The 72,089-nt window shown below is 41.3% G+C and overlaps 1 protein-coding gene and 1 long non-coding RNA gene across 3 annotated transcripts in view; both read right to left on the bottom strand.

Moving 5' to 3' along the window:
* Positions 1–13,348, bottom strand: part of ATP1A1 (ATPase Na+/K+ transporting subunit alpha 1) — a 31,769-nt gene extending 18,421 nt beyond the window's left edge. Inside the window, exons 1-3 of the mRNA XM_017869807.1 lie at positions 12,804–13,348; positions 2,237–2,347; positions 1,515–1,574 (exon numbers count right to left, since the gene is read on the bottom strand). Coding sequence (XP_017725296.1) covers positions 1,515–1,574; positions 2,237–2,347; positions 12,804–12,815 — 183 coding nt within the window. The 5' untranslated portion in view covers positions 12,816–13,348. The remainder of the gene's footprint in view (positions 1–1,514; positions 1,575–2,236; positions 2,348–12,803) is intronic.
* A 12,533-nt stretch (positions 13,349–25,881) lies between these two features.
* On the bottom strand, positions 25,882–58,303 carry LOC108528039 (uncharacterized). Of its 2 annotated transcripts, none has more exons than XR_001885017.1 (3): positions 58,218–58,303; positions 43,815–43,914; positions 25,882–26,008 (listed from the first exon to the last, which is right to left on the bottom strand). It is a non-coding gene; the product is annotated as an uncharacterized LOC108528039 (long non-coding RNA). The 2 variants fall into 2 exon arrangements; XR_001885016.1 differs by lacking the exon at positions 58,218–58,303 and adding an exon at positions 58,023–58,149.
* Between the last annotated feature and the right edge of the window lie 13,786 nt (positions 58,304–72,089).

The following is a 72,089-nucleotide window of genomic DNA, read 5'->3' as shown; positions in this document are numbered from 1 at the left end:
GCATTTGAGTAATGGGCATAGGTCGGAGACAGCACACTTCATTAAGACTCTAATAAAAACTTAAGTGAGATGTGAAGTGGCTATAGAGACTGCCTGGCACACAGTGAGCAGAGTCACTGTTGGCATGTTGTTCTGAATCAAGTCGAGGCCTCCTCTTGGAGCTTAAAGTGCCTGTGTCAAGAAAAACGCTCTCAAACCATGTTCTTCTCTACTCTTTCTTTTTTCTTTTTCTTTTTTTTTTTTTTGAGACAGAGTTCCACTCTTGTTGTCCAGGCTGGAGTGCAATGGTGCAACCTCGGCTCACTGCAACCTCCACCTCCCAGGTGTAAGCAGTTCTCCTGCCTCAGCCTCCCGAGTAGCTGGGATTACAGGCACACACCACCACACCCGGCTAATTTTGTATTTTTAGTAGAGACGGGGTTTCTCTATGTTGGTCAGGCTGGTCTCAAACTCCTGACCTCAGGTGATCCACCAGCCTTGGCCTCCCAAAGTGCTGAAATTACAGGAATGAGCCACCGCACCCGGCCTCTTCTCTACTCTTACACCACAACAATCAACACAGAAGATGACTTCTGTGACCAAAGGTGTGGCAGTTTCTCCCCACCACCAAGATTTCCTCCAGTTCAATTCCAACACTATCTACCTGGAAAATCAGAAAGGTGGAACAAGATTAGCATCCTGCCTTGTGGCAGGTGAAAGGAGGGCAGGAAAGAGATCCTGTTTCTTGAAGCCTGACACTGAGGTCTAACACACCCAACATTATAACAAAAGACTGTAATAAGGGCTAAGGGAGTTATGAACCAGGAACTGTGGACAAAAAACAATATATATCAGTAAGGCTCTTGATGCCTTACTGAAAAAATACTACATATTGGCTTGCTATTCAAGTTATTCCCAGACTTTTCAGTGATTATCTGGAAATAAGACACGCCTAGACTATTTACTTTTATAACATTTGTTACACATTTAATGTCAAAATCCTCTAGATAACAAGGATACATAACGCGTATTTTATGAAAAGGTTTCTTTAAATTTTGTACAAAACAATTTACAAATAAATGATGGAATAACTAAACAAATGATAGTATAACCATAACACACTACAATGGACTAGCTGGGAAAAGTACAAAAATGTGAACTGTTGAAGATTCAACTAGGTGAAATATTCAACTGAATTTAACAAATGTAGAAAAATAAAGGGAAAATTTATCATCAAAAGGTCAAGGCATAAGCATGGCTTTGAAGCCAACTGCAAGTCCTGGTGTTCCCCCTTACTGGCTCTCAACTACTATAAAATAGGGAGAAGAAAATAACATCCACTTTCAAAAAGTTTCAGAGAAAAGAAACAGTAGCATACAAAAGCCCAAGCTCTGTGCATGGCACATGGTAGATACGCAGATGGTGTCTGTCGTTTTCTTACTAGAGCCCCTGAGGTTAGACCTGTATGTAATACAGGGGAAAGTACAATACGGAAAACTAGGATTTTGTACAACAGCCTTCAAACAAGAACATACCCGGCTCAAGTCTGTTCCATATTTACGATGAAGTTCATCAAGGCTAAGTTTATGATCATCCTAAGGGAAAAATAACAGAAACAAAGAAAATAAACAGGGTAGTATAAAAAAATGACAAAAAAATAGCATTACTCATTACTATAATTAAGCTTATTAAATGAAGTGCAGATGTTTTCTTCAGTGCAGAAGTTGGTACGCTTTCACCATCGCTTCGTGGCTTCACAACCACACAGCTATCATTGACAGCTCTTCACTGGAGAATGGCTGAAGCTGAGTGACGGTCGCCCATTACTACTTGCCGCAACACTTCAGAGAAACCCAGCAGCTCTCAGGATTCTAGTAAAACCTTATCTGCCTTCTCTGATGACCAGGTCAATTCTAGACAGGTTAAGTAGATGGAAGCTTCCATAGCCTGGAGAGGCTGAATTTCCCAATGTTTGATATAATACAGAGAAAAGCAAAGACTCATGATATCAACCTAAGTTCCTTCTGTTGATCTGTGGTTATGCCAGAGTGACTGCATTAACTTTTCCTACCCTCTAACAGCTTTTAAAAAGAAAATGTTCAATATTAACCTCTACGACAAGATGAGATCTGTACAGCTGCTATGATCTCTTTTAATATAAAGCAGTTCTTTGACTGAAGAATACAGTGAGGTCTGGGGGATTAAAAATCATGGATTTTTAATAAGGATGGAATACAATATTCCTCCTAGTACTTACCATAGAAACTTCTTTCTTCAGTTCATCCATGTCCCTGTCTTTTTTGCCCTTTTTGCCCTTTTTATCACCTTGTTCTGAAACAGCTGCAGGCTCATACTTATCACGTCCAACCTGTAGGAGAAGATGGGAAAAGTAAGGCTATGAATTATGACCTCATCTGAAACTGAAAATTCTGGAGCAGGGGATTTTGGTAGTTTTTAAGGTAGTCATAATTTGGAATAGTCATTAAGATAATAGTCAAGAAAATGTATGCCCGTATATTGCATACTACATAAGCAAAGCAATCTACTATTAATACATTGGCTCAAGATACATTCTCTCCGTCCAAGAGCATTAAGACCAGTGGGAAACTCTTAACACCTCTGAAGCCACCGGTAGGCTTCAGAATGGCCCTGCCAGCGCCACTTCCATTTGGGGTTAATCAGATTTTTGCTATCAAAATCCCTATTCTGCAGCCTTCCATCTTCCCTACTGAAAGAATGAAACTAACTTTACATTATTAATTTAGAGTGCAATATTGTGCTTATGAGTGCTTATGAGTCCACATTCTCAATCAGACAGGCTTGAGTTAAAATCCTGGGCTTTACCACTTACCAGCAATGTATCCTTAGTCAAGTTACTAACGCCTACATTTCAATTTCCTCTTCCATAGCGTGGAGATAAAGAATACTGCCAACCTCACTTTGTGTTTTTAAGGATTAAATGATACAATACATCTAAATGCTAGTACTTTTATGTTATTTATATTCTTTGCTTTGCAAATACATTATTACATATCAAATTTAAGTATCTTTAGTGCTCACATAAGAACACTCACCTTTACCAGCTTCTCCTATTAAAAAGTCAGCCTAAGACTCCTTAAAATTCTTTGCATAAGAGATTAAAAAAAAAGGAAGCCCCCACCCCATTCTGTAGCCTGAAAATAAAACCTCCAAATGAAAGTCTCTGGAAATGTTTTGACATAAGCAGGATGTAGGAAAAGTGTGTGCATTATCACATAATTCACAGGATCCACCTACGCCTCTCGAAAACTGGAACAATTTTTAAAGAAAATGTTGATTCTATAGTTTAAATTTAGATTGTTCCACTCCCCCACCCCTGTTGAAAATCCTTGAGCTTATCTACACAAAGCCTGAACTTGGTGCTCCAAAGCTCAGAGGAGCAGAAGAGCCCCTTGTTCCAGACACCTCCCCCTGAAGCAGCCTCCCACAACTACAACTTAAGGCCAAAAAGTAGACATTAGCAGTTTTCTTAAAATGCATGACATATGGTGTTATTACTATTATTTTGTGGTTCTTCCTTACTCATTTCTAACTTTCCTAAGTGCATTACCAGCTACGAAAGCAATAATTAGTAACTCGTGTCCAGACTGTAATTTTATTGTGCTGAAATGAAAAAAGAAAATCAAAAAGTATATGTGTGTTTCAGTCATAACGAATACAGTTGCAAATAAAAGACAGTGTTCACTTAAATTTAAAAATAGGCTCTTAAGACTCCAAGGAGAAATCCTTCTCCAAATTCACTGGTGTGGCCCCCATGTAGAGACATATTATTTACCTTTTTAACTTCTGTGGTCACGTGTGCAGCACTACTTGACTAATAACTTCTTCCAACTGGGTGGGTTCTTTAGTTTCTATCTTATCTATTAATGAAGCAGGTCTAAAGATAGTCAACATTCTTGACATTCTCTCCATTATGGAGCAACCACATTTGTTGGTGCCTCTTTCAGTACAGCTCTTGGTGCCAGAGTTTAAATGCAAAATAGTAACACATACAAATGGACAAATAACACAAAAAGGAAAAGGCAAGTCATCTACCAGAAAGGAACCACAGCTAAAGTAGTATTTCCCTCATACCTTTAATGAGAAAGCACAACACTTAAAAAACCATTTTAAAGACATTGACTAAGGATCTCTGAAAGATTTATGTGACCACTCTGTATTGATTTCCTTTTTTTTGGGGGGGGGGGGGATGGAGTCTCACTCTGTCGCCCAGGCTAGAGTGCAGTGGCACGATCTTAGCTCACTGCAACCTCTGCCCATGGGTTCAAGCAATTCCCTGCCTCAGCCTCCTGAGTAGCTGGGATTACAGGCTCTCACCACCATGCCTGGGTAATTTTTGTATTTTAGTAGAGGCGGGGTTCACCATCTTGGCCAGGCTGGTCTTGAACTCCTGACCTCGTGATCCACCCGCCTTGGTCTCCCTAAGTGCTGGGATTACAGGCGTGATCCACACCGCCCAGCCTGTATTGATTTTTAAAATACAGCTCACAGATGCTCTCTGAGCAAGATGAATATCATTGAAATATATTTCAATAAATGAAATAGTTATAACCCCTCAACTTCATCATCTGGATGCTTTGCTTATTCTCAGACTTCCAATATCTTCCACTCCACAAGAGAGAGGATTACTAGAGCAGCTAGGCTTTGAACACGTTCCAAGGTTTTACCCCCACTTACAAAATAAATGTCTTGCCCATAGCTTCACCACTATCAATGCTAAAGTTAGTTGGGAATCTAGATTCCCTGATAACTCTCCCTTTTCTTTATCCATTCATGCTAGGTAAGGCAAAGTTTTAAATGAGGCCATTTGTGGGTGAGACATGGTAAGTATTAACAAGTGAAACTGCTTTTCCTTCAAAATTTTAGTTTTTTCACTAGGCAATGTGTGTCTAGAAGAACCAGGCAGCTTATACAATTTAGTTCTTCTCCACAAGTAAAATAATAACTTAATATTAGCTTACCCTGGTGGGAACCAAATATTACTTAAGTCCCTATCAGTCTCAATTACCACAGTCTCAAAGCTGCAAAAATTCAGAGTCAGGGAGTACACACTGGGTGAGATGAACAGTGGTAGAATCAGGGCAATGTTTCCTTATTTTTTAAGGCATTTGGGAAAAACAAAGGTCATGGGAAGGGTGAATGATAAATCAACTAAAGTGACCTTCCTGCTCATCTGGGCATTGGGCACACACTTCTACTTTTTCAGTTAGAAAGTTCAGGTCACTTCCACCCTCCCAGAGGACTGGGAGTGATTAATCCTCACTCTCACCATGTTCCATGTAAGGGCACCCCCACCGCTTTGAGCATCTCTGAGGAAAGGTACAATGGAAACTCAATGGATTACACCATTCTCTAAAGGGCCACTCATAAAAATGAAGTTGGGTTATGGTTTTTTTCCCCCTCTTCCATTCTAATTTAGGAAGTGGAAAGTCACAGCAAGGGCAGGGGTTTACCCACGGTGACACAGCTTAGCACAGCGTCATCATTTCATCCTGTGCTTCCCATGGATTCTATCCTCTCAAAGATTAACTAAGCATTTTGCTATTTGATCTGGGTAGAGGGAAAAGGTGCCCAAGAGACAAGAAGATAAAATTCTTGACAGGAGGAACCAAGGTTAAAACATGTAACAAGGTTCACTCACTTAAAAACATATACCGAATCCTCACAGTCCTCACAATGAGTGAGACATCCCCAAGACCTGCTAGAGCTAAAGATGTTGCTTCCTCTTTTTTGGCAGTTAGTCATTTAATAGGGACAGGGTTGGGGATAGATGACAGATGCAGAAATTATCCCAAAATAAGCAGGAGCTTCCATCCCAGAGGTGTATCGCTTGAGGTCTGTATAAGCTACAGCCACCACCAAAGGCCTTCATACCCATCCCAAACACCAGCCTCCAACAGGGCAGGATGTGAAGGCTTTCTCAACCTGGATTTTCCCCACCATATCAGCACAATGTCCCGTGGCCAGCAGGGAGCTCAGACTTCTTCAGACTTCTGAAATTCCTGCTGAAAAAGTCTAGAGGGTACTTGAAAGTTCAAGACCACCCCCCCCCAATCCCTTCAGACAAGTCTGCTAATGGTGTTGAGTCTGCCAATTTATTCTAGTGTTGCCACATGCTGGCTACATGACCTTTGCCTGTCAGCCTCAGTTTCCTCATCCCTAAAATTGGAGTAATACTTGGTATAACTATTAAAGAACCTAAAGAAGGCATTTTCATAGTCTGATTAGTCAAGAAACCATCAACTCTGAAAAATAAAACACCTAAAAACTGGACTATTTCCAAAGCTCACAAACAAAAGCTTTTGACTGGCAAGAAGGGCCAGGACAGCAAAAGGAAGTGCCCCAAATGCAGCCCATTTCAGAGTTGCCAAGAAGACTGTAGAAACGGCACCTCTGGACACGATGTGGCAAATACCACTTTAGCAGGGAAGCTGTGTGATGGACTCTGACCCTGCTGGTTCCCTAGAGGCTGCCAAGTCTGGGCTACCCTTAATATAAAAGGTATGGGGGAGGGGTGCTTTCTTTTCCTGGACGATACATTTTTAAATCATCCAACACCATTGTGTATGTAAAAGTATTCTCAAAGCACTACACAAAGGCTATTATTATAACTTGGTCTTAATTAACATATACATTACTGCCATTTTTCACTTTCTACAAAAATTCTTTTCAAACTATTGAAAAAAAACTCCTTTGGCATTATTTTTCATTTGGTCTTATCAGTGAAAACTTAAAGAAAATAACAGTCAAAAAAATGATCTGGCCCAGTTTATTACATCTCCATTTGCTCCTAAATGACTAAGTAGTTTAGTTTATGTGCAAGGAATTGTGTAGCCAGGGAGTGGAGGGCTAAGGGATGGCCGGGGTTGAGGGAGGACACTGTCATAGTACCATGGCTGCTATCCAGTCCCAGCAGCAGCACATCACTGCAGGAGCAGCAGTTCTCTGCAGAGGAAGAGGAGGTGAGCCTGAGGGGCCACCATGCCTTTATATTCCTTCTCTTGCCCACCCAAATAAGCATGCTGAGAATATAATTTACCAAGGCCAAAGCAGTAGGTCCCTTTGTGAACCCAGTTTAGTATATCCAAACTTGGGCAGCCCATCAGCCAGCAAGGGTCAAAGAACAGCGACAGATCTAGCCAGCAAGTTCCCTTAACCCAAAAGAAAATGACTTGACCTTCCTCCCCAATCTGCCAGCATGTCAATTCTTAATGAGCCTGACAGCCTACCCTACCTGCAGTAGTATACATCCATGATCATTCAAAAAATAAAAATTCTAAAAGGTGTAAAGAATCAGTGCAGTTTAGACATACTTTTGTTTTTACAGTTATTAAGAATCAGAAAAAAACTTCAGTTTCTTCAATGGAATATTCTACCTCTACATTAGGCACATGGGTTATGAAAGGTTAAAACTTTCTGCTTATTCCTTAACTCTCCCTATTTGCTGACCACCTTACCTCCTTTTTTCATTTTACCAGAGTGCTCTGGTTTGAGACAACTGATTAATAATCGGCATATGCGTTATGAGAGGACCAGAACAATTCCCAGTAAGTCCTGATCACTCCTCAATTAGTACCCTGAAGCTTAGGCTAGGAAGGAAAATGACTGCCAGGCTGTCCAAGGCCCTAAAGAAATGTCACATGAATTGAAATAATAAAACAAATATGGTGCCATGGAAACATCACATGGAAGATAAAAGAAACACACAAGAGGATAACCCCCCCAAAGTGCATTAGGGACCTGCCCCTACCTGGCAACATACTAGAAAGAGAAATCACAGCTCACTGATCCACACAGCAAGGCCCACTGAGTCACAAAATCTTACACTGATTATCAGGCCCCCAAACAATACAAGTCCCAAGGACAAAGCACAAGCTACCATGAATCAACTTATCACATCACCGAGACAGCCAATAGTCATTACTAAATAGGGTTTGAATAAAACCAGAAAGAGATCACGTGCAGATATATTTCAACATAAGTCACAAAGGAACTAGTGAGTGAGGTCTAAAACCAGATAAAGAGATTCACTGTAAAGTCACAAAGGAACTAAGGAATGAGGTCTATTGGTTTGAAAAATCCCTTTGCTCAGGACCCAAATAAAAACCAAACCAAAGAGAAAGTATAGGGTGAAGGGTACTTCTTTCCTAACACAATCTGCCATCCGAAACACCAAATAAATACGAAGAACTTCTTGTGGATTCCTGACAACAGATTTCAGCACAACTAATGAGGTGAGTCATATGCAAAGAACAGTCTCTCTCTGACTCCAGCCAAAGAATACACACTTCCTCTCATACACTCAATTCATAGCAACGTGAGAAAGTTCAGACCTGACTAGGTTCCATATCCTTCCTCCAAAATATATAAATGAAGGAGAGTTTTAAAAATGAGTGAGTAGGTTTTACAGTTCTCTCTACTGCACATTATCATGTACTAGACATGTACTTTCAGTGTAATCTAGAATTGGACAGCTCTGGCAGGGATGGGAAACATTTTGCCTGGTGTTTTGTCGTCCAAACCCAGCCACTCTGATTACTGTGAGCCCATCTGATCTGACACTCGGGTTTCTTCTTCTAGCCTGTTGGCTGGCAGAGAGCCCTGGGCAGCTAGAAGAAGTCAGCACAGCACAAATGTTCAGGCTCCCTCTCATCACAGAAGGCCGAAAAGCCCATTTTATTTTGCAAGACTTGGAAAATGTAAAAATGATCATCAACTGCAAACAAAGTCCTTCACCTGAAAAGTGAAAGTAGACAGAAAGATGCTATTAAACAAGAGATTTGCTTGTTTAGCAAAGATAACAGTTGCAGTAATGTCAACCGACCCCTCTACTTGACTTTCCTATGAAGGGCAATTAACATTATTTCCCATTATTTTCAAATCTTAGTATGTTCTCATGGTGAAGGAAAAAACTGCTCTCTAATTTTGAAAGGGTTAATGACTTACTGACGAACAGTAAACCCAGTCTGTAAAGATTTGATCTTCTCTTGGCTCTAATTACTGTACCTATGTAAGCCCAATAACAATAGCCACAACTCAGGCTGGCACGGCACTCCTTCCATAAACATAACATAGATTACTTCACTTGATCCCCAGGATGAGCATTCTATCCAAGAGCCAGATGAGAAACCGAAGCTTCGGGACTTTTATTTTATTTTTTAAACCTGTTTGTTTTTGAGTGAAGAAACTAATTTTACTTTACCATACAAAATCCTTCAAAGCTATTTCAGTTAAAGCCTTTCTTATTCTTAAGTTTAGATATATTTAAAAGAACATAGCCTGATTTGAATAGAAAGTCACTTATCTGTTCATGTGTTGCTAAAATAATCAGAAAACAATGACTGAGGGTACTGGAATGGAGCATGGATGAATGCCAAGTCTATTGTGCTATACAATGTTGAATTCACTTTTATTTTTAAATGCAATTTAGGAATAACGTTCCCAGAAATCCGTATATTTTAAGTGTTAGCCCTCATCTGGACAAACATCTAACTGGATTTTTAAAGTCATCTTTTTTTTTTTGGTTTCTTTTTTTTGGGCTCTCAGGTTTACCACTCTCTCCCCATCTTCCCAGGTTTAGGAGGCAGGCCTCCCCCTTTCTTACCCTCCCACCTGCAGGTGAGTCACTAGAGTGAGTGTTACAAGCTTATTGGCAGGGAACACTACAAATTAACAAACAGTAAGTTACCAAAAGGGGATACACCCTTATAAAAGGGTACAGAAAGAACCCAAGAAGCAGGGAACTGTTACACACTGAACAACTGATAGGCAAAGGGTGAGGCACAAGTGCTCTCTCCACCCCCCAGCTCTAAGCACTAGTTCTTCCTGTAACTGCTCCACTAGCTCCCAGCCAGGCCCGGGCAACTTTCCACTCTGAGGCCTCTGCCTTACCATGCTTTAAGTCTAAAGTACTAGCTTTATAGCAGCCAGAGGAGCTTTAGTCACACTTTCAAGCTGAGCTCCAAAAGGGCAGCTGATAACATTACCATACAACCAGGATTTCTGCTGACATGTGCATCCCCCACTGCCACCTTCACCGGAACCTTTTTTCCCTGCCCCTCCTTAAATCACTACTCATAAGCTATGATTTATCTTTTAGGTAACTAATATTCAAACTAAATCCAGAATGTAGTGAAGGACTTGGTGAGACCCTCTCTCCTCATCTTTTACACACTTGAGAAAATAAACTTTCCCACATTTCTCAACAGTTATGGTGTGTACCTTTGGTGAGTGAAACAGTTGCGGGTGGTAGGCCTAGTTGAAGGTTTAAGCCGAGTCATTGGCAATAAAACCCAGTAAGAAAAAAAGGGACAAAATCCTATTTCATCCAGGAATGATTCAGCAAGAGCTGTTCTTTCATTTTCTTACCAAATGCTTACGAACTAGACTTTTAAGGACATATAAAACCACCTGAAATATCATCAAAAGCTAGGCCACAAAGGGTACTGAGGAGACGAGGGGAAGAAATTTACAATGACCTTAAAAATTAGCTGCCGGCACAGGCTTCCTGGTTAACCAATTATCAGCAAGGCTTTAGTCACCACTCCACCCACATTTTAATCCCCATGTGGAAAAATCCCAACATGAAATATTCTTCTGAACATTTGGACGATCACAATAAGTCACTGAGGACAAACACACGGACAAACACACAAGTAAACTAATGTTCAATGTATCAGAATGCTCAAAACGCTAACTACCACCCAGCAGCCAAGCAGCTCATTATCCCAGTGTTCGCAGCTGTAATTTAATCTTGTGTTTGCTAGCCACTATACATTTTGTTGTAAGACATCTGGGTTTAAGCTCTACTAACTGTTCAGGTGGGTTACTACCGCATCACTACTGTGCATGTGTGCCTGTGTGTGGTTAGAAAAAAAGATATCCAGATACATGGACATAACTTAGTTGCCCAAACCATCTCCGTGGCCTATTAATTCAACATTACAAATACCCCAGTTTCATCTGAAGAATAAGTTTTGAGTTCTGTATAAAGAACTCAATGTTAAAGAGTAAATGTATGTTCAGGCTTGAGGCCACAGGCTGTTCAAGAATCAGGGACGCCTGGTCTGTCACTAGTTAACCGTTTGACCTTGAGCAAGTCACTTCACCTTCCTAGGCCTGGGGCACACATCTGTGATCTCTAACCCCCCCCCCACAAATTAGCTCAGGAAGTAAACTTTTTTCTTTTCTTTTTCTTTTTTTTAAGGGAGGAGAGACAAACAATGAGCTTTAAAGTGCTTGTTTACAGAAATGACCAAGGGTTTGATGGTGTGGTAAAAGCACAGGCCACTAACCCAGTCTCCATCAGGGGAATGGAGACGCCCTGCACTCCGCTCTGCTCTCTGATGCCACTTGACCTGGACCGGCCCTCCACGCTGTATGCTTTTAAAAGTGAGGCGAGTTGTGCATTTCCACTTGTGCCTGCTCTCCCCACCAGGTCCAAGCCTTTCAATTATCTCCTTCAAAACTCATTTAGAGTCCCAAAGGAGTGTAGCCTCCCTCTGCTCCTGTCACTCTGTCTACACCCAGAAGCCTCAGGACCTTCAAAAGACCTACTCAGTGTCTGCACCGTGCTAAACCCTGGAGGCAACGGAGTGTATTCTCCCATTTGTATTCTCTTGACATGGTCACTTTCACCCCATGAATTCCGAGGTTACTTTATGTAAATTTTTCTCAACTGGACCCAGTCTCCTGCAGTAGCTACGGGTAATCAAGTCTTCACTTCAGAAATGCAGGAAAGGGGCGTTGTGATGATATTCCCATCACGCTCCGCGCCGCTCTCCAGCCCCAAGACCCCTAGTTTCCTTCAGGAACCGCCCTTTGGTGCTTCCGCGACGCTGGAAACTGGCAGAGCATTCCTATTACCGCTTGCCTGCAGCCTCAGTCCTTTTTCGGGTTTATTGTACCCTGAGGCCCTGATGGGTCTGCCTATCCTTCAGGGCTCGTCCCTTCAAAACAAATCTGCACGCCTCTCCCCACCGTCGGATGACAACTCCAGTTGCCATCAGTGCATCCTGTGTTTACGGAAAGTGGCCTAATAAAACCCTCAAAAGTATACCTTAAAGGCCATCTTAGGGCAGTGAAGACACACCCTTTCTGGCACCAGCCCGCCCAGCCGGCTCCGCACTCAGGAGAAGCCAGTTTTTTCCTTGGGGGAGGGCGGCCGCCTCTGCGCGGAGCCAGCTAAGCCCCAGCGCCTCCAGGAGAAGGAGCCCCGAACCCGAAGGCTGCCCCCGCCGGCGCCGGGGCCGCGGCGGGAACGGAGGCCCGGGAGGGGCCCCGGCGGAGCGCCCCAGGGGAAGGGGAGGAGCGCGCCTTTCCTCAGGGCACGGAGGGCGGAGGGAAAAGGAAGCAGAGAGAAGGAGGTGACGGCGGGCGCAGGGAGGGGAGCCGGGCTCAGGGATGCCGGCTCGGTCCCGAGGCCGCCCCGCTGCAGCTCGCCCCCCTCCTCCCGGCCCCGCGGCTTCCCAAGCACCGCCTCTCCGAGCCCCCGGCCCGCTCGGCTTCGGGGGCGCGCAGCCCCCGCCCGGGTCCGCTCACCCGCCGCCGAGCAATGCTGCGCTCCAGCCCCTCGGCGCTCCCTTCGCCCGCCCCCCGTTACTGCGCTCCCTCCATTTCCAAAGTGCGTCGTCTTTTAACCCGCGCGGCTTTACCAGCCCACTCCACTCCGCGCCGCGCCGCTTCCTCCTCCGCCACCTCCCGCTGGCGGCGGTCGCCCTCCCCACTTCCTCCTCTTCCCCTCGAGGACTCCCCGCGCCCCCTCTTCGGGCTCGCCGGACACTCACCCCCTTCCCCATGGTGGCGGTGCTCGGTGCCCGGCGCCGGGTCCTGTCGCTGGAGAATCAGAGAGAAAAGCAGAGAGCAGCTCCCGGCCGAGCGAGCGGGGCCGGGGGAGCAGAGTGGAGGGAGCTAGGGCTGCCGCGGGGCGGGAGGGAGGGAGGGCGGCCGGCGGCTCGGGCCGATGCCGCCGCCGCTGTTGCTGCCGCCGCCGGGGCTGCTACCGCTGCTGCTGCCACGTGTCCGCCTCCTCCCGCCGCTGCTCTGCGCCCCAGACCCCGCCGCAGCTCCAGCCCGCGCCTCCTCCTCACTTCCTAAAATATGCAACCTGCGTGCTGGCCCCGCCCACGCCGCGAAACGTCACCGTTACCGGAGCAACCTGACACCGGCAGCGGGCCTGGCTCCGCCCCTCACCAAACCCCGCCCACGGGCCCGGACAGCGCCTGCTGCGGCCAGTCCCGGCTCCCGGCAGGAAGGCGCCCGGGCCTGGGACGAGCGTGTCCACCGTGTCCCGGGAGGGCTGCGGGGCGCTCCTGCTGGCTGAGTAGCAGGGACTCGGCGGCATTGGCCCTCCCACGCCCCTCCTCCCGCCGCCCTGCATGACCCGCCTGCTATGTAGGGCCCAGGAGGTCCGCAGTGGGTGCGATACGGTCTCCGAACTGAGCTCCCCCAGTCGCCGCCGACCCGGCACCAGAAGCCTTGAGCGGAACGGCTTTTCCAGCGCTTCGGGGATCTCCTCTGGGACTCAGGGATGCTGAAGGGGGCTGGCGCTCGGGTGTGATTGCAGCCAGGCTGACTGAGGGACTCCGCCCCTCTGTGGAATCCAGGCCTCGCGCCCACCTGCGGATGGCCTCCCTAGGCGCTTGGTGCTCTCTGAGTGCCTCCTCTGACTTGGGGTCCTCTTTATCCACTTCCGGCTCCGTCATAGCTGGGATGGATCTGAACTGGCATGGCCAGAAGTTTCAAGCGCCCTCCTCCCACCACCTCTCTTTCTTCAAGATTCCAAAATGAGAATCCAAAGGGCGACCAGCGAATTCATTCACGCTATTGTGTCAATGTAACCTGCTTGTCCAGTTTGGGGATTCTCTTTTAGGGAAGAAAACCTGAAACCCAAAGGAATGCATATCTTTAGCTAGAGGAGCTAAATCAAGGGGTAGGCGTTTGAGGACTTGCCAGGTGCCTCTCCACGACTCCACCTGTCAGGGCAGCATCTCCAGCACAGCCTTGGGATCTCTGGTGGGGGGACAGGAAACTACCCCTCTCCCCGGATATCCCTGGTTCCACTGCACTTTGGGGCTTCTCTGTCATTATAGCTTTTGCTTCTTAGCAAGAGGCTGCAATGGCTGAAGTTCTCCAACATTTTAAAAAACAAAGTATTATTAACAAGATTTGCAGGAAGTCAAGTATTCTGAGAAAGGCCAGGATATTGACTTTCTAAGCAAAGGTTCCTAAGTTAAAGCCAATTCTATCATCTTCAAGTATTCATGTAGCATGAACAAACAAGGATATGACGCTGGAAAAAATGGGGAAGGAAGGAAAGAAAGGAAAAACTAGAAACTGTGTTGTCAGTTACATCATTAGGGTAATTCTCATCCCTTCTTAGAAGACAGTTTCTTACTGGAGTCTGTTCTTCCTCAAGAATGTATTTTTAAGGGTTGATGTCTCCTACAGTGATCTAGAGACTTGGTTCAATCGTTCCAGGCCATGGAGAGCAGAGGAATTGTAAATAGAATTCAAAACCCTGACTGCCTAGAGAAGAGCCCCCAAATTCAGAACAGAATTCCCTAGGCTGTTAATTCAACAGAGGGTTACAGAGTGTTCAGGGATCCACCTCTAAGCTTCTAGAAAATGCTTTCTTTACATGCTCGGAAATATAACTGATAGCCTCAGTTACTCTACTTTGTAAGATGCTTTTGCTTGCTAAAGATAGCTTCTTTAAGATTAATTACTCCTGGGCTGGGCTCTGTGGCTCACGCCTGTAATCCCAGCACTTTGGGAGGCTGAAGCGGGCAGATCATGAGGTCAGGAGATCAAGACCATCCTGGCCAACCTGGTGAAACCCCATCTCCACTAAAAATACAAAAAAACTAGCTGGGCATAGTGGCGCATGCCTGTAATCCCAGCTACTTAGTAGGCTGAGGCGGGAGATTCGCTTGAACCAGAGAATCGGAGGTTGCAGTGAGCTGAGATGGCGCCACTGCAGTCCAGACTTGCGACAGAGCGAGACTCCGTCTCAAAATAAATAAATAAATAAATAAAGCCCCAAAAAAGATTAATTACTCCTTGGGCCCTGGTCTGAGTGGAAAAAGTGCTACGGCAACAACTAAATATATAAAGCAAGAGTCGGAACAATGTAGATTTCTCCTGCCAGCTGATCTCCTTTTTCTCCCTTCATAAGTAAAATTCTCTTTAATTCACTCAACAAAATAACCCTGACAGATCAAGGCACTTCCCTTTGTCTCTAGAGCTATTTATTTGGTAACTGAAAATTGCTGAAGGTCCTTTCAGGAAGATCCCAGAGTTCTATCTATGTTCCGGTGTGAAGAAAGGGCAAAAACTATAAGAAACATTATCTTAAATCTGTATTTTGCTTTTGATGCCACACAGTGATTTCAGATGCACAGTGCCCTTGAATTCTCACAAGTCTTCGAGGTAAAGAAAAAGGTAAGGCATGACCAAGTCTGAGGTGCAGAAAGAAATCTCAGATGTGAGAGAGACACCTTGGAAAATGGATAACCAAAGGAGGAAAAGTCCTTTCTTTCTTTCTTTCTTTCTTTCTTTTTTTTAATAGAAAAAACCTTCTTTTCTTCCCTTGGAAGAGGGGCTTCTGAATGAAATGAAACCTTACAGATGAAACATCAAGCTCCCTCATTTTATGATGAAGAAACTGAGGCCCGGGGAGTAATTGTTATTGAATATTCCAAGAATAGTGGCAAGACTTTCAGGTAGCTTTTCTAATTCCAGTGCAGCGGACAAATTTGGATTCCAGAAGAGATGGTGAAGAAAGCAAAGACTCTATTCTGTCTGCTTCTTATCCTATCAGCTCTTTTCAAGCTCCTAGCTTGGGGCACAGTTAAACTGATTGGCCTGGAGACTCAGCATTTATAGACCTTAAGGCTGCCAAGTATGGATGGCTTCGAGGAGAATTTGATCACAACTGTGGATGGTTGCTCCAGTCATTGTGAATAGAGTCAGCAGATGTATGAAAAATATGATGCAAGTCAGTTTTTTGAGCCAAGAATGCTAGCACTTTGAGTATTTGCTGGATTGAATAAACACACCATTGCAATTAAGGGCTTTAAAATATGAGTTGGAGTCCACACCAACTTAGCATTTTCCATAGGACACAAAAATTTGGGGGATCTGTGAGCTAGGGATCTGGAAGGACAGAATTTTCTTTGGCTTTGCGTGCTCCTGGGTTAGCATGGATACAGTCATAAGCATGCATCTTTATCCTTTACCTATTTCCCACATTATCCAGAATTTTCCATGTTATTCAGAAAGCCACTCTTGCTGCCTTAAAGTCAACTCTCTTCATCATTCAAAGCTCCTCCTAGCCATTATCTGTGCCTCCATTGCAAATCTCTGTGTCTCCATTGCAAATTTGCATCCATTGCAAATCTATTTCCTTTTCTTCTGTTCAGCAGCAGACATATCACCTGTCTTTAAAAGCACAGTTCTGGGTGCATTACTGACTATCAAAACCTGACAGCTAAATAATTCTGACTCCTGTAACTTTTCCTCCCAGACTCTCCATTTTTACTTTTTTTTTTGAGACAGAGTCTCACTCTATTGCCCAGGCTGAAGTGCAGTGGTGTAATCTTGGCTCACTGCAAACTCCACCTCCCGGGTTCAATGAATTCTTGTACCTCAGCCTCCTGAGTAGCTTGGATTATAGGCACGCACCACCATGCCCAGCTAATTTTTGTATTTTTAGTAGAGACAGGGTTTCACCATGTTGGCCAGGCTGTTCTTCAACTCCTGATGTCAAGTGATCTGCCTGCCTCAGCCTCCTGAAGTGCTGGGATTACAGGCGTGAGCCACCATGCCCGGCCATTTCTTAATTCTTTAGAAAGCTCCTTAGTATTCTTTTAAACATATTTTCTCCTGTTAATGGTGGTTGAAAACTTCAAGTTGTGCCTCTGGGAAATTGGGAAATTTGAAAGAGTCCACATTTACTTGGTAACTGTTATAGGTTATCACCAACCACAACAGAATCAAGTCCTTGGTGTTTTGCTCAGCATCCCTTTAACCCAGCTGCTGCAGCGCGCTCGATGGCTCAAGCCTGCAATCCCAGCCACTTTGGGGAGGCCGAGAACAGGCGGATCCAGGCGCAGCGAGATCGGACCATCCGGCCCTAACACGGCTGAACCCCGTCTGTCTACTAAAAATACAAAAAACTAGCGGGCGAGGTGCGCGGCCGCTGAGTCCCCAGCTACTCGGAGGCTGAGGCAGGAGAATGGCTCGGATGAACCCGGGGAGGCGGAGGCTTGCCAGTGAGCTGAGAATCTGGCCCCCACTGCACTACCAGCCCTGGGTGACAGAGCCAAGACTCACGTTCAAAAAAAAAAAAAAAAAAAAAAAAAAATTTGCTTTATTAATAGCAGTTCTTTGTAAATGTAAATGAAACAGTAGTAAAGGATTCTTTAGTTGCTTCCTGTGTGTTTTATACCAGATCCTGAGCCAGGATTCTGTCTTCTCCTTTAGCACGCTCCCCCAATACAGTTCTACTCCCCTCACCCGAGTTCACAACACTATGTGATGTTACGATATGCTACATTTAAAAACTCACCAATTGTTTTCAGTAAATCAACAACTACTGAGGCATTGAAAAAAAAAATCAAATGGTAACAAAGAAGGGATCTGGACTGAAAAATATTCCACTGCCAGAGTCCCATCTTCATCCAACCAACAGAGAGAGCTTCAGGCAGGCTTATGGCTCAGAAAGGGCAAGCCCAAAGCTGGGAAGAGGTGGCAGGAGGTAACTGGCATCTAACCCTTCCTGCTCTCGAGGGCGCACAACCACAAAGCACTAAGGAAATAAGTGCCATCATTGTGGTGGATAGATTTGCTATTCTTGGCCTTAAACTCTTCCATGGAAAAACAATTGAAAGAGTTCTGTGGAAGTTGGTCCTACTGGGAGTAATACTTTTCCATAGATGCCTTTGCATTAAAGCTGGGTTTCAGAGACTGTGCAGATTTTCATTTCAGTAAAGAGCTACCTTAAGAGAGAGAATACAAAACCATCACAAAGTGGTTTGGTTCATTTATAAGAATGGAAGTTTTGCAACAGCAGAAGTAACCAAAAGTAGGTCAGATGCAAAAATAGTAACCAGCTCAATTCATTTTTAACAGCTTATGTTTTACTCTGGAGGCTTCCATTTTGGCGATGGTGACCTCTACATGTGGACTCTTACAAATAAGCCCCTAAGAAGGGTTCCCGCCTCTTCCCCCCTCTTATAAAGAGCATACTCCAATCCTTAACTCTAGTTACTGTACAGTATTTAACAGAAGTAAGAACTAGTTCATGCAAAAAATCAGAATAAACATTATTGAGTATCTACCGTGAGCCTAGCACAGTGCTTGTTGCTGTTGTATAAAGATAACTAAGACACATTCTCTACCCTCAAATAGCTCACCATCTGGCATAAAAGAAAGACATGCAAAGAGATATTAGTAACACAGTGAGAGGTGCTGTATATATGCAGGCCTTCATGGGGGCATGAAGGAAGAAATGGTCAGCTTTGCCTGCAGAGTGGGAAAGGCTTCCCTAGCTGGGGTTGTGAAAGATGAATACGAGTTCATTGAATGGGCAGTGTGTTAGGCAGGACCAGGGAGATGCAGGCAAAAGTAGCACATGGGCAATGTCTTCAGGACAGAAACAAACTGAGTGTTGGAGGACTAGCCAGTAGATTAAAATGGCTAGAGCCTAGGTTGTGAGAGGAATGGCAGCAGGAAGTAAGCTTGGAGAGGTGAGCAGAGTCCAGGTTGTGGAGGACTTGGATGCCATCAAAGGGTTTGGACTTGATCCTATGGGCCATAGGGAGACACTGTGGGGTTCTAAGCAGGGGCGTGGCATGATCAGATTTGTGCTTTGGAAAGATTTCTCCAGTAGATATGCCTTCATAGCCAGCACATTTATGAAAGCTTCTCTGATCACATTACTGAATTCAGAATCTCAAGATATCTGTATTTCCTTGTATATTTTTGTCATAGTATGCTAATTCTATTTTCTTCCTTTTCTTGTGCACACACAGGTAGCATGCCTTAACCCCCATTACCATCCCTATTACCTACTACTTCCCTTGAACAGAAGCTTTTGAATTGCTGGATATGATGAAAAACTGGAATTAGGACATAATTTTAACAATTGGTCAACATATAACTCCCTAGCCCTCAGAAGATAGTTCAATTTGCGGGGAAGGCTCAGGCATTTTATCTGATTTCTCAGTGTTTTTCACTAAGCCGAATTCCAAATAGGCCAAGGACTTTGTTGGTTTCCAGTTCTCTCCGAGTCCAGTGCGTGATGCAACTCCACTGACTAAAGAAATGTTAAGCTGCCTGGTAAGCAATCTCACATATGAAGACTGAAATTATAGAGGATAAAGAAAAGAAGGAAGAGGCCAAGTTAATGAATAATCTAGCTTCAATTGTCCAAATACTGAGGTGAGGGGGTCACTTGAGGCCAATAATGTGAGACCAGCCTGAATGATATAGTGGGACCTACCTCAAAAAAAAAAAAAAAAAAAAAGAAGTTATTCAAATAGCTCAAGTTAAAGATGTCCCCGCCTAAGCAGGGGCATGGCTTTTTGTTTTTTTGACGAGTCCCTGTCAACTTAACATTTGAAGTGTGGTCATGGACACAGTGTTAGAGATAGCGGTGGAGACAGAGATGGTGGTGGTGGTAATGAAGGTGATGGTAGGAGGTAATGGGATGGTGGTGATGGAGGTGGTGGACCCAAAATAGTTGATCACATGACATGATTCTAACCACATACCTTCTTCAAACAATGTATATAAGCATGAAGCTTTTTATCTAGAAAAACTTAGTAACTTTACCAGTGGGCTGCTATGAGAAACAATTGACACCACATTCTTAAAGCACTAGAACATTGCCTGCCATGTAGTAACTGTTCAAAGAGAGTAAGCAATGATCTTGCCTTGATTCCAAATTCCTACTCAGTCTGGGAGATATAAAGTCCAAGGAAGAATGAAGGCAGTTACAAAAATTTGTCTACAGGAGGAGAGAATGAGAACAGAATTTACTTTATGCTGGCTCACCTCTTCCCACATCAATCTCCTTTATCCAACAAAGAACCCGTCTACTGAAACACAGCCAGCCGAGTGCACCGAGTTGGGAGATAGAGGTCAGTCAACACTCCACCTGTCTGAACTGGTCTGGTTATTACTAAACTTCAGGCGAGGACCAGGAAAATAAGTCCACTAAAATATCAGAGCCGTTGCCCAGCTGATTGATTTTCACCTTCAGAATAAGCCTGAGTATCCAGGATCTAGACTGCACTGGCTTCCTCAGGAGAAAGAAAGCATTGTCTCCAAATGCAATTTAAAACCTTTAAAACCTTTTCTTCTTTTTCCTTTTTACTTAAATAAAAAGATACGATCTGCTAATGCAATCACTAATTAGTGAGGGAGAGTTATTCTAGCTTCCTAAGAACAAACCCAAGAGGAGGCTGAGTTTCAGGACCGTCGCTCCTGCTCCAGGAATAAGCAGCCGAGTCAGGCAGACACAGTGCTGCAGGCTGGAGCTGCAGGGAGCTGGCAGAGGCCAGGGACCCAGTTCCCTCCCCTGCCTCTAATCTCATAAACCAGAAGTGCTCAAACTCAATGTATTATTTTTCCCCTCTCATAATGGAAAGAAAAAAAAAAACGCTGTTACAGTTTTGAATTAAGAAACAGTTGCCATCTGGGTAATTGAATTCTGCTTGAAGCAGGCCACCTGGTTCACATCAGTGGCTCTTGGCAGGTATGGAAGTGTCAGCTAAGGTCCTGCATTGACTTCTAAACAGAGGCTCACATTCCATGAGCAGTGGAAAAACGTTAATTTCAAAATAGTGAAAGCGGTTTTAGATCAGGTTACCTCAATGCATGGTAGATTTCTTTGACTGCAGACACATAAAATTATAGCAGTAATGATTGGTCATGTCCATTCCTAGTCACATGCTGCCTTAAAAAAACAAAAACTGCAAAGACAATTCCCTTGGCTTCCTGTTTGGACATTCATGTCACAGAAATATGTGTGACTTAAATCACCTTGCTCTCCTAGAGGATTCAAGAGGCTTAGCGTTTTCAGCTTCTCCAATAGTGGAGAGAGGAGTGGGCAGCCTGGGAGAGATGTCAAGGATCTGCCTTAGGTTTGGATGCCAAATCCTACCCTTCTCTGCTGCTTTCTTCATTGCCAGTTACTCCTGTTCCTTCATGGGAAGCACAACCATGCAGCATGAATGGTTTGTGGAAGTTGCCATCGTGTTTCCCAACCTCAGACTCTCACTTATTAAGACAAATATGCACCTCCCCAGCCGGAGCTGTCTGGGCCAACGATGCTGTCCATCTACGTGCACAGAGCTGATGCCAAGAGAAAGGGTTGGCTAGGACAAGATATAGCATAAAACAGAACTGCTGTGAACTTGGGTGGTCTTGAGCAAGTCCTTCGAGTCCATTTCCCATGTGTCTGAAATGTCTGCAACAGAATTGTGTGCAAGTGGGAGCTTTGCTCAGGCAACTTTGGATTCGTGAATTGAGAGGATAGCTATGCATAGGATTGAACTCTTGTTCACAAGTAGGTTGGGTTTTACAAAGAGCACTGAGCTTATGGAATGAGAATTCTACACCAGAAATTTCCCCTCCTCTTTTACAGGGTGGGATTGAGGCTAAGTGGATACATGTGCTTTCTCCAGGGTCACAGAGCTGCTGCTTAATGTCACAGCGAGATCCCCAGCCCCTTCTCTTTCCACTGCACCATGCTGTTTCCTTGGCGTTAGGGGCCACTAGAAAAGAATCAATTCTGAGAGTAGAAATGTTTTGCTTCTAAACAAAAAAATGAGGCTTATCCAAAACACGTAATTTAAAAGGCCAGCTCCTTTAACACAGAATTTTCCATGATGCCCTGTGTATTTCTGTGTCACACACACACACACGCACACATATAGAGACACACACAAACTGTTTTCAAGTTGAGAGAACTCATGGAAGCATCTTCCTTTCAGCAAAATTGTGTCAAGGTAGAAATATTGTTGTTATTATTATTGTTATTATTATTATTTTTTTTTTTTTGAGACAGAGTCTTGCCCTATCACCCAGGTGGAGTGCAATGGTGTGATCTCGGCTCATGCCTCAGCCTCCCAAGTAGCTGGGATTACAGGCATGTGCCACCACACCCAGCTAATGTTTGTATTTTTAGTAGAGATGGGGTTTTGCCATATTGGCCAGGCTGGTCTCAAACTCATGGCCTCAAGGGATCTGCCTGCCTCGGCTTCCCAAAGTGCTAGGATTACAGGTGTGAGACACCACGCCCAGCCTTGTCAAGGTAAGGTTAAATTAAAATTTTTTTACAGGGTTCCCAGGCTCAGGATTAGCTCCCTCAGCCTCTTTCCCGAGAAGCCACTTCGCCCTCCAATGACAGTCCTCTGGGCCCTGCATCACACCTGCACAGGGGCTCCTCAGGCTGCTGGGTGATGTCGCTCAGCTCCACTCCATGGCCATCTTGGCTCCCGTAGAAGCCAAGGAGAACAGGAGGATCCTACAGAAAAATTCTGATGAGGACAGGGAGGGTAGCGACTTGAGGGCCTGGGCCTAGTGTGCAGGTGGAGCAGGCCTGAGCAGATACTGGGGATGGAGAGTAAGGCTAACACAGCCTCACATAGGCTGGACCAACTCCCAGCAGGCTCACTCAGCCTCATGATCTCCTTTCTTAATCCAATAAAGGCCCACTTGCCTAAATTTGAAAAGGTGCCATAATATTATTTCATCCACAATATCCTGTCCTCAGGCATTTAAGTTCATGAACTTCCTCCTCAAAACTAATTTCTGTCCAATAAGACTCTTTCAATATCGATCTTGAATCACTAACATTTTAAGCCTCTGAGACATTATTGTCTCTTCATTCTCCTCCTTCTTGCCAAATGGACAGTATCTCAACTCTCCTGGTTCTTTGGCCCACTCTTGCTTCTCTCTCTGATGCCGTGGCATTCATCTATTCATATCTCTGCCTTTATGTAGAATAGCCTCTTCTCCTGACTTTAATCAGGTAAGACTCTATCTTCCCACATCTGAATCCTTGCTTAAAGTTCAAAAAAATCAGATTCCTCATGCGTTGGAATAGGGTGCTGGTGGGGAAAGTACAGATTCTAGGTCTACTTGCTGGAGAGGGATGCAGGGAAGCTGGAGGGATCTGGAGTCCCAGTACCCTAGGGACAGGGGATGTTGTCTTAGCAGCACAACTCCCCTCTTTCAACACAGGCATCAGAGATTCCTTGGGTAACCTCATTTTCCTTCTTCAGGCTACTCTTCTTACCATATCTCACTGATAATAAAAGATTAGGCTTTTGTAGGAGACCCATATTGTAATTTTTCCTGGGTACTCCCACAACCTCTACAAACATCAAGGAAGCAGGTCTCTCCTAGGTACTTTTTTTGAGGGTATGGGAACGTTGGCCAAATATAAAATATCCAACAATACTGCAGTACATTTCTGGAAACCACATGGAAAATCCTAAAACTGATCTTACCCGTGGGATCTGTGTTATAATTGGATGTTGCATTCTTGACCAAAGACTTGGCATCAGATAAATCACAGATACTAAATATGTCATAGAGGCAAAGATTCACAAAGATTCACAGTTTAAATCAGTAGTTCTCAACCCTGGCTGAGCCTTAGAATTGTCAAAAGATATTTTTTTAAAATACCTAATGCCTGCACATCATTTGGGACCATTTAAAGCCAAATCTCTATGGATGGGGCCAAGTAACCATTTCTGTTGTTGTTATTTATTAAGAGCCAGGACCAAAAGAAAGACATAGTTGTCATTTGGCACTTTAAAAAGTTAAAAGAACCACTTGAAAGTAAGTGAAAAGATTTACTGATTCTCCAAATGGATATTCAGAGATCCCACATTTGATGACTGTGGCATCTCACATGGTGGTGAGAGAGTGGACATGGCACGCGCTGTCCACCAGCACGTGAACTAGTGCCCCTAGGTGCAATGTTCGAAGGCTAATGACTAGTGAGTTAATACATATTTACAAATATTTCATGATGAGCATAATGTCTCCGTATGGGGGACTGGTTTAGGAGTCTTTGGAAAAAAATAGGCATAGTCCCTGTTCTCAAGCATTGTTCAAGGAGACAAGAACACAGTGATTCTGAAGTTAGGCTTCCAGCAATTTAGCAACATGGAAACATTACCCTTTGCTGACAGTAGCATTTGTATCTGAAATGATCTCAACCAGATAGATCCAATTGTTTAAAAGTTTTGGAAATCTGCGGCTATATTCCAGGAGTGTTCCCTTCCCTTAGTAGAAGGTTAGAGAGAGCTGACCAATGGAAGGAAAGCCTCAGGCTCACTCACACAGTGGGCCTCCTCCAGAGAAACCCAGTACAGAGAGGAAGGCAGTCCTGCAGGGCCAGCCACCCAGAGGCCCCAGGGAAAGACTGTCCCTGCGCCTTTCTCACCAGGTTTATGTAAGTAAAGAGAAGGATAAACCCTGCCAATCCAGGAGGTTGGTTTCTATTTCAGATTCCAGTTCTTTGCCATGAATTATATGATTAGAAGCAGGGCATTTCATGATGCCTCAGTATTTCTATTTAAAAAAGAAGAATAGTTTTTATTCCTTACCCATTGAAACAAATACCTTACAGATAAATTAAATTCTGTTCAAAGGTATCTGAGCATTTTTATGAATTTTTTTCTGATTATTAGACTGACATATTTACAAAAGAGAACTCAAAATTACAGAGAAATAGTTACATAAGAAAATAAAACTCACCCATAATCACACTCATAATTCCATAATCATTTTAAACACAAGAAAACACAAAGAGCATTCTCTATGTGTGGTTTTATACCTGTTTATACAATGATTAAAATTATATAATGAACATTTCTGTGTATCTTAAAATAACATTTAAAACAGATTATTTCATGGCTGTGTGACAGCCTGCTTTATGGCAGTGCCATGATTTGTTTATTCATTGTTAGATACACAACATCAATATTTTTTAAATTTAAGGGAAGGTTAATAATCTAAGAAATTTTGGTTACTATTATTTATAATAATCCATTTGGAGATTTTAAAAATATATGGGCATCAGTTGGAAATAATCTCAGAAGCACAGAAAATGAGATTTAAAAAACAATCAAGAGAAATTTTATTTTTAAAGGTCAATTCATTTATAAGAGACACCGAGAACATGCAATAATTGCCTGTAACTACATTTCCATTGACTTCTGAGTGGTAATTTTATCTTTAACACCCCCTGCTGGTTTGCCTTATGGTTTTAGTGTTATCACTTTCTTTTTTTTTAATTGTAATTTCATTAGAAGTCTGACATTTTTCCAGTCCTATTCTCTTCGTTCTCTCCCTCAAAAAATAAAGTGAGAGGGGTGTGAGCAAAGGAAAAACAGAACAATCGATTATTACTTTATAGAAATTCTCCCCTCACAACTCCAGCCACCATATGTAAAGGAAATATGCTAGAGAAGCACAAAAGAATGAGGAGATATACTCAGGCTTTCTTATAAGAACTTTGTAACTTGTTGCATTACTCATTTATTCGAGGCCATTGCCATAGACTCTGTCTCATATTACTCCACAATAATTATCTGAAAGATAAACCCAGGAACGTGTGGATTCACAGGTCAGGGCCAATGTATGGTCATTCTTTTTTTCCCCTAGGGTTACAGGCAGATCAATTCAAAGCACTACTTGAGATGGCACTTACCCGAACAGTTGTTTGTTCCACCAAAGCACCTTATAGCAAGTTTCCATCCTCTAATTTTACTTCCTACCACAAAGATCCTCTAATGCCCATATGTGATGTAAAAAAATCAAGAAACAGCTATTACCTCATTTCTGATAGCTCTGGACTCCCTTTGTTCATTCAAATAGCGTTTATTGAATGTCCATTCTGTGCTTAGCACTGATCGAGGCACGTGAACAGGATAGGTCATGTCCCTGTTTCTCTAGAGTTTCCAGCCTAGTGGAAGAGATAAATAATAGCAAAGGAAACAAACAAACAAACAAATAAATAAGCAAGATAATACAACATAGTGATCAGCTCAAAGAGAACCATGAAGCAGGTGGTGGTGGTATGATAGAGTAACTTGGGAGGAGGCGAGGCGGTGTGGGAAATATTTTTGTTAGTGCGGTCAGGGAGGGCTGCTATTGAAGAGGTGCCCATTTACCTTCAGTCTTTCAACAAGAGTCCTGCAAGCTTTATTATTCAAATTTTTTTCCTGCCATGACTCTCATGGCTTAGTCTAATGCCTTTCCACTATCCTTTCTGCTGTGGTATCCTGGGAAGGGTTTGCAGGGGCTCCATACCCCCAGCATTTCTCATAATAGCCTACTTCTTACAAATCTACATTCACTTTATAATCATCTTTAATCCCAGTATCTCCATTATGGAAACATGAGATGAGACTGGAAATAAAAGGGATTCCTATTTGTTTCAACTATATTTTAAAATGTGCATATTTGCATATGAATACAGATAATTCTATTGTGCTATTTGGGATTCTGCTAAAATCATCTCTTTGCAGAGGAAAAGTATTGCAACACCCACAGTAGCTTTCACCCTCACACAAAAGACCAGATTTCCAGAGAAAATGTTTCTTGGGCTGCTTTAGAAAGTCCAGGGCCAGTAATGGTCTTCAGGGTGGTGGGAACTTCTCTTTTCAGCCACAACTGATGAACGTACATGTTATCTGGAGACAAGATTATAAATTTTCTTTGATGTCCTTGACTGGAGTAACTTTGGTAATAACTTTTAATCACTAGAAAAGAGTTTTTGGAGTTTATAATGTTTTCCTGCCATTACTCTTCTCTTGGTTGTAGCTGATTTAAGTATTTCTTGCCTTTAGATTCAAATAGCAGGGCATTGGTTCCATGTGTCAAATTTTGTGCATGGTAAATCCATTTTCTCTTTGAATTTTTGTGACAACTTCATTAATCATGTGTTAGGAATGGGGAAGCTGAGATTCAGAGGGATTATGGCCTGGTTCAGAGTCAGAGGTACAGAAAAGATTTCACTCAAGTCTTTTGATTTCAGTTCAACTGTGTACCTTTCAGGCTATAGCTGTCTCCTGTCTATGTGTATATAGCACTGAACTAAGTCTTCAGGAAAGTAATATGACATTTAGTATTCAGGTAACCATCTTAATGAAGATTCCAGTTTTATTGGGACCACTAGTTACCAATGGAACAAGATGTTGAATATGTGCATGAACATATAGATATTAAATATGATTATAAACAAGAGGGCATATCCCTCAGGTGTTGGCTCCCTCTTCTCATATGCAACCCTGAAGAGACCACAGGGTACAAATATCAAATGTAGCATGAATTTATAAAATTATATATAATATAAGATATCATTTACTGAAGCAACAAGAGTGTCTGGTATTATAGCAATAAAGAATGTATGAATCTTTACTGAGGAAAACATTTTAGCTATATTGCTCTATTAAAGGAAAAAAGAAAAGACCTAAGTAAATGACTAGGGCAATTTATTATTGCTATTATGTCATTTGTCTCCAGATTGTTTTATATATTTCATGACAATTCCAATCAAAATCACAGTAGGAATTTCTGAAATTATGGTAAACTGATTTTAAAGTTTATAAGAAAGCATAAAGGCTCTTGAGTAACTAAGCAATTTTGAAAAAGAACAAAAGAATAGAACCATTTTACTAGAAAATGAGATTTGAGAAAGACATAGTAACTGATGTTATAAAGTTTAGGTGCAGAATAAGCAGAGACCAAAGGGAAAAATGAAAAGTCCCCAAATCAAACTGTGTATCTGTGAAGAATAAGTAATGATGGGGACAGCTTGATAAGTGCATAGCAAAATAATAGGCCAATTTAGAAAATCCTTCGGAGAAAAGTATTACTATTGGGAGAAAAATACAGTTGAATCCCTATATTGACCCATTAAAAAAAAAAAGCTCAAAATGGATTAATTTCAAAACATGAAAGGAAACCTGTAAAGCGAATAGAAGAAAATGTAGGGGAATATCTGTTTGCCCTTGGGTGGTAGAAAAATTATTAAATAAAGCCTCATATGCTCAAGCTGCCAAGCAATGAATTGATGAATTGTACAATAATCAAAAATGAAAGACTTGCGTTCAATGAAGGGCATCACGAACAAAGTTAACAGTGACAAGTGACTGGTGACATTCTAGAAGTATTCGCAACACCTAAAACTTTTAAGGTATCAATAGCTAGAATGTACAACAGATTAATGCAGGTCAGCAATAAAAAAGATAGAAAAAAGTGATAGAAAAAAAGATGATGCAGATAGGCAATTCACAGAAGGGAAATCCTGAGTGGTTAATAATCTCCTGAAGACAGATACTCAACTTAACCATCAATCAGAGAACAGCGCAACAGAGCACTATTGAGATGGTACTTCACATCCATCAGATCGGCAAAATCTATACAATCAGACAACACCAAGTGCTATTGAGTATAAGTTGGAACAAAACTTTTGCCCTACTGGTATGGGAAGGTAAATTACTGTAGCTCTTCCAGAAAGCAATATGGCAATTTTTATAGAAATCTTACATGCATGATCCTATGACTCAGCAGTCTCATTCCTGAGTATATGCCTCAGAGAAACTGTCCATAAGTGGAAACTGAAAATTTCTCTTGAGAGGCCAAGGTGGATGAATCTTTTGAGGCCAGGAGACCAGCCTGGCCAACATGGTGAAACCCTGTCACTACTAAAAATACAAACAACTAGCTGGATGTGGTGACACATGCATGTAGTCCCAGCTACTTGGGAGGCTGAGGTGGGAGAATAGCTTAAACCTGGGAGGCAGAGGTGGCAGTGAGCCAAGATCACATCACTGTGCTCCAGCCTGGGTGACAGAGTAAGACCCTGTCTCAAAAAAAGAAAAGAAAATTTCTCTCTATGTACAGTTTCTCTGATCCTCATATAAAACAGTAAGTACAGCAAATTTGCAAGGAAGTTCACGAAAGAGTTTTTCAGGATGAGGGTCCATCCTAAAGTACACAGGTGATGTTTGCTGTGTGCATTTGACAGAAAAGGGTGCAGCAGACAGAAGTATTAAATTAGATTGACACATAACACATGGATATCTCTCAGAAACATGGTGTTGAAGGAATTAAAGTTAGAAATCAAGTAAGATTTCCAGCACAATGTAATTTATGCAATTTACAAGCAAAGACATATAAACACTTTCTTATGGTACACATTTATCTAAGCAGACATTTGCAATTTGGACTGGAAGGACACACATTAAATACAGTAGAGTGGGTGCTGGAGAAGGGAGAGAAGTGAGAATTGAGGCTGGAGGGTGAAAAGGAGAAAATAAAACCAAAAGGGGCCCTGCACAAAATAGGAAGGGTATGATGTGGACCTAAGAGAATGAGTGTTTCAGTACTGCATAGAAAATTCCCAGGAGGGGAGAGGTCAGAGTGGTCTGGGAAGATCCAAAAGGCTTTTCAAGAAAGAGTTGGAATATGAATAGTTATGGGTAAAGTAATTAGTACATAAAGGTGATGGTTAATCACGTCCAGAATGTCCAGAAAAAAAGTCTTATTGAGTGAAATTAGAAAGAATCAAAATGCAATAGAAAATCCTACATAGACATGTCTACATTTCAGCAACATTGGATATACTTTCTTTTCTCATCAGTCTTGTTCTTTTTAAACAGAAATCTATTAAAAGTGGCTTCTACTATGATGCAAAGCTGAGTGGCAGTGCTTACTTTCAACAATTTTTCATATATGTATTAGAGATATATATGTTGATTATGAAAATGAAAATATAGAGTCTTATATTTCAGTTTTATTCTTGAGGTGCTTATTTTAACTTCCTTCCTTCCTTCCTTCCTTCTTTTCTTCCTTCCTCTCTCTCTCTCTCTTTCTTTCTTTCTTTTTTTTTTTTTGACAGGGTCTCACGCTGTAGCCCAGGCTGGAGTGTAGCAACGATGTTGGCTCACTGCAACCTCCACCTCCCGGGCCCAGGTGATCCTCCCACCTCAGCCTCTCAAGAAGGTGGGATTATAGGCATGCTCCACCATACCTAGCTAATATTTTGTATATTTTGTAGAGACAGGGTTTTGCCATGTTGCCCAGGTTGGTCTCAAACTCCTGGGCTCAAGCAATCCACCTGCCTCACTTTCCCAAAGTGCTAAAATTATAGGCATGAGCCACTGTGCCTGGCCATTAACAAACTCATGCATTGTAATTGAGTCCTTGTGTTGCTTATGGAAAAGTATAAATTCGTTTTGATTCAGAAAACACAGAAGGCTGAGTGTAGTGGCTCACACCTGTAATTCCAGCACTTTGGGAGGCAGAGGTTGACAGATCACTTGAACTCAGGTGTTCAAGACCAGCCTCGGCAACATGGCAAAACCCCATCTCTACAAAAAAATATAAAAATTGGCTGGGCATGGTGGTGTGCGTCTGCAGTCCCTGCTACTTGGGAGGCTGAGGTGGGAGGATCACTTGGGCCCAGGAGGTCGTGGCTGCAGTGAGCTATGTTTGTGCCACTGTACTTCAGCCTAGGTGACAGAGTAAGACTCTGTCTCAAAAAATAAAACAAAACAAAATGAAATAAAATAAAATAAACAGAAAACCAAAAATATAATGGTTAAAATCCACCTTCTTAGTTATTTTGACATCCAAAAGGGAGTTTCAAGGTATGTAAAATGAGATGACAGAATTAAGATAAAATATTACTTGTACAGATGACAATATGGACCTAAACTGACAAGATAAAATTCAACAGGGATAAATATTAGCTCCAGCATTCAAATTCAATAAAATCAGTAGCCCAAATAAAGAATGAGAGAAATCTGGCTCTACAATAGTCAATGAGAAAAGAATCTGGGGTATTTAGTTGACTGCAGGCCTAATTTGAGCCAGTGGTATAATGTGTCTGCTAAAATATTAGCTCAGTATTTTGGCTGCATCAGTGGAAGTGCAGAGAGCAAGTCACAGGCAACCACATTTAACTGTACTCTGTGCTGGTTAGGTGTCATCTAGATGATAAATCCAATAGTAGATATCAAAATCTGTTCAAAATAATAGTTTTGGTTATTATAAAATAACACACACTGAGAAAGATAAACAAATGACCAATAAGCACATGAAAAGATGCTCTATGTCATTGGTTATTAGGAAATGCAAATAAAACTTTAATGAAATACCACTTCACACCCAGTAGAATAAATATAATAAGAAAGATGGGTAATAACAAGCATTGGCAACAATGTGAAGCAATGGAAAGATACACACCTTGCTGGTGGAACTGTAAAATGGTGCAGCCACTTTGGAAAACAATTTGGCAGGTTCTTGAAAACTGAACATAGACTTACCATATGACTCAGCAATCTTAGACTCCTAGGTATCTAAGAAATGAAAACATGTTCACACAAAACTTGCAGCATTATTTACAATACCCCAAAATGGAAACAACAACTCAATGCCTATCAACTGATGAATGAATAAATAATGTGTATATCCATACAACAGGATACTATTTGACAGTAAAAGGAACAGAGTGCTGATACATGTACTACAGTGTGGGTGAATTTCAAAACCATTCTATTCATTGAAAGAAGCTAGACACAAAATACTGCATGTTGCATTATTTCATTTATGTCAAATGTCCAAAATAGGAAAGTATGTAGACAGGGAAAGTAGACAAGGGTTTGCCTAGGGCTGGAGTAGGAAAGGGAAGTAACTGAAATGGGAGCAAAGTATCTTTTATGGTGATGGAAATGTTCCAAAGTTAGATTGTAGTGATAGTTGCACAGCACTGTCAATATACTAAAATTCATTGAACCATATACTTGAAATGAGTGAATTTTAATTTATATAAGATATAAATTATATAAGATATAAATTATATCTTAATGAAGACATTAGAAAAAAATAGTACATGTTCATCATAAAACTCAAGCAACATAAAAGTTAAGCGAAGAAAACAAAAAAACAATAACTAAGGAAATATAAACAAACAAAATGCCCCAAATTCTATTACCCAGAAATAGCCATGATTAATATTTAAGGAATATCTGTGTATCTAGATGTCTCTCTCTCTCTGTATATATATATATATATATACACACATATATATAATATACATACATATATATTTTAAGATCGAGTCTCACTCTGCTACACAGGTTAGAGTGCAGTGGTGCTATCTTGGCTAACTGCAATCTCTGTCTCCCAGGTTCAAGTGATTCTCCTGCCTCATCCTCCAGAGTAGCTGGGATTATAGGTGCCTGCCACCATGCCCAGCTAATTTTGTATTTTAGTAGAGATGGGGCTTCACCATGTTGGCCCGGGCTGATCTCAATCTCCTGACCTCTGGTGATCTGCTCGCCTCAGCCTCCCAAAGGGCTGGGATTACAGGCATCAGCCACCACACCTGGCCATTCTAGATATTTTTTAAATGCACATTGACAGGCAGAAACAGAGAGGTAATGACAGAGAAATAATTTTGCAGAATGATATCATACAATATATGTTTTTTTCTATTAAATTATTAAAGGAAACTTTTCTTGAATTTAATGGAATAGGTGTGTTTTTTTTAGGAGATGACTAAGAAAGAAGCCTCCCAAACCAGACTCTTTGTGTTTGTATTCTGGCTCTGCCACTCACTAGCTATAAGATCCTGGCAAGTTCTTTTACCACTCTATGCCTCAGTTTCCTCATCCACACATAATGCAGCTAATAACATCTATCTCATGGGTTTGTTATAACAATTAATGAAACAATTTATATAAAAGGTTGGCACAGTGCTTGACACAGCAAGCATTCAGTAAGTATTTATTACTGTCATACAGTGATTATTATTCCAACATCTTTAAGGCAGGGAGAGTAGGAAGTCCAGGATGATGAAAATTTAAAATCGTGTCATTCAAAGAAATAGTTAATGGTCACTGGAATGGTTCACCTGGAAAGAAAGATAAGGGGAAACATCATGACTCTTTATATTCGAAGGCCAGGCTGGGCATAGTGGCTCATGCCTGTAATCCCAGCACCTTTTGGGAGGCCTAGGCGGGACGATAACCTGAGGTCAGGAGTTTGAGAACAGCCTGACCAACATGGTGAAACCCCTCTCTGTTAAAATACAAAATCAGCCGGGTGTGCTGGTGCATGCCTGTAATCCCAGCTACTCGGGAGTCTGAGGCAGGAAAATCGCTTGAACCTGAGAGGCAGAGGTAGCAGTGAGCCGAGATCATGCCATTGCACTCCAGCCTGGGCGACAAAAGCAAAACTCTGTCNGTCTCAAAAAATAAAACAAAACAAAATGAAATAAAATAAAATAAACAGAAAACCAAAAATATAATGGTTAAAAATCCACCTTCTTAGTTATTTTGACATCCAAAAGGGAGTTTCAAGGTATGTAAAATGAGATGACAGAATTAAGATAAAATATTACTTGTACAGATGACAATATGGACCTAAACTGACAAGATAAAATTCAACAGGGATAAATATTAGCTCCAGCATTCAAATTCAATAAAATCAGTAGCCCAAATAAAGAATGAGAGAAATCTGGCTCTACAATAGTCAATGAGAAAAGAATCTGGGGTATTTAGTTGACTGCAGGCCTAATTTGAGCCAGTGGTATAATGTGTCTGCTAAAATATTAGCTCAGTATTTTGGCTGCATCAGTGGAAGTGCAGAGAGCAAGTCACAGGCAACCACATTTAACTGTACTCTGTGCTGGTTAGGTGTCATCTAGATGATAAATCCAATAGTAGATATCAAAATCTGTTCAAAAATAATAGTTTTGGTTATTATAAAAATAACACACACTGAGAAAGATAAACAAATGACCAATAAGCACATGAAAAGATGCTCTATGTCATTGGTTATTAGGAAATGCAAATAAAAACTTTAATGAAATACCACTTCACACCCAGTAGAATAAATATAATAAGAAAGATGGGTAATAACAAGCATTGGCAACAATGTGAAGCAATGGAAAGATACACACCTTGCTGGTGGAACTGTAAAATGGTGCAGCCACTTTGGAAAAACAATTTGGCAGGTTCTTGAAAAACTGAACATAGACTTACCATATGACTCAGCAATCTTAGACTCCTAGGTATCTAAGAAATGAAAACATGTTCACACAAAAACTTGCAGCATTATTTACAATACCCCCAAAATGGAAACAACAACTCAATGCCTATCAACTGATGAATGAATAAATAATGTGTATATCCATACAACAGGATACTATTTGACAGTAAAAAGGAACAGAGTGCTGATACATGTACTACAGTGTGGGTGAATTTCAAAACCATTCTATTCATTGAAAGAAGCTAGACACAAAATACTGCATGTTGCATTATTTCATTTATGTCAAATGTCCAAAATAGGAAAGTATGTAGACAGGGAAAGTAGACAAGGGTTTGCCTAGGGCTGGAGTAGGAAAGGGAAGTAACTGAAATGGGAGCAAAGTATCTTTTTATGGTGATGGAAATGTTCCAAAGTTAGATTGTAGTGATAGTTGCACAGCACTGTCAATATACTAAAATTCATTGAACCATATACTTGAAATGAGTGAATTTTAATTTATATAAGATATAAATTATATAAGATATAAATTATATCTTAATGAAGACATTAGAAAAAAATAGTACATGTTCATCATAAAAACTCAAGCAACATAAAAAGTTAAGCGAAGAAAACAAAAAAACAATAACTAAGGAAATATAAACAAACAAAATGCCCCAAATTCTATTACCCAGAAATAGCCATGATTAATATTTAAGGAATATCTGTGTATCTAGATGTCTCTCTCTCTCTGTATATATATATATATATATACACACATATATATAATATACATACATATATATTTTTAAGATCGAGTCTCACTCTGCTACACAGGTTAGAGTGCAGTGGTGCTATCTTGGCTAACTGCAATCTCTGTCTCCCAGGTTCAAGTGATTCTCCTGCCTCATCCTCCAGAGTAGCTGGGATTATAGGTGCCTGCCACCATGCCCAGCTAATTTTTGTATTTTTAGTAGAGATGGGGCTTCACCATGTTGGCCCGGGCTGATCTCAATCTCCTGACCTCTGGTGATCTGCTCGCCTCAGCCTCCCAAAGGGCTGGGATTACAGGCATCAGCCACCACACCTGGCCATTCTAGATATTTTTTAAATGCACATTGACAGGCAGAAACAGAGAGGTAATGACAGAGAAATAATTTTGCAGAATGATATCATACAATATATGTTTTTTTCTATTAAATTATTAAAGGAAACTTTTCTTGAATTTAATGGAATAGGTGTGTTTTTTTTAGGAGATGACTAAGAAAGAAGCCTCCCAAACCAGACTCTTTGTGTTTGTATTCTGGCTCTGCCACTCACTAGCTATAAGATCCTGGCAAGTTCTTTTACCACTCTATGCCTCAGTTTCCTCATCCACACATAATGCAGCTAATAACATCTATCTCATGGGTTTGTTATAACAATTAATGAAACAATTTATATAAAAAGGTTGGCACAGTGCTTGACACAGCAAGCATTCAGTAAGTATTTATTACTGTCATACAGTGATTATTATTCCAACATCTTTAAGGCAGGGAGAGTAGGAAGTCCAGGATGATGAAAATTTAAAATCGTGTCATTCAAAGAAATAGTTAATGGTCACTGGAATGGTTCACCTGGAAAGAAAGATAAGGGGAAACATCATGACTCTTTATATTCGAAGGCCAGGCTGGGCATAGTGGCTCATGCCTGTAATCCCAGCACCTTTTGGGAGGCCTAGGCGGGACGATAACCTGAGGTCAGGAGTTTGAGAACAGCCTGACCAACATGGTGAAACCCCTCTCTGTTAAAATACAAAATCAGCCGGGTGTGCTGGTGCATGCCTGTAATCCCAGCTACTCGGGAGTCTGAGGCAGGAAAATCGCTTGAACCTGAGAGGCAGAGGTAGCAGTGAGCCGAGATCATGCCATTGCACTCCAGCCTGGGCGACAAAAGCAAAACTCTGTCTCAAAAAAAAAAAAAAAAAAAAAAAAAAAAAAAAAAATTACCATAGTAACCATTAAAAAAATTTTTTTTCTTTAATTAATGAGACTGGGTCTTTCTCGCTTGCTCAGGCTGGAAAACAGTGGTAAGATCATAGTTCACTGCAGCCTGGACCTCCCAGGCTGAAGCAATCCTCCCACTTCAGCCTCCCAAGTAGCTGACACTACAGGTGTGTACCACCATACACAGCTACGTTTTTATTTTTGTAGAGACACAGTCTCACTATGTTACCCAGGCTGGTAACCTTTTTTAAGTGAATGGTTAGATGTTATTAAGCACATTCACATTGTTGTGCAGCCATCACCAACATCCATTCTGCAAAACTCTTCATCTTTCAAAACTGAAACTTGCTGTCTATTAAACAATAACTCCTCAATCTCTCTCTCCTACTGGCGCCTGGCAACATGATTCTACTTTCTGTTTCTACTATTTTGACTACTCTAAATATCACATTTAAATGAAATCATAAAGTATTTGTCTTTTTGTGACTGAGTTACTCAGCAAAATAACCTCAAGTTTCATTCATGTTGTAGCATGTGTCAGACTTGCCTTCCTTTTAAAGTTGAAAAATACATCATTGTATGTATATACCACATTTTGCTTTTCTATCAATGGACACTTGAGTTGCTTCCACATTTTAGCTATTGTGAGTAAAGCAGCTGTGTACATGGATGTACAAATATCTCTTTCAGACCCTGCTTTCCGTTCTCTTGGATATATATCCAGAAGTGAAAGTAACAAATCATATAGTAACTCTATTTTTAATTTTCTGAGGAACTGCCATACTGTTTTCCACAGTGCTGTATCATCATTTCATATTCCTACCAACAGTGCACATAATTTCCAGTTTCTCCGTATCTTTATCAACACTTGTTACTTTTTCTTTTAATGGTAGTCATCATAATGGATGTGAGGTGGTATCTCACTGTAGTTTTGATTTGTGTTTTCCTGATAATTAGTGATTCGAGCATCTTTTCATATGATTATTGTCCATTTGTATATGAAATGCCTATATAAGTCTTTTGCCTATTTTTTTGTTGAGTTTTTTGCTATATTTGTCATATTTTTGTTGTTATTGAGTTTTAGGAGTTTTCTGAATGTTAATCCCTTATCAGATACACAATTTGCAAATATTTTCTCCCCTTCTGGGCTTTCTTTTTCACCCTGTTGATATTCTCTTTTGAGTACAAATTTTAAAAAATTTTATGAAGTTCTATTTGCCTATTTTTTATTCTGTTATTTGTGCCTTTGGTGTCATAATTCAAGAATTCTTTGCCAAATCCAATGTTGTGAAGTTTTGCCCTCTGTGTTTTCTGAGAGTTTTATAGTTTTAGGTCTTAAATTTAGGTCTTTGATCCACTTTGAGTTAACTTTTTGATATGATGTCAAGTAATGGTCCAATTTCTTTTCTTTTCTTTTTTGTATTTAGATATCCAGTGTCCCCGGCAGCATGTGTTGAAAAGACTGTACTTTCCCCCTTGAATGGTCTTGGCTTTGTCAAAAGTAATTTAACTGTTTGTTTAAGGGTTTATTTCTGGGCTCTTTATTCTGTTTCATTGGTCTATATGTCTGTCTTACGTCAATATCACATTGCTTTGATTACTGTAACTTTGCAGTAGTTTTGAAATCAGAAAGTATGATTCCTCCAGCTCTGTGTTTTTTCCTTAAGATTGTTTCAGCTATTCATGGTCCCTTGAGATGCCATGAGTCTTCACATGGGGTTTTCCTATTTCTGCAAAAAACGTCATTGGTATTTTGACAGGGATTGCATTCAATCTGTACATTGCTTTGGGTGATATTGATACCTTAACAATTTTCAATTGCATTGAATCTGTACTTTGCTTTGGGTGGTATTAACACCTTAATAATTTTCAATTGCATTGAATTTGTACATTGCTTTGGGTGGTATTGGCATCTTTTAATCCATGAACATGAGATGTGTTTCCATTTATTTATGTCTTCTGTAACTTCTTAATGTTTTGTAGTTTTTATTGTACTAGGCTTTTGTCTCTTTGGTTAAGCTAGTTGTTAAGTATTTTATTCTTTTGATGTTATTATAAATGAAATTATTTTATAATTTCTTTCTCAGATTATCCATTGTTAGTGTATAAAATACAACTAATTTTATGTGTTGAATTTGTATTTTGCAAAGTAGCAAAATTTATTAGCTCTAACAGTTTGTTTGAATTTTAAGGGTTTTCTACATATAAGGTCATATCATCTGCAAACAGAGATAATTTTACTTCTTCCTTTCCAACTTGGATGTTTATTTCTTTTTCTTGCCTAACTTCTCTGGTTACAACATCTAGTATTATACCCAAAAGTGAGCATCCTTGTCTTGTCTCTGATCTTAGAGGAAAAGCTTTCAGTCTGTCACCATTAAGTGTGATGTTTGTTGTAGGTTTCTCATGTATGGTTTTAATTATGTGGACATAATTTCCTTCTATTCTTAGTTTGTTGAGTGTTTTTATCATGAAAGGATATTGAATTTTGTCAAATGCATTTTCTGCCTCAATTGAGATAATGATACGGTTTTTTCACTGTATTATGTTAATGTGGTGTATTGCATTGATTGATTATTTATGCTGAATCATCCTTGCATTCCACAAATAAATCCTACTTGGTAATGATCTATTATATGCTTTTAATATGTCTGTTGAATTTAATTTGCTAGTATTTTGTTGAAAATTTTTGGCCGGGCGCGGTGGCTCAAGCCTGTAATCCNAAAAAAAAAAAAAAAAAAAAAAGAAAAGAAAATTTTTGCATCAGTGTTCATAAGGAATATTGGTTCATCGTTTTCTTTTCTTGTGGCGTCTTTGGCTTTTGTATTAGGGTGATGCTGGCCTCATAAAATGAGCTAGGAAATGTTCCCTCCTCTTCAATTTTTTTTTTTTTTCCTTTTGGAAACATTTGAAATGAATTGCTACTAGTTCTCTTTAAATGTGTAGTATAATTCACTAGTGAAGTCATTAGGTCCAGGGCTTTCTTTCTTAGAAGATTTTTTGATTACCGATTTGATCTCTTTGCCTAGTTATACCTAGTTATAGGTCTACTCTGATTTTCTCTTCCTTTGTGAATTAGCCTTGGTAGGTGCTGTGGTTTGAAACAAACTATAGAAATGATTCTTGAAAGTACGGTTTTTGGGTGCTATGCTTTGAATATTTATGTCTCTACCAAAATTCATGTTGAAACTTAATCCACAAGGGTACAATACAAAGAGGTGGGGCCTTTAAGAGGTGATTAGGCCATGAGGGCTCTGTCCTCATGGATGAGGTCAGTGCCTTATAAAAGGGATTGAGGAGGCAAGTTCTCCATTCTCATTCCCTTTTACTCTTCTACTCTTGTGCCATGTGAAGACACAGTATTTAGGGTGCCAACATGAAAGCAAAGACCAGGGCCCTCACCAGACACTGAGCCTGCCAGAGCCATGATAGATTTTCCAGCCTCTAATACTGTGAGAAAATAAATTTCTGTCATTTATAAATTACCCAGTCTCAAGTATTTTGTTATACAGTACAAATGGATGGAGTAGGTTTTGTGTTTCTAAGAATTCATTTTATCTAGGTTGTCCAATTTGTTGGCATACAATTATTTATATTTTCTTATAATCCTTTTTGTTTCTATAGAATTGGTAGTAATGTCTCCATTTTCATTTCTGATTTTAGAAATTTGAATCTTCTTTCTTTTTTCTTGGTCTATCTGGATAAGGGTTTGTCAATATTGTTAATCTTTTCAAAAAACCAACTTCTGTTTTTGTTAATTTTCTCTGTTTTTTATTCTCTATTTTATTTATCTCTGTTCTCATATTTATTATTTCCCTCTACTAACTTTGGGGTTTAGTTTATTCCTTTTTTTTAAGCTCCTTAAGTTGTGAAGTTAGGTTATTCATTTGAAATCAATCCTTCCTTTCTTCCTTCCTTCCTTCCTTCCTTCCTTCCTTCCTTCCTTCCTTCCTTCCTTCCTTCCTTCCTCCATTCCTCCCTTCCTCCCTTTCTTTCTCTTTCTTCCTTTCCTTTCCCTCTTTCTCTTTATTTCCTTTCTTCAACAGAATCACACTCTGTTGACCAGGCTGCTGTGCAATGGTGCAATTAGAGCTCACTGCAGCCCCAAGTTTCTGACCTCAAGCAATTCTCCTGCCTCAGTCTCCCAAGTAACTAGGACTAAAGATGTGTGCCACTATACCATACCTCACTCGTTTTATTGTATTTATAGCTATCAATTACATTAGCACTGCTTTTACAGTGTTGTGTAAGTTTTGGTATAGTATGTTTTCATTTTCATTTGTTTCTATTTTCTAATTTCCTTTGTGATTACAGAAGGACATTTTATAATAAAAATGAGTCAATCCATCAGGAAAACATAGCAATCATAATCATGTATGCACCTAACAACAGAGCCCCAAAATATATAAAGCAAACACCAACAGAATTGAAAAGAGAAATAGGCAATCAAGCAGTAATAGTTGTAAACTTTAATATCTCACTTTCAGTAATGGATAAAACAGCTAGGCAGATGATAAACAGGAAATGTATGACTTTAACATTGTAAACCAACTAAATGTAAGAGATTGCTGCACCCAACAAGTGCAAAAAACACAGAATCCACATTCTTCTCAATAGCACATGAAATATTCTCTAGGATAGACTAAATGCTAAACCATAAAATAAGCCATAATAAATTTGAAAGAACAGATGTTATACAAAGTATGTTCTCCAGCCATATGAAATAAAATTAGAGATTAATAGAAAGCTCTCTTTACGTGAGCAAATATATCATCCAGTAGAAGTGGATGATCATCTGTTAGGAATATCAGCCTTTGCTTTCCATATGCACATAGTTCTGGTGCTGGCTACACAGCCCTTTCATCCAAAGAAACCTCTCACTCAAAGAAGGTGTGGCAGGATATTTCCAGCCTCAGTTAGGGCTCTAGAAACTTAATATCACTGGAGAATTCTAGGAGATTGCATAGACTATGCCTCAGAGTTATCTTTGCAGAAGATGGGTTCTTTATATGTTAACTCCCTGTCAATCACTGTTTGAAGGTTGCTTCTAGGCATTAAGTCTCTGGAGATTCCAGCTTGTCCTGTACTTAAGCCAAATCTGTTCCTGAGACCAGGGCAAGGCAGGGAGTTGCAGTTGTTCACATAAGCAGATTTAGAGTAGAGAGTGAACGTCAGGGACCAGCATCTGCCACAACACCCCAGGTCTTTGTTCTGGGTATTAGGCCCATAAAAATAACTAATCAATCACTAGATTTATCTACCTGTATCTAATTAATTCCACAAATATTTATTTAATACAGAAGAAGTGTCAGGTTTTATACTAGGAGATTAGACTTTAGTGGGGAGTAAAGGAGCCTTGGTCTCTGCCTTTTAATCCCCAGAGGCATTTCAAACCAATCTGCCTAACACTGGATCCATCATCTCCTCCTCCAACTTATTCCTCTTTCTTTACTTTGTGTCTATGTAGATGGTCACCCAGGCCCAGACTCAGAAATCTTTCTTGATTCTTTTTTTAACGTCAATATCCAATCCATCACTACACTTGCCAGCGCCATCTCTCACCTCTCTGGCCTTTTCTCAGTATGTGGTGTTTTAAACATGTATTATTTGTTTAAGTGATAATACAACTAAGCAAGAAAAGGGTTTCAGTGATTTCCTTAGTGGTTGCCAAGCTGAGTTTTTGTGGCTCCGTGATTGTAGTTTTCTGCTTTGTTTTTTCTGCAGTTAGGCTCGAAGCCTTTGAGTACAGGTACCACACCTTAATTTTTTTCTTATCCCACAATTCTGGGCACAGAGCATTGTGCTTTCCTTACCCCACAGCATCCTTACCCCACAGTTCTGACTACACTGGCTGAGCACCAATGTCTCAATAACATTTGCTGTGTGCTGACATACCTTCAGCAGGGCCATCTTATCCACTGGGCACAGTAGGCTTGGACCTACAATACTTTTGGGGGTGCATAAATATATTTTAGTTTCTTTGTTTCTTTTAAAATCAGGAAAAATGAATATTACATAATGAAAATAATAAATGTATACACAAATGAATACAATGTGGATTACAGTTTTCTTTATACCAGCACAGTCATAAAATATAATTTTAATATTTTTTCTTTCTTTTATGGAGAAAGGGGCCCATGAAGGCAAAATTGCTTAGGGTCCATGAAAGCAATAATGTAGCCCTGGCTCTCAGTCCAGCATCACCTTCTTACCATGAAGTCAGAAGCTCTGGACTGGGTTGGGGGCTCCACTACTGTTGTACCCTTTCAGTTATGCTTGAAGAACTAAGAGAACTGGGTATCTGACTTGTTCTGCCTCTTTTTAAGATTCTAGGACAAATATATCCCCAAGGCCTTTTGGACTGGTTGAACTGAAGATAACTTTAAATTTAAGAGGCTCTAACTTCCAACATGGGAGATAAGATGAAAAAAGAAATCCAGACAGCCTGCTTTAATTCTATCTCAATCAAACTTTTATTTTAAAGAACTATTTAAAGGACCTGACATATGTGAAAAACAAAACTCTTTTTTTAAACCTTTAGCGATATGACAAAGCTCCTGAAATGAGACCCCCTCCTTCCTGCAGCATTAGATACCCTGTGAGTGCCAAGGTATGGGCTATGCAGGGAGGATAGCTCTGTTTTGCCTGTCCCAGGGCCATCTGTGATACAAATTGTGTGCTTCCTGGACTCCCTGCAAGCTTCAAGCTGCAAGCCTTTGCCTAGCAAATCAGGTTAAGATGAACAAAGGCAGCCATGAAAGGGGATGTCTCAGAAGGGCATTGCAGGTCAAGGGGTGTGCATGATGTGTTGGGTAAGGATGGAGTGAAGCAGGTTGGGGAGGCAGAAAGATGTTGCTAGGCAACCAGCCCTGGTGCCTTTGTATATGTGGATATATTTTGTTTGAAGCAGCAGCTGGCAGCCACCACCTTTTTTTCTCTCCCTCCTCCTCCTACCCATGCCCAGAACACAGACCTGGGCTATAGCTTTCAGAGAGGTCCTGGGAGGATAAAGTAGGGAGCCTGGTTCGTGCTATGGAAAAAAACACGTGTATGAAAAGGCAAATAACTTTATAAGACAGCATAGACCTGGTGGAATCTGGACATTACATTTACTAAACAAGATCTTGGGCAAATTTATTGAATCTCTCTGACATTCAGGTTCCTTGGCTGTAAAATTGGGGACATAACTTTCTTATAGGAATGTTGTAAAGATTAGAGAAAATGTATGCAGATGACCCAGGCTGGTATCTGGGACATCGAGGATGCCCAATAATTAGTAACAGAGTGGCAAGAGTGTGTGCTCAGGCACCAGATTGCTTGCATCCTCATCTGAGCTCTGTCTCTTAACTGTGGTGTGGGGGTAATGATAGTACTTACCTAACAGGGTTATTTTGAAGATGAAATGCATTGATAATGCAAAGTGCTTAGAATAGTGCCTGGCACATAGCAAGCACTCGATACATGTTAATGATTATTTATGATATCATGTGTAGCATGTCCACGTGCATCTGCAGAACAGGTGAGTGGGTGCTAGAGAAGCTGATGTGCATGAGCTCATTTTAAAAGGGCTTTCCATTTTGACTGGCCAAGACAGGGGAGAAACTTGTGACTTTGGTGCTGTGTTGATTGAGCAAGGACTTTTGTGGAATCTGGATTCTTCAATGAACCGGTGACCTTGGGCAAGTTACCTAAACTCTTTCTTTATAAGAGACCACTTTGTAAACTGGGTATAATAAGGGCACTTACCTTGGCTGATAGTGAGGGTTAAATAAAGTGACTTGTCAAGTGATTAACCATAATTTTTGGCCCAGAGAAAGCAGTCAAAACCTGGTGGCTGATACCATTTCTGGAAATAAATAAAGAAGAGAGGTTGGTAGCAGCATGCGGTCTGTGTCCATTCCAACTATGCCACATCAGGAAGGGCAACAGGTGGAAATGGAAGAAACTGTTTCTCACAGGGCTCTGTCTTTTCGATGAGCATAAAGGAGCTGAGGCAGAAGCAAAGCTGCTTCAGCCTCCAGGTGCCCAAGAGTGACCTGGACTAGGAGAAATGTTCTTTTTTTTTTCTTTTAATGGATGACCACATCTGTCCACTCTGCAACTGGAAGGATGAAGACTCAGGGCATCACACCCTGACATTCTTATAGTGAGGGGGTGCAGGGATGGGGGCAAAGTATCCCAACAGGAGGCCCTCAGTGAGGAGGGCTTAGTAGAAGTTAATGGTGATGGGGTCTACAAAATAAGGTGGGAACCAAAGTTGTAAACATTCTAAATATAGTGACTACTATTAGCGCTCCATCTGGTGAAACCTGAGGCCATCTGGGTAACATGTGCTTAGTTTTATACTCTAAGAGTTAAGAGGAAGAAACCTCACCAAGAACTAGGGCAGTTTTGCATAATCTCAGGAATCAACTTGAACTTTGTGAAAGAATGAACACAAACACATGGAGAAGACATGGCAAGAAAGTATAGATGGGGGAAGTCTAAGCGAAGGTCCAGTTGGAGGAATGAGCTGGAGTGATGAGCTTAAATATTTTGGAGTAGAGCGGCTTTGTGGAAAACTTCAAATCTTTAGCTAGAAAGTTTGAACATGCTCTAGAGACAAGCGCATATGTTAAATATTTTTGAGCAGAAGGATGATAGAAAAGAAGTCCTGGTTCAGGAGAATATGGGGGAAAGTATGACACGTGGCACTAAGAGGCCTGGGTTTGAATCTTGACTCATCCTTGCCTTGTGACCATGGACAAACCGTGAACTCTTCTGAGACATACAGTGAGGATAATAGTCCATTTTTCCAGGCTAGTGTTAGGATCCACGGTGTCATGGGAAAGCAGCCTGTCAACTGTACACTTCTGGACCTACCTTCTGTCCTTTTTAATTTCTTGACTCAGCTTCATGAAGTGTGTCTTTCTCTGGGCTTTCTTAGCACCTTTATAGAGTGGTGCCGATTAGCTGCTGTGGGATGTCAAAACCAGATATCCCTTGAACTATCTTGAACAATAAGGAAATTAATAGGTTCCTATAACCAGAAGTCTATAGGTAGAGTAGACTTCACGATTGGCTTCAGCCAGGGGCCAGAGGCCCAGGTCCCTGCTATACTCTTGGCTGTGTACTCTTTTGTATATTGGCTCCACCCTCAAGCTGGGTTTGAGATGGCTGCAGCAGTGCTAGAACTCAAATCTGTGCATCAGAACCTCTGCAGAAAGAGAAACAGGGTTACTTCCCGTAGCTTACCCTGAAGAGTAAGGAAGGTTTTCTCAGAAATCCTAGTGAAACTTCTTTTTACAGCTCAGTTTCCCAAAGTGGTCACATACCTATTCCTGAACCAAGCATCAGCAAGGCAATGAGTTACCTTTGGATCAATGGTTCCCAACAGGGGATGTTTTTGCTTCCTGCCTCTATTTGCCCTGAACTTGGTATATTTGACAATATCTGGAGACTGTTGTCACCACAGGGAGACAGAGAATATGTATGTCACTAGCTCTAGAGGATAGAGGCTGGGGACATTGCTAAGCATTCTACAATGCACCGTGTGGGACATCTCTCCACAACAAAGGATTATCCAGGTCAAAATATCAATAGTGCCAAAGCTGAGAAGCCCTGTTTTGGCCCAGTTAGTCCTGCACTCATATGGGAGTACAGCTAGTGGCCATGAATATATGAGTGAGGAACAGCTACCTGAGCAAAATTGAGACTTGCCTAGGAGAGGGGGACTAGATTCTGAAACAACAACCAACAATGTACACTGCGACTTTGCTCCATCATAGCCATTTATCTCCTTGTATGGCCACTGCTTATTTATCCCCTTTATTAGCTCTCTACTGCTTTGTAATAAATTGCCATGAACTTCATGTTGTGAAACAACACAGAGTTACTATCCCACAATTTCTGTCGGTTAGAAGTCTGGGCATGGTTTGGCTGGATGCTCTGCTAGCATCTTACTAGACTGGAATCAAGGTGTTGGCTGGGGCTGCAGTTCTCATCTGGGACTTGGGGTCTTCTTACATGCTCATTCTTTTATTTTTTGAGACAAGATCTCACTCTGTCACCCAAGCTGGAGTGCAGTAGTGTGGTCATGGTTCACTGCAGCCTTGACTTTCTGGGCTCAAGTGATCCTCCCGCCTCAGCCTCCCGAGTAGCTGGGACCACAGGGATGTGCCACTAAGCCCGGCTAATTTCTTTTCTTTTTTCTTTTCTTTTAGAGATGAGGTCTAGGCTGGTCTCAAACTTTGGGATCAAGCAATTATGCTGCTTCAGCCTCCCAAAGTGCTGGGATTACAGGTGTGAGCCACCACACCTGGCCCAGGCTCATTCTTGTTATTGGCAGAATTTATTTCCTGTGGTGATAGGACTGAGGTCTCTGTTTCCTTGTAAGCTATCAGCTGGGGCCACTCTCAGCTCCTGCAGTGCCTGCATTCCTTAGCCCATGGCTCCCTCCATCTTCAAGCCAGCAATGATGCATGGAATCCTTCTCATGCTATGAACCTCTGGCTTTCTCATCTGTTCCCAGAAGACTCTGCTGTTAAAGAGCTCATGTGATAAGGTTAGACCCATCCAGATAATCTCCTTATTTCAAGGTCAACTAACCTGGAACCCCATTCCATTGAAAAAATTACTCACAGCAGCACCAATATTTGTGTTTGGCTGAATAAATGGGAGAAGATATATGTACACCAAGGCTGAGAATCTTGAAAGGCCATCTGAGAATTCTGCCTACCACATCCTCTATACTTCTTGTCTTGGTCCATTCAGACTGCTATAACAGAATATCTTAGACTGGATAATTTATAAACAACAGAAATCTATTTGCATAGCTCTGGAAGCTGGTAAGTCCGAGTCAAGACACCAGTAGATATGGTGTCTGGCGAGTGCCTGCTCTCTGCTTTATAGATGGCACCTTCTCCCTGAGTCTTTACATGGCAGAAGGGATGAGTGAGCTCCCTTAGGCCTCTTTTATAAAGGCACTGATCCCGTTTGTGAGGGTGGAGTTTTCACGACCTAATCACCTCCTGAACGCCCTATCTCTTAATACTATTGCATTGGGGGTTTAACATGAATTATGGGGGACTCATTCAGGCCATAGCATCCTCATTCCTCAGACTCTAATCCTCAGGGTCTGTGTCCCAGTCATCTTTGTGTCCCTAGATTCCAGAAGAGTAACTGGCTAATTTTTTTTTCCTGATAAATATTGCTTGAATGAATACAAAAATAATAAAACAAACTCATTTTCTTTTTTTGATAAAATTACTAGATTGGTCACAAAGGGGACTGTTATAAGCAGAGGACGGCATAATCTTGGTGTTAGAAGGTACATATGGTCATAGACGAATCTCTCAGTCATTCTAGGAAGCCACATATTTAGTGTGGGGTTCATCACAACTAGATATCCCTGATTCTAAGCACTATATTCATCACAGTGCAGACTGAAGTTTTGCATTGCCTTTTTGGCAGACTTGGCAAAGTGCTGACATATTTCATTTGTGGTTGACTTCAAGCTTTTCTGCATTAACTAGTGTTGCACCAGGTCTCTCCCATTTTGCGCAGGATTTTATGCTGCTTCCTACTCATTTTCTGACCTATCCTTTCAGCCTGTTGGAGACCTTTGGAGGGAATTCTGATTTTATTGTTCAACTTCTTGGCTCTCCTAACTACATAATACTTGAAAATCTAATGAGTGCATTTTCTTTGTCTTTGTCATATAGTTTATAAAAATTTTGAATGAAGCAAGGCCAAATTCAAAGCCCTGAGGTATATTATCTCTTTCAAGCTGACAACAATGATTCAATCAACACTCTTTGCATAGATTGCTCAACCTATGATGAATCGACTCTTCCTTGTATTTCTCCATCATACCTACAGGCATATTATGAAAGCCTTAATCAAATGCTTGGGTGAACCTAAGGTATACAGTATAACACTGTATTATACTCCCAGTTAGACGGCACATATCTTTTGCAATCAGGTGCATTCACATGTCAGGATAATTTCTTGCAAACGCTCAGTTATGCCCTGCCTTGGAGTACTTCATATTATTTTAGTGCAGAGGCACAGGTATCCTTTAACCCTCAGTTTTTATTTGTTGCCTTCTAACATTTTCTAAGTGACAGATGATTCTAGTAGCCTTTATTGTTGATGTGTGAGCTGGCAAGCATTTCTACTTTGTCTGCATGGCTTATGGGAAATTCCACTTAGGAGAACAGATGCCTATCCTGACTTGTGAAGATTAAACGTGAGGCTGCAGGGTAGGTGTGAATGATGTGACCCCCTATTGAAGAGATTCTCATTGAGGCACCTGGTTATTCCCTATGTTTTTCTCTTTGGTCAATTATTTACACCTGCAGTTTCCCCTACGCTCCATCATCACACTATAGGAAAATGAAAATACCCTTGTTCATGGGAAAAGGTTGGAGCTACACAAACTGGAGTTCCTTATTAGTCCATAAGCTTTTCTTTTGATGAAAGATTGAATGCTCCAGGACCCCTAAATGAATCAGTGATACTGTATGGATAGAGTTGTTTTTAGAACATCTGTGAACTTTAAAAGGGAGAAGAGAAAGAGAGTGGAGGAAAATTTAGTTGTAGTATCTTTGAAATGGCCCTCAATGATCCCTGTCTTCTGGTATTCACACTCTTGTGTAGTCCCCTCCTGTACTGTACCAAGGTCAGCCTGTGTGACCAATAGACCACAGCAGAAGCGATGGTTTGTCATTTCCAAGATATGGTGATAGAAGTCATCGTGGCTTCTGTCTTGATTGCTCTACCTCTTTTTTTGACCATTCACTCTAAAGGAAGGTAGCTGCCTTGTGAGCATTCTAGAGAGAGGCCCATGTAGTGAGGAGCTAAGGCCTCTTACCACTAGTCAGCCAGAAACAGAGGCCTCATGCTAACAGCTGTGTGAGGAACTTGGTGGTGAATCTTCCAATCTGGTCCAGCCTTCAGATGATTGCAACTTCGGCCAACATTTTGACTGAACCTCATGAGAAACCCTGACCCAAGCACCCCACCAAGTCACTCTTGGCATCCCGACCCCGAAAATGACATGAGATAATATATTTCTATTGTTGTGGCTGGTAAATCCTGAGATAATTGGTTACACAGTAAAATATCCCTTATACTAGTAGATGCTAAATGAGATGGTTGGATTTCCTTAAGGGAAGTGAATAAAACGCTAAGTTCCCAGAAAACAGTTAAAGATTAGTGAATTTCTAAACTCAGAACACTGAAGGATAATGTTACCAAACTTACATCGATAGGCGTTTTACCATTTTCAAAAGTGTCAAAATAATACTGTTCTTTGTAAAAAGTACACACATAGATATATAAGATAAAAAGAGCAAGTATCTTTCTTCTCCTCTGGTCTGACTACTCAGAAGCAACTGCTGCTATTAGTTTGGGTTTTATCCTTCCAGGTATTTTCCCCATCAATTATAATCACACACACACTCGCATTTATAAAATCTGACAAGTGTGTGTGTGCTGTTCGACAAGTTTTTTTCATTTAACAATATATCATAGCTCCTTCCCATGCCAGTATACTTGACTCCAATGTAATTGTTCTAAAAGGTACACTATGTCTCACTCTGTGGTGCTCCATAATTTATTTACATATTGCCTTAGCTGTAATAATTCATAATGTTTTACTAATTAATGTATTTGTTTGCCATTATACACAATGCCACAGTCAAGCATCTTTGAGCACTTGTACAAGTATTTCTTTAGGATAAATTCCTTAAAGCAGAATTGAGGGTAAGAGGTGGGTAGATTTAAAATTTTGATAGATACAAGGTGGGCAGATCATGTGAGGTCAGGAGTTCAAGACCAGCCTGGCCAACATAGCAAAACCCCATCTCTACTAAAAATACAAAAATTATCTGGGCATGGTGGCAGACGCCTGTAATCCCAGTTACCCAGGAGGCTGAGGCAGGAGAATCGCTTTAACCTGGGAGGAAGAGGTTGCAGTGAGCTGAGATTGCACCATTGCACTCTAGCCTGGATGACAGAGCGAGATTCCGTCTCAAAATAATAATAATAATATAAATTTTTGATAATCACTAATTGCCCTTCACAAATGTTCTTATTTCTTTTCCCAATAACATTCTCGTATCCTGACACCAGATAGTAAGAATTTTAAATTGCTGATTTGATGGGCAAAAATTTTCCATTTGTCTATATTTGCATATTTTTGATTTCTGATGAGCAATCTACAGTTATTTGAATTGTTCTCCTATAAGTAATATGTTATCTTTCTGGCTACTTTCAAAAGTTTTGTTCATCCTAGTTTTTAGCAGTTGGATTATAGAATGGGCATAATTTTTTGGGTTTATCCTGTTCATAGCTCACTGAGCTTCTTGAATCCATAGGTTTATGTCTTTTGCCAGATTTGGGAAGTTTTTAGCCATTATTTTGCCAGTATTTTTCCTCTGCTCTGGGACTCTAATGACGCAACTGTTCGAGATTTTGATATTGACTCACTCACTGGTCCCTAAGGATTTGTTCATTTTTTTTCCCCAACTCTATTTTTCTTTATTGTTTATATTGGATAATTTCTACTGGTTAATCTAGTAAGTTAAAAAATTTTAGTTTTATGTTTTAATTCTAAAATGTACATTTGGATCTTCTTCATACCTTCTGTTTTTCTACTGAGACTTTCTATCTTTCCATTAATCTCAAGAGTCCTCTTCCTTACTTCTTAGATTTTTTTTTATAATAGCCACCTTGAAGTCTTTGTCAGAAAGTTCCCACATCTGCATCTCCTCAGCATTGGCATCTGTTGGTTGTCTGTTTTCATGTGGGTTGAGATTTGATGGTTCATTTTATTTTGAGGGCTGTAGGCAGAATAAAGTCTCATCAAAGATGCCCATGTCTTAACTCCTCGAACCTGTGAATATGTTATGTTACATGACACAAAGGAATTCAGATTGCCACGCATTAAGGTTGCAAATGCAATTATGGTTGCTTGTCTGACGACCTTGAGGAGAGGAGAGTATACTGGCTTATCCAGGTAGGCCAAACATAATCACAAGCATCCTTAAACGCAGAAAACATTTCCTGACTGTGGTCAGAAAGGGTTGTGACAGCAGAAGAAGGATCAGAGAGATGTTACGTTGCTGACTTTGAAGATCTAGAAAGGGGCCCATAAGCCAAGGAATGTGGGCAGCCCCTAGAAGCAGAAAAGGGAAGGGACAGATTCTCCCTGAGGGCCTCCGAGGGAATCTGCCCTGCTGACACCCGAACTTAGTCCAGTGAGACTGATTTTGGACTTTCGACCAGCAGAACTTTAACATTTAAGATGCTGTGTTGTTTGAAGCCACTAACTGGTGTAAAACGTAAATGGCTACTAAGTTTGTGGTCATTTGTTTCGGCAGCAATAGAAAACTAACGTGCTGAGTAACTTTGTATTGTATCCTCACTGTTATGCTATGAGACTCTGGGTTTTGTTTATATACTTTGTGACTATTGATATTAATGCTTTAACAAGCAATTCAACCTGGGTGGATTCAGGTAGAACATTTTGCCAGCGTTCTGTGGGTTGTAGTTCAATGTCAATTTTGTTTTTCAAGCCTTTGTAGCTACTCAGATCTTTCTCCTATTTGTGCCAAAGTCATTCCTCATAGCCTTTGGTGTGCTGTTTAGGATCAGATCCACACATGCCCAGCACAGGATTGAGCCCAGGAGTTTATAAACAACTGTATGTGGCCACTTTCCTGAGTCATTCCCTTTTTGGGTTCTCGCTAGTACCTTTCAGTTCTCTGTGGCTCCCCTTTAATATCCTCTGGCCAGAAGCCAGTGCTCTGCCAGGGCTGCATGCTTCCTGTGAACATGGCCACATTTGGGCCAAGTAGTAGGAGAATGAAGAGAGAGGGTAAAGAAAGGAATGGGGGTTCCCCATCCCCTTGAGATCAGAGCTCCTCCAATCAGAGTGGAACGGTTCTCTGTGGGACCCCACCACTGCTGCTGTCACTGCCACTGCTGTGGGTGCCACAGGATTGCCTGGGGTAGGGTGTGAAAGAATGAAGAAGAGAAAGAAAAGAGGGAAAGATGGGATTTCCCCCACACTTGCTCAGCATTACCTGCATTGTGAGCTAGAACTAGGGGGCACTGTTTCTATCCACACCTGGTGCTCACTTCTGCATTTTGGGCTACTACAAACCCAGACTAGGGGCTACAGAGGAGAAAAGGAACACTCACTGTTGATTCAGTGGCAGTTTGAGTTCTGGTCTTCTTTCTTAATCCATCTGCTACCATTTACTCTTCAGAGTCCTCAAATAGCCACTCCATGTGTTCTGTTCAGATTTTATTGCTGTAATCAGGGTGGAATGTGCTTGCCCCTGCCTCTCCTCTTGGTGGCTGCTAACACATTTTCCCTTAGGGTTTCTGTTCTATCAGGGCAGGCTATGTCATGGCCTCACCACAGCTCCCTCTTTTCTTGCTGCTCTTAAATGACCTTGAACAGGCCACAACCCAACATAAATCATGACAGAGCAACACTCTTTATGAGTGCCACTTACCTGTTCCTGCCCACCCTGCGTTCTAGGACATTTATTGGAAAAGCCACATAGAGGTCAAACTCTGTCTAGCAATCCACCTACAAAGAAATACAGACAGTGTAATACAGCGTTTTATGAACAACAAATGGATCTGCTGAGAATGACAGAATCCTCCCTATGAATTAGAAGCATGGAAGCATTTTGTTACACCTCAACATGTAAGTATGTTACCTACAATAAACTATTGCAGTTCTAATATAAACTAGTTCCTCCTCACTGAAGAGCTGGTGGAAATCTTTTGATGGTGTGGCTAAGAGAATGGAGTTTACCCAGTTGTGAGCTTGTCCTCTTGCTCACATCTCCGGGTGTGCCTGAACTTTGAGAAAGCGTTCTTATACGAAGTTCCTTATTGTTTCCTGGGAACGCTCTAAGTCACTGCTCATGTTCACAGTCCATCTATTGTATTGCAAGGGCGGCTTTTCATCTTTTCCTTTATCCTCTGAGAAGTGCTGGTCCTTACTTTGCATATTTTTCCCTTAACATTTTTGCCTGTTTGCTTAATATTGCAGCTTGGTTTCCTAACCTGAGCAGTGTGTTGTCTGACCATCTGCCTCTGTTTTCTGCCCTTTTGTTTGTGATTGGTCTATGCCAAAAATAATGGGGTTTTAAACTCCTTTTATTAAGAAAAACAGATTATCATCATTGGGCAGAGAAAAGGGGCCAGGATGCTTCTGTGCTACCAGTAAACATTCCTGCTTAATTATTTCTCACCCAATTGTCATGTAGGCCAGTGCTTATAAAACATTAATATGCATATGGAATCATCAGAGGATTTTATTAAAATGTACTCTGATTTAGTTAGTCTGGGATGGGAACTGAGGGTCTGCATTTCAAATACGCTCACCCATGATATTGATCCTGCTGTCAGCACTTTCAGGAGCTAGGACAGAGGCTACACAAGAGCATTTATCATTTGTATTTTAAGAGCTTTACTGATAGTGGCACTGGTTTGAAAAAGAATACAAAAAACAAACCTGGGAATGTTACGTTGTTTAAGAAATGTTACTAAGCTCTTCTGATCATTGTCTCCGGTTGGTTCCCTGGGAAGCTTACTCTGAGATGAAGGTGTTAGCTTGTGGGGATGTATTAGGTAGAGCTCTTCTCTATGAAAGAGGCAGAGGAAGCCGTGGAACTGTGATGCAGCCTCTGAAGGAGGGATGCTGCCTTAGAGTTGTCCTGAGCTCAGGGGAAGGGGGCTGAACCTTTACAACCAACTCTGATCAGTCATTGGATGCAGGCTGCCCTAGGAAGGGGATGTGACCTTGAGCAAGGGGACCCTTTTCACTGAGGCACTTCCTGTCCAGAACAGGCAGCTAGGACTGTTTGTAGCAGGGCTTTCAGTACCAGAGGGACCATGTGGTGAAGCATCCTGGTACACACGTAGTGTGGACCCTGGTCTTTCCTCTAGCAGATGAGCAGAATGAAGAGCATTCTTATGCTGAAATTAACACCCCCAAACATAATTCCTTCTCACTACCTGGGCCTGAAAAGCCAACTGCAGTTGTCAACTAGCATCAATTCAAGCCCCTTGGTGGATAGTTTACATTTTTTAAAATTTCTAGGCTAGATTTTTCAACATTGGGAAGATTCCTTTGAACATTTCTTCATAGCTTTCTTCTAAATCAGAGGTTCTGATGGTCATAAGAAAATCTCTATCTGAGATTGAGGGAGTGATTTGAGGCCTAAAAAGAAATGGTCTCTCTTCCTTGCAGAGAACAAAGGCCTTGAGTTATACATAGGCTGAATTAAAAAGAGAAGTGTTAGGACTGAGAAAGTCCATTTGTAGAGGAGTGAGGACAGAAAGAGCGTAGGACAGGCTGTTTAATGATTTAAACTTATGCCCTATTACATAATGTGAACTTTAACCTTGGCTAAGTATAGTTTGTGTCCTGAAAATCCTTCACACTTTAGTAAAAATAGTTGCACACTTGAATGGCACATGGGCGTGATGACTGCAGGGAAAAGGGCTGGGAGGTGCTGGAAGAGGAAGCAAGAGAAGCCAGGAACCCCTGGGGCAGGGTATCTTGAGTCATCTTGCCATTTAAATGCTCTAGGCAGCAATGGAGGGAGTTGCCCAACAGAAACAGCAGCGGGACCCAGCTGGAGGCAGCTGGATGGTGGCCTGGAAGTTCCCTAGGCAACTGTGTAATGAAGCTGTGGGCTGCACCAAAGTCCACCACTGCCTCCATACACCTTCCTTCTGTTGGTACCTCCCACCTGAGCTGAACTGTGACATGTGGGGGACAAAGCTTCTTGCACAAGGTAGATTCTTGCAGCCCAAACATTGGGAAATCTAGTCCTCCAGTGTGAGGAATGTAGACATTGAAGAGTGTGGGTCATGGAAAAGAGTCAGATACCAGGGAGCGGGAGCTCACTCAGGGCCTGGGCAGGAGCTCTACACAAAGGCAGGCACAAGAGCAGTGGGCCACACATGCCCTACAGTGGACTGGAGACCCCCTTGACTGGGAGGGATCACTGTGTCACCGCTGGACACAGATTGATGCCAGAGATCAGGGCCAGGGTTGCTGGCAAAGAATCAAGTGTCCAGGTGGTGGGAACTCTAAGTTTAACTCCAATGCGTGGGCTAAAGAAAATACAAGAGGAATAAAGAAAAAGCAAACCTGGTTTTGCTTTTTTCACTGAGGTGACTCCAGGAACCAAAGGCATCAACTGTTGCTATTTACTTACTCCAGCTCCATGCCCTGATCCCTGTGGCACCAGAATTTTCCATATGCTTTGTGTACAGAGATGAGAATGGAAATGGTGTCTGACGCCCCTGGGAAGGACTGTGTTGACTTATTTGTGCAGTCACCTGAGGCATTTTATGAGGGCTAGGTTGTCAGAGAATCATGTCATGCAGGTAGAATAACGCAAAGTATGTCTGACAGAGAGCAGAGATGTCTCTGCCCCAGCCAGTCTCTGCCAGCCTTCACCCTACCCCCTAAGAGATTCTTCTGATGGTTCAATGCACATAGGAAAAACCGTATACAAAGGCACACAGAAACTTCCCAACCTGAACAAAATGATGCAAAACATTGAACAGATAGAACCACATCCTGGGGGATTATGTGTGCCCAGCCATTGATTTACATGAATATTTATTCCAGCAAGAAGGGAGAGAACAGAAGCCAGGAAGAATTCAGTTGTACGGATCCTGTACTAAACACTTTTTCACAAATACCATAATTATCTTTCCTTTTTTTCCTCCTTCACTAGATGACTTCAGGCTACTTCTTTGTTATTGCCACCTGAGTGTAGGAAGAAGGGTTAAACTTACTGAGAAACTACTATATACTTCTTATACTAATCTACGACAACCCAATGGGATAAAAAAATTTTGAAAAAACACATGAAGGAAACTCAGAGAGAATAGGTATACGTGTCGGGGTTGGGGTTTTTAAGCCCAATTCTGATACCAAAACCTTGCTCTCTAGTGATTCTCAATTTTATCTGCATATGCACATCACCAAAGGAACCTTGGAAAATGCCAGTGCTCTGGACCCACCCCAGGCCAAATAAATAAAAAACTCTGGCTCTGTAGGTTGGCACTGTACTGTAACAAATACCTCTCTGAATGATTCTAATGCATCCAGGCTTGAGAATCACTGGGCTCGCTATACTGCCTCCTTCCCATTACCGGCGGGACAAGCCCTGTGTTCCAGCCATCTGTACACTCTTTGGCTCCTCAGAAACATCCCAATCCTTCCAGCTTGTCCACAGAGGCCCAAGAAATGAAAGAGACATTTGAAGGCCTAAGGATCATTCTTTTTATAACAAATGTGTGCAAGACATAACTGATGCAGGCATTCTTGTTAGCGGCATATAAATGGGTTTGATGAACACAATTTGCATTGCGCTGGAGGGAAAACAGCAGTTCTGAGAGATGTTTACTAATTGTTCTGCATTTGTTACATGATGTAGTAGGAAAAGCACTGCATTTGGAGCCATAAACACGAGATTCTTGTTTCTATCTGCCTGCTAGCTAGTTTTAGTACATGAAGAAAATTTCTTTACCCACCTGGACCTCAATTTGCTTACTTGTAGAATGTGGGTGTAGGATTCGAGGATACCTGAAAGTTCTTCCACTATCAAGCAGTGGTATCAGGACATCACCGCTGTCTCAGAACCTTACAATATTCATCTAGAAGAAGGCTGTGTCATCTAGTCAGCGAGAGTTTATCTTAAATTTTAAATCCTTTTATGTAAGAAAAGTTATGAAATCACAAAAAGCTGTTTTCCCAAATAAAAATTAGGCCAAGGTCTCTCTGTCTCTCTTACTACCCTTTAAAGAACAGTCTGAGGTAATTTAGAGAATCTAATACTTATGCTTAAATGTTCATTATAGGTTTCTTCAGTGACATGTGTGACCTTGACTTTTAATTATCCAAGAGTGGCGAGTATGGAACCTAAAGTAGATTGTTGACACAAGATGCCTGGAAATAAGGTAACCCTTCTCTCTTTTTCTCAAAGTAGTTTTTGCTGGAAGTATTAAAGATGCATTCATTCTAGAGAAGATTACTTTAGCCCAGTGGTAATTCTGTAATTTAGGCATTATTCATTTTTGCTGACAATGAATATTAGAGGAAGTCCAAGGACACAACCCAGTGAGGCTTTTACTGGCTTAGGGCTTGTACAATGCAGATGCCCAGAGACCCAATGGTAGGCCTGTCCTGGAATGGGAACTGCCAGTTTCCTAAAGGGCTGATTTTCAGCCTACTACCAATGCCTTTCTAAGGCATCAAGGTTCAGCAGATGTGCTCTGACAAATCAGCTGAATCGTGCAAGGATCTGCTGAGAAGTCAGCCACTTAATCGTGTGTGGGAATGGGAGCTGGGAGCAGATACTTAAATATTGATTAATTCTGTGTTTCCAAACTGAGCTCAAAGGTGTCCAGGGTCTTGCAAGATGTCCCAGAGGAGGTCTCAGAAGGAACAGGAGACACTGAGCAGGGAAGGTCACTAGAACCACCTTCTGATGCAACCTGAGAGGCTGTAATTTTCTGCATTGCACCTCTCTAGGTTTTCTTGGGGGAAATGTCCTGTGACAAACAAATAAAACCTTGACTTGAACTTCATTGGAAATTGCTCTTCCTTAAAAGTTTTTCTCCAGAATTCTATCCTAGGTCTTCTCTCACACTACATCAGCAAGCACTTTCCCTTCTAACACCCTATGACTGTTAGTGATGTTTCCTTGTATTGCTTCTACTAAACAACTCTTCCAACCCCATGGAAGTGCATTCTCACCTGACTCAGCCAAGAACTATTTAACCAGCAACTACTCCTGAGGAGAGCAGCATCCTTTTCACCTCCATAAGCAGGACCTACAGGACCTCTTAAAAGGAATCCTCCCCTCTATGAAGATGTATATATATTTTTAAAATAGCACAAGTTAAAGAAGAGTTCCTTACCATTTGTCTGGGCCCTGAAGTTTAGCCTTTGATTGGCAGATGGGTGTTCATGCTCACCCAGGTCACTTCAGGGGCCAGCAATGAGCGTGGAGGGGCAGGATTCAGCTTGAACTCCCATCAAACTCCCTTCCCGCCTCTCCAAAGCTCACAGGCCAATTAGGCTTTTCTCTTCCTTCTTTTTTAATGGGACATTACCTTGGGAGATGGCATGTATAGGCCCAGAGTGAAAGGCTTCACATTCCAAGGAGTAATCACAAACTGGAACAAATCCCTCTAGAAAGTTCACAGGTGCAGTCTGTGAGAATAGTATGTTCCAGCCTGAGGTATTTATGAGCCTGAATACCACGGCTCCTGGCTGGTACAGGTGTTTACTGGGAGCTGGACAACCCATTTTTGTCTTGAGGCAGGCATTTTGCCCCATTACAGTTCCGTTTCAACAGTCTGGTGGTTTTAGATTCACTTCTCCCCTCCCCACACCGCTTAGCCATAATAAAGATAGGCTATGGAGATCAGATTTCTTTTTGTACACTGTGTTTTCATTCCTTCTGATTAAACATTTCCTGTGTTTTTGTAGCCTGTGACAATCCTGTCAAAGCCTCAGTCCGGTTCTTGAGCCTCCAGCCCTTAGCCCCAATTCTTGTGAAATCAGGATAGGGGCTACAATTCTCTCAAGACTTAGGGCCCAGGTTTTCTTCCTAAGAAAACACCTTTGAAGATTACAAGGGATTGTTAATTACTTGGAGATCCCCAGGCCCAGATGCAGGTGTGCCTCATCTTTTGCATAATATATTCCCTGAAATGAGAAAGTATTTTCATGCATGAATGCATACTTAAATTCATTCTTTAAGGGGAGGAAAGAAAACTACTTTTGAAATTGCTTCCTAAATAATCTGTAGGTTTGGATTTTTATAAACATCGAGTTTCCTTCTGGTATAATTGTGATGCCCCCAACCCACCCCCCTCTGAAGGTTGAGTGTTTCCTTCACCCTGTGAATGCCCCAGTTTCTCCTCTGTTGTCCTGTCCCACAGAGAACGATCCCAGACTCCCTTCTAGTTTTCTGCCATTGTTCGTCTTACTCTTCCCTGGGCTCACACGGCCTGCTTCTGAATGGTGCCCTTGTGGGTGAGATGCTTCTGAAGCCTATGGCAGGAACAGTGGGTGCCCTGGGGCTGCCTGGTGTGGGATCCTGTTTGTTTGTGGTGGTTTGGCCAAGCCCAGATGGTAGCCTTGGCAGTATGAATAGGATCCATGTCAGTGCTATGTCAGTGTCTTGTTTATCCTAAGGAAGAGAAAGGTGGACAGCATTTAGTTTTGTGATGACTTGTGGCAGATGATGGCTTTCTTCCTGTGGATGATTTCTGAGCTATGAAAAATCTTGGGATCTCACTCATGCAAAAATTAATGAAGAAGAGACCCTCTCTACAGGATGAGCAATCGGGGTAATTGCTTTGGGACTCCTTTCTCTAGGAACTGTGGCAACTGAGGAATTTGCTGGGGATAACACTCACCCCCAATTATTACCGGCAATTATATTCCTGTCTATTGCCTATTGGTGATGTTTCCTTGTATTGCTTCTACCACCTAAGTGTTGTGTTGGATTTTGTGAGTACCACTGACCAAGACTGACCTTGATGTCCATTTAAACAAGAATTCACTGTGTGTAGATATTATGAGACTAGTAAACAGGGGACCTGCCGTCTGTCATGAACCTCGACTTCAACTCCATTGGAAATTGCTCTTAAATGTCCTCCAGAGTTCTGTCCTTAGGGTGTCTCTCTTACTACATCCTCCATGGGCGATTTCATCTATTCCTGTGGATGCAACTTCCACCTTTATGCTGAGGTCTTCTAGATTCAGGCTTCAAGATTTCTCTAAGACATCTAGATTCACATGTACTCTCTACCCCTTGTTATCACTATGTGGGTGTCTTCTAGGTGCCTTGAATTAGGCATAGAAAGTTTTAACTCACTACCTTCTTCCCCAACCAGGTTTTTCTTCTGTGGCACTTCTTCTGGTGGGTTGCATCATCATCAACACATATACATGAACTCAAGACAGAAACTTAGGCATCAGCCTAGAGCCCTTCCTCTTCCTTTGTCCCCATTTCATGTTACTGACCTACTTAAAAAATGTCAAGGTTCCTATATCCTTCAGAATTGAATTGAAACTTTTTAGCATGGCACAAAGGGCCCTTGTGATCAAGACCCTGAGTATGTTCATATGATCCATGCACTTGCTTCAGCCAAGGGTAGCTTTGGCAGCTTTCTGAATTAGCTGTTTTTTTATACACACAGCCTGTGCATATGATTTTTTAAAAAATTATTATTATATTGGGAACACCCTTTGCTTTCTTCTCCTTTACTAATTTCCGTTGCTTCAAGACTGCTCTGGTGTCCTCTATAAAGCTTTCTCTGACATATCCCCTTCTCTCTCTAACAACGTCCCATTGTGGGAATTAATAGTTATTACATTTCTGCTAGGGACTTTGCATTTTGAATATATTTACATATCTTATCTTTTTCTCATCTGCTCATTAATCCTGTAAAAAAAGTATCATTATCTTGGTTTAATAATAAGGAAACTGGGCTCATAGAGGTAAAGAAACTGGGGAGCTTATTAAAAATGCAAATTTTCAGGCCTCCTCCCAGGCCTCTGAATGAGAATCTCTGTGGGTTGCTCCAGCAATCTATTTGAATGGGTTTCTCCAGGTGATTCTGAGGCACACTGACGTTTGAGGAGCACTGTATTCCAGAGCTTGAAGGAACTGCATGGACCATGAAGACAGCAGTTTTGGAATGGCGGTTCTCAGGAAAGGACTTTTCTCTCAAGTGCTTGAAAACCCACTTAATGTCACTTAGAGATAGTCAAGATATGATTTTAAGATGGAAATTAGTTGAAGAATGAACTGGAATATATGGGTTATATGGGAACAGGCAAATTATAACCAAATACACCACTGAACTTTAGGGACCATGACTATAGACTAGATATCCTGTTTGGCAAACAATTACATCTCTTTAAAGTGTCCTCTGGGAAAAGAGTGAATTGGAGGCAGATTGTCCCAAGTATATATCATCCTTTTATTTTAAAGCCATTCACCTTTTCTCCTGGGTTAGCAAATGTTTCACTTTCCAACTTAGGACTATAGGGGGGTGTGACTAGGGTTTAGGGTGATTGTCAGACGTTCTTATTTTTTGTTAGGGGTCTCTTGCAATTGAAAGTCTTTCATTACCAAAGCTATGCATTATTCTCTAAAGAAAATATTTCAGGTCTATATGGGACATTTGGGGAGTAAAAATCCCCAAAAGGATGACCTCCTACTGAGTCAACTTACAGAATTCACCCTGATAATAACCAAGAGGTGACACAGAGTATGTTACAGGATATTTATGGGGATATTATGGATATGTATTTATAAAATATAAATTTTATATATTTATCCTTAATTACTAACACTGCTGCTGAAAATAATAATAATACCTGCCATCTATTAAGCATCATTTTACAGGTAAGGATACTGAAATTTAGAGAAGCAAAGTAATTTGTCCCAAGTTATAATATGGAGTTATTAACAGGTCTTTGCAGAGAATTCAGGATGATACAAGATGAAAAAAACCTTTTTCTCTCCCACCTACCTCTAACAATATCATACACTCTAAGTATCTTGAAATATCATTTACACTCAGTATTACATCAAAATTTTGGTACTTGTTAAACCTGCCTCTAAATCTTATTACTTAATGCACCAATAAAGAGGTAGAAATATTACTATAGCACAGTTTCTATAAGTGTTCTGATAGCTTTTAACATTATTATGTCTCAATAAAGTTATCTACTCTGTAATCTTATGCACTTTATTTTATGCATTTAAAAGACTCATACTGGGAAATGGTCCATACGCTTCAATCTCAGTTGCTGAAGGGATTTACAATATTAGAAAAGAAAAGGGTAAGAGCCCCTGCGGGTGGTTAGGCTTGAATTCAAACCCTGCTCTGACTGATCATAATACCCTTTTTTCTTTTTTTGTGCTACCTGCCCACTTGGTGTATTTTGGCCCAAGGTTAGCAGTACATTGATGATGCTCTTTGTCAATACTCAGAGCTGCAGCCAACCAGAACTATTCAGGCCATTAGGCACAAAGGGAGAGCAGCTGGGAATAGGGAGGGCCTCTCCCGTTTGTAAGTCATACTCTGGGTTAGTCCTTCAACTGAATCCAAAATACTTTGGCTTTGAGAATGAACTTGTGTGCCCTGTGATGGAGGAAATTTCAGAATGATTGGCAGCATTAATAATGTTTATTGAGTGCCAGTATGTGTTGGTTTCTGTCCTGGCACCTTAAGAGAAGCTCAGTAAATATTTATGGGCTAGACACAATGCACAGGCATTGTGATAGGCAGCGTGAAGAAAGAAGGAAAAAGACTGAGTTTCTCTTTCAGACTAAGCAGTTCAACAGGGCAAAAACAAGGGAAGTATTTATCAAACTATTTATCAGAAGTTGGGGATGGAGAAGCCCAAGGAAGAGAAGGAACTGGTTAGAGCCACGAAGGGCAGGCAGGGTGGGTGGATTTGGGGGTAGAGGAGGGCCTGGAGCCATACAGGAAAAGGCAGAGTGTTTTTGGCAGAACTCTGATTGACTGTGTGACTGTCACGCTCTTGGGCAATGGCTTACCAGTCTGTATGCAACCTGGAGCCCCACAGCCTCTCCTGCCTCTCCTCATGCTTTCTACCCTTCTCACCCCAGGGCAGCTGCTCTTCTTTGAACAGCTCGGGCCTGCTCCTGAGTCCTTTCCCAGAAATGCTCTTCCCTTGATATTTTGGAGGCCCACTTCTTTATCTTGATGTTTTCGAGCAGTTGTTACCTTTGGAGTAAGGCTTTTCTGACACCCTGTTGAAAGCCACAATCTGTCTCCTCACCCCAGCACTCCACCCATTTCCTGCTTTAGTCCTCTCCAAAATAGTGATTATCACTGACACTGTACCAGTGTTTCTTAAACCTGAGCACTTACCAGAATCACCTAGAGGGCTTATTAAAACAGTCGCTGAGCCCAGCCCCAGATCTCTGATTCAGTAGTTCTGGGCTCAGGCCCAAGAATTTTCATTTCTAAAAATTTCCCAGGTGATTCTGATGCTGCTGGTCTGGGAACTCGCTTTGAGAACCGGTGTATTATACATTTTATGTCTATTGCCTGTCTCTTTCCCCTAGAAGGTAAGCTGTTTACAGCAGGGGTTTTTGTGTTTTGTTCACTGTTGTACTTCCAGTGTCGGAATAGATCCTAGAACATTGAGAATGCATCTGTCGAGTAGAGAGGCAGATGTGGGATCCTGGTGTGCATTGTGAGCTAAGTTTAAAAAAGAAAGTTCAGGCCATATCCTCGCTAAATTGCTATAATAGTAATACTTTATTATTATGAATATAACTTTTATTTTAACAAAAACGATTACTAATGATTGAATGTTTCTACTGTGCCAGGCCATTTAACAATGAGGTTGGGAGAGACTGTATGCTTTACTTTGCCTCAGATCACGCAGTACATGTAGTAGGTGGCTTAGGTCTGCCTGACTCCAAAAAGATGGCCTTAACCACTGTGCTACAAAGCTGTCTAATGATGGACTTTTGAACTTTCTGTTTCAAAATAGTTATGTTGCAAAGATGATACAGAAAGTTTTCATATACTCTTTATTCAGCTTTCTCTAATGTTAACATCTTATATAATCACAGTATATTTATCAAAGCTAGGAGATTAATGCTGGCACAATACTATTAAGTAAACTTCAGATTTTATTCAGATTTTACCTGTTTTTCCACAAGAATGTCCTTCATCTGTTCCTGGATTCAATCCAAGATGCCATTGTCTAGCAATTTTTATAGACTTACTACTTGAGAAACTTGAATGTGGGCTGCGTGAAGTACTGATGATACAAAGATAAGGAAAATGCAGAACAGCCCTTGAGGTGCATATGACAAGAAACAGACCCAGGAGTAAAGGGGTCCTCCTGGGACAGAGAAAAGCTCAGGGTGTTCTAAGGGCCAGAGCAAAGACGAAAGGCAGGCCAGCCTTGGAGTTTGAGAAGGTTTCCTGGCAGTTAGGCAGGAGGAGCAGCGGGAATAGATACTGAAAGTCACTGAATTTCAGCAGAAGGAAAGGCCAGAGGGTGACGGTGGTTAAGGAGAAGCAATCAGAAGAGACCGGTCAGGAAACATCAATAACCGAGACATTACCCATCGGTGCTGGAGACTAATGAGGCTCTCTCCCAGGGTGCCCACATAGTGAGCTATTTGTTTGTATTGGAATGTTCTGGCTGGAGTGTGTAGGCTAAATGCTTATCTTTTGATAATAAACCTAATTATTTATATAAGGCTTCCAGGGTCTTTTTTTTTTTTTTTTTTTAATGTGGAGATGGAGTCTCGCTCTGTAACCCAGGCTGGAGTGCAATGGCACAATCTTGGCTCACCGCAACCTCTGCCTCCCGGGCTCAAGCAATTCTCCTGCCTCAGCCTCCCGAGTAGCTGGGATTACAGGCACCCCACCATGCCCAGCTAATTTCTTTTGTATTTTAGTAGAAACAGGGTTTCGCCGTGTTGCCCAGGCTGGTCTCAAATTCTTGAGCTTAGGCGATCCACTCACCTCGGCCTCCCAAAGTCCAGTGTCATTTTATTATACAATCATACATCACATAGTGATGTTTTGGTCAATAATGCACCACATATATGATGATGGTCCATAAGATTATAAGGGAGCATATGTAGAAATCTGATATATGGGACTTGATATTGGCATAGAAAGCAGGGGAAATGATTGATATTCAGCATTTGTGCTGGAACATTTGGTTATCTATATGAAAACATATATAAATAAAACCATATATACCATCTAGATTTGTGTAAGTACACTCTATGATGTTTGCTCAAGGACTAAATTGCTTCAGTACACATTTCTCAGAATGTATCCCCAATGTTAAGTGACGTATGACTGTACTTATATATGGGAGGCAGTATAAGAAAGCAGTTAACAGCACAGGCTCTGAAAAGAAGCCTCCTGGGTTGAAATTCCACCTGACTCCACCTATTTCCACTGTATGACTTGGAGAGTTACTTACCTTTCCATGCCTTGCTTTTTCCCACTTGTAAAATGGGAATAACATCAATACCTATCCCACAGTGTTGAAAGGATGAAATGAAATGGTTACTGTAGGCACTTAGCACAGTGCCTGTACACAGTAAACAGTCAATGAACATCAGCTATTATTGTGCAAGTATGTATCTATTTCACACCATGTCTGTATTTAGTAGATGAAAGCCAAGATACCTGAATAGCCTGAATATCATTTTCTAAGAGCTTTCATATATATAGTCTCATCATAACTTCCGCATGATTATTGTACCTGTTTTATAGACAAGGAAAGTAGAACATAGCGAAGTTAAATGACAAACCTACAATCAAGGAAAAGAGCCAAGTCTTTTATTTACATTCCCAGATTTTTATGCCACTACTGGAACATTGACCAAGGTTCATTAACATAAAGGAACAGTTAGAAAAATAATGAACTCTCAGTTCTTTGGGTCCTATCTAGAAGATTAGCCTTTATCAGCGGTTTTATTGCATAAAATATTTTATGAGTCTGCCTTCCTGTGGTGAAACGTCAGAGTTGTGAACATTTGAGCAACCTGCAAATGCAGACTGATTTCACTTGCAGAGGGCCAAAGAACCCCTAGGGTTTGACAAATTGTTAGTTGTCATACACAGCTCACAGATTTGGCCCTTGGAGATAAGTCTTAGGGACTGAGCAGACAAGAATCAACTCCCTATGTAACTTCAGGTGAATTGCTTAACCTTTAGAATCCTCAGTTTATTCATCTGGGAAGTGGGAATTCCAGTACTGGAGGTATAAAAGACGTATACGTTGTACAGACCCTGGCATTCAGACAGCATTCATTAAGCAGGAATCATCTCTTCCTACTCCATCCCTTTCTCATAGTTGTAAATTATCTTTGACAAAGGGCATGAAACAGCACAGATGTACAAGGAACTCTAAAAAATATAATTTTACCTGAGGTATTAAATGTAAGGTAGGAAGAGACTTTAAAAATCAGTTTTTGGGCAGATAATAAAACCAAGATGTGTTTTTCTCCATTAAAATCTCTGAGAAGTCAGAATCAGCAATTGAATACTGTAGTTCTCACTTTAACTACATTTAAATTTTATTGTGCTAATGAGGACAGAAATTTTTATTGCATTGGTGACTTCAAGTGTCTCCAGTGGCCTGGTGTTGTTGTGGAGGACAGTGTGGACTGCTATGCTGGACAGATCTCATCAGAAAGTGAGTCCTGACCATAGCAGGCCTCAGCTGACATATACTTGGGCTCAGAGCTGAATGCTATGTCACCTATGTCTAAAATGTGTTCCAGATGTTTCTCTCAGTGAGGTTTCAAACATATTTATGTGTGCGTATATATATATGTGAGCATATATGTATATCTGTGTGTATATATGCATATGAAAGGAAAATATATCTGAAATAAATACATAAAATAAATAAAATAAATACGTATATGAAAGGAAATAGCTGGCAAATATTGCAAGACAGCCAATCACCAAATTCATATCTGAGGATCTTATACACACATCTGTGAGCTGTCCTACCTTCCAAGCTGAATTATCAAAGTGACAGTTCTTAGAAACACCATCGTTTTCTGGTTAAGTGGGCCCATGTTCCAGAGGGAGCTCTCATTTCTGGCGACTGTGACAAAGCTGCTGTTGATCAATATTTGAACAGGCTCCCGCACAGGCAGGGACACACTGAGGGGCACAGGTGCAGATGTGCATGTGGCCTCTTCCCACGGCCTCTCTGGCCTCTCTAACTATACTCGGAATAAACTGTCCAATAGCAAACATTCATTGGAGAACAGGTCAGTGTGGCTGAGGTGACACTAGCCAGCCAGTCCTTGCCCAGATGTGTTATCTGTGCTCCATAGACTCTGGGTTAGCTGGTGGTTACTAGTCACTCAGCTAGCACATTTAGCTGTGCACTGAAGCTGGTAGGAGCTGACAGGACAATGTTTCATTTTCCTGCAGGAACTGGCCACTCTCAATTGGCTCTTTTAATATTTAAAATGAATTTCAGATCTGTTCCCAGCAATGGATGAATGTGGTCCTCATCTTGCTTGGGTGTTATGCTCCCACCTGTGTTCCCATTTCATGTAATCCTAGGGCTTTGGCTAATATTTGCCAGTAACTGGTGATAACAAGAGTGTTCACCTTTCCCTGCTAGACACTTATTTCTGTATGCTGACCTTCATAGTGGGAGTGGGTATCTGAAGACCCATATCCTGATTGTTTTTGTCTCTAGCCAACTAAAACTCATAGAAAATGCATTTAGCTCTTTTTCATCTGTTTTCAAATCCATTACATAAAGATTATTATCCCTGCTCCACTTACCACCTAAGAATGTGGTAGAGATAAAACAGGATCGCATGTATAATAAGGTAGCTTAAAAATTAAGAGGCATGCAGAAATGCAGGTAGTGGTTACAGTTGTAATGGGGAAGCCTAATTGCTTTGGATTCCACTTCTGCAGAATTCCCGACTACTTAGAGGAAGCAGCACCAAAGTGTACCTTTGCCCTGTTATGAAATAAAGGATTTGTTAAATAATTGAATGACGTGAAATAATATATGAGGAATATGTTTAACCTACTTATGAGAATGATAGGGATTCATAAACTTAGCAGCAGTCATTTACAAATTAAAAATTCATGAGTCATTCCTCTGTGTTCTCCACAGTCAATAATGGAATACCTTGACATAGCAACACTTAGCTGCGAAGATAAAAAAACATAGCACTAAAAGGGAACTTTCACTTCATCTAACCCCAAACCTCATTTTACCAGTGATGAGACTGATTTTCAAGGATAAATAACTTGTCCAAGTTCTCCCAATCTGCTGGAAAAACAAAAAATAAACCAAAATTTCGTGTCTGCCACCATTCAAGGCTGACTCCTTTGCTGGCTTGATTAAAGACCAGTTTTTCAGTTCTGAAGGACTAATTCCTGTTTCCTTGCAATAGGAACTTCTACAGAAACACAGACTCACCGGTCATGAAAACTTGAATATTGCCTTCCTTTCTCCGTCGACCAACAGTGGATTCAGGTTTTGTGGGAGGCCTGAAGCTTTTTAAATTTGGGGTTTCCTCTGTCAAAAAAAGAACCAAAATTATAAGTTAACAATTAGGTACAAATACGAATGTTTATTTGTTTTAATTTTTTTTTTTAGAGACAAAGTCTCTTCTGTCTCCCAGGTTGGAGTGCAGTAGCACAATCAGAGCACACTGCAGCCTCAAACTCCTGGGCACAACGGATCCTCCACTTCAGCCTCCCAAGTTGCTGGGTCCACAGGCATGTGCCACCATGCTCTGCTAATTTTAAATGTTTTTGTAGAGACAGGGTCTTGCTATGTTGCCCAGGCTAGTCTTGAACTCCTGGCCTCAAGCAATCCTCCTGCCTCAGCCTCCCAAAGTGCTGGGATTGTAGGTGTTGAGGCACCATGCCTGGCCTACTTATTTAGATTGAGAGAAGAATCACAAGAAATTAAAAATTTTAACGTTGATAACACAAATATCACAAATCCAGAAAAATAGAGAAATATTTTATTAACTGCCTGCCACAACTCCAAAAGCTTTTAAAAAACATCTTTGGGCTGCAAACTCTTTGATTACTTCTTCATTATAATTTTGAGATATCACTACCTAAAGAAAAAAAAAAGATAATTTAACATTTTCTCTGGAATGGTTGATCACAAATTTTTTTAAATTACTGATACTTCTAAAATTGTCTTTTAGCTTTCCAACTTGTTATTGGGAATGTCATGAAAATTTTTATGATTGTTTTCAAATTTGAAAAAAAGTCTATCATTTCTGTCATATATTAACTGTTCCATATATGTAGGAACACAGGTTCATAGGGCAGGTACTCTGCCATTCTGCTCAGAGCACATGCCCTACAAACGTAGGAATTCTCATCAACTCTATTTCTCAAAACTCTCATTCAAAATAACAGCAAAAGGGGCTAATTTTTTTGTAATTGTATACACTACATTTTCAGGCATCTTTATGATGAGAGAGCTTGCAGTCTGATGAGGCGTTGTGAGAACTGAATCTTCCACTTACAACTTTCTACATTCACTGTTTGAAATAATTCTCCATATACAATCTTTGGCTTGATACATTTCAGACTTTATTTCTCCTCCACTTTCCATCTGTAACCGGTGCTGAGAGCTGAAGGACACCTTCTCATTTCCCCATGACCTCCAGCCCTGCATCTGATACCAAGCGATGGGTGTGTCAGCACAGCGGTGACAGGAGTGTTTCAGAAAGCCATTTGTGCTCTGGAGTGGCTGGCAGTAACATAACTATGCGTAGAGGTGGCTGTGACCTACACAAATATATCTTCATAAACACAAACTAAACTTGTCCCTCATTCATCTTTCCCTTAACTGCATTCCAGAAATGCCTGTAGCCCCGTCCAATGCTGCCCCACCCAAAGAGATATGTGATGGAGTGGGAATCCAAGTGAAAGAGGCTGCATTCTAAATTGCAGTGAAAATACCTCATCAGCTTTGCAAATTTTACGACAACAGGTGACCATGTAAATACACTGGCAAGACTCCTCCAGGGCCCTGGAAGGGGCCAATGCAAGAGACAGGTCCTGAGGTTAAACTTCATTGATCTCATGGTGAAAGGGGGGTCTCTAGTCCATGGGAGAGAAAGAACTATAACTCTCAACATTCTGGACAGAATGTAGCATGCAACTACAAGGGCAGAGCTGAGGCTGTTGTCTGGACAAACTGAGAAGCAAGAAGTCTCAGGTGCTTAGTCCAGGTCAGGTCAATGATTTCATCAGCAGGTTCCAGCAGAGGTAACTGCAATAGCGTGCACTAGAGTGGGCGTCCTGCTACATTGGACTGCCTGGAAGAGAAGACCCTGTGGTGCTAACTGGGTGTCATCGTGTCTTCAGTCCACTGCAGCTTATCCTTCATGGGCCAAGACATCAGTGAAAAACCAAGTTACCAATTCCTTGAAATGACGTCACTAAAAAGCAATCACTTTGTTACAATTTAAACATAATATTTGAATCTAAATTTGGACTATTGTATCCTAACAAATGTTCCGTACACATCAACTAATATTAGAGACAGTCTGGTGAACAAAGAGAGAATATCTTATTAAAAGTAAAATTCTCAGCCAGATGTGGTGGTTCACACCTGTAATCCCAGCACTTTGGGAGGCCGAGCTGGGCAGATTACCTGATATCAGAACTTCAAGACCAGCCTGGCCAACATAGTACAACCCCATCTCTACTAAAAATACAAAAATGTGCCAGGCATAATGGTGCGTGCCTATAATCTCAGCTACTCGGGAGGCTGAGGCAGAAGAATCACTTGAATCCAGGAGGTGGAGGTTGCAGTGAGCTGAGATGGTGCCACTGCGCTCTAGCCTGGTGACAGAGCGAGACTGCATCTCAAAAATAAATAAATAAATAAAAATAAAAGTAAAATTCTCATGGTGGGTTCGGATCCCACACAGAAAGCTGTTGTCCTGGGGTCCCGTTTCCAATTTATACTAAAGGTCTGTTTTATGATATGAGCTTGAAGAAAACTGACAAAAAAAATTTTTTTTTAAGTATTCTGAAATGTGATTTTTTATCAAGTCAGCTCAGTGTTTGACTCTCAATAGAACTCAGACTCTTAGGGCAATGAACCCCACCTGTGTCTCCTGCTTTCCATTCTTTCTTCAGTCTCCATATTTGCATTTCTGCCCTGTTGCAACAGCCTTTTAACCGAGCTCTCAGAATCCAGATCTTGCTCCCCTAGTCGACCCTATACTTTGTTGCCACTTAAATGCTTTGAACTGGCCTTGATTAGGTTCTCCCTTTCTTGCCAGCTTCACTGGCTCTTCCCTAACCACTGCAGGCTAGCGGTGGTGCCCAGGACACTGTGTCCATCCTGCAGCCTTGAGGGGAGCGCACTGAGGACAACGCTGCCACAATGAGGATAGCAGAGAGGAAAAATGGAAAGAGCCTGAATCACGGAGACTCAGTCAACCGTGGAGCTGCTCTACCTTGGGACTTCTTAATGTGTGTAAAAGGACATTTTCCTCATTGTTGAAGCCATTTTGATCAGTTTTCTGTAAATTGTAGCCAAAAGCATTGAAAATTACAGAGCTATTTTGCTAACTTGGGCAGGAAGAAGGAGCAGGATATACCATGTCCACTTGGTATTTTTAGACATCACACAGAGATAGTATATAATGATGGAAAAGACACATGCAAAAAAGAAGCAGTTATGAAATCAATCCCTATGGAGCTAAAGTAGGAGCTTTTCTAAGGCAAAAGGCTGGGTTTATGAGAGGTGTTGCTGAATAGAAAGCAACAAGAGCTCTATAGAGGCTGTCTGTGGCTTTGTTCTATTGAGGACTCCTTTTGCTCTTCCTTTTTGCTCTGTTCTATGGGGAATCATTTCTTGTGGTTCAGGTAAAGCTGAACCTGTCACAAGAGTGGGCTGGAGATGGAGGCCTGGCCAGCAGGACGTGGCACCCCTCAAGCCACAGTGATTGGTTGAGAAACAGGCATGTGGATTTTCACTAAGATTTGATATGGTTAAAATAGACCCTGGGAGAAAGTAACGGTGCTCTTCTCCCTACCCCCAGGGTCATGGGATGTAAGGTTGCTATCCAGAGGAGAGAGCCCTATGAAAGTAAAGTCAGAGTCAGAACTCAGAGGAAAGTTGCACTGAGAAATGGGGAAGATAGAACCCCTGAGTGCAGCCATGCCTGAGGCCAAAGTCTACCTTTAGACTTGTCATGACCATGAACACATTTTGTCCTTGATGTACATAAGTCAGTTTGCACTGATTTTCTGTCAGCGGAAGAGGGAGGCCCTGGATCTGCCATTGTGATCAGAGTGAGGCCAGGTGGAGAAAAATGTGCAGGAGATAAGAAACCATGAAGGCATCATCAGGCCTGGTGCAGTAGTCACAGCCTGGTAAGTAGACAGGCATAGGTTTGGAACTGATTT

The sequence above is a fragment of the Rhinopithecus bieti genome, unplaced genomic scaffold, assembly GCF_001698545.2.
Source record: "Rhinopithecus bieti isolate Rb0 unplaced genomic scaffold, ASM169854v2 scaffold_3040, whole genome shotgun sequence".
Taxonomy (NCBI): domain Eukaryota; kingdom Metazoa; phylum Chordata; class Mammalia; order Primates; family Cercopithecidae; genus Rhinopithecus; species Rhinopithecus bieti.
Note: the sequence above shows the minus strand (reverse complement) of the source record. Positions and strands in the feature narration are given on the sequence as shown.